Source organism: Vicia villosa, unplaced genomic scaffold, assembly GCF_029867415.1.
Source record: "Vicia villosa cultivar HV-30 ecotype Madison, WI unplaced genomic scaffold, Vvil1.0 ctg.001911F_1_1, whole genome shotgun sequence".
NCBI classification, from domain to species: domain Eukaryota; kingdom Viridiplantae; phylum Streptophyta; class Magnoliopsida; order Fabales; family Fabaceae; genus Vicia; species Vicia villosa.
Window position 1 is genome coordinate 92,150 of NW_026705773.1, and position 72,089 is coordinate 164,238.

The window sequence follows — 72,089 nt, forward strand, 5'->3', positions numbered from 1 at the left end:
ATCATTGTGTTGTTTAGATTTGTGCCATTGTCCGTGATAATCCGTTCAGGGATGCCGTACCGACAAATGAGATTGTATTTGATGAACCGGGCCACCACATTCTTGGTAACAGAAGCAAATGAAGCTGCTTCTACCCACTTTGTGAAGTAGTCAATAGCGACCAGGATAAAGCGATGTCCGTTGGAGGCAGTAGGTTTGATTTCTCCAATCATATCAATACCCCACATTGCAAAAGGTCAAGGAGCCGTCAGGACGCTTAATGGAACTGGAGGTACATGTACTTTGTCAGCATATATCTGGCATTTGTGACAGGTTCGGGAGTGATGATGGCAGTCTGTTTCCATGGTAGACCAGTAATAACCCGCTCTAAGGATCTTTTTAGCCATTGTATGTCCACTGGAATGAGTACCGAAGGCACCATTGTGTATTTCTTCCATGATCTGTTCTGCTTCCTTCTTGTTTACACAGCGAAGTAAAGTCGAGTCATGGTTGCGTTTGTATAAGGTTCCATTGCTTAGAAAGAATTTGGCAGCAAATCTCCTTAGAAACTTTCTGTCGTTAATGGATGCCCCTTCAGGGTACTCCTGAGCTTCGAGATATCTTTTTACTTCATGGAACCATGGTTTTTCTTCTGTTCCCTCGGTATTGATCTCATTGCAATATGATGGTTCATCTTGCCTGTAAATGGTGATCATAGGAGCCTCGTTGTCCCACCTGACTTTGAACATAGATGACATGGTAGCTAAAGCATCAGCTAGTTGATTTTCCTCGCGTGGGATGTGTTCGAAAGTGATTTCTTTGAAGTAAGGAATCAAACTCAGCACATATTCTTTGTAAGGAATTAGATTCGGGTGCTTCGTGTCCCATTCCCCTTTGACTTGGTAGATTACCAAGGCCGAGTCTCCGTAGACTTCCAGGAATTTGATTCTTAGATCGATTGCAGCTTTAAGACCCAGAATACATGCTTCGTATTCGGCTATATTGTTAGTGCAATTGAAGCATAACCTGGCAGTGAATAGTGTATGACCTCCTGCGGGGGAAATGATCACAGCTCCGATGCCATTGCCAAGTGCATTAGAAGCTCCGTCAAAAACCATAGTCCACAGGGATCCTGGCTCGGGTCCTTCTTCTGGTCCTGGTTGTTTGTAGTCATTGACTAGCATAATGTCTTCGTCTGGGAAGTCAAAGTTCAATGCTTGATAATCATCCACTGCTTGATGAGCCAGATGATCAGCTACCACACTTCCTTTGATTGCTTTTTGTGAAGTGTATTGAATGTCATATTCTGTTAAGATCATTTGCCATCTTGCTATTCTTCCTGAGAGAGCAGGTTTTTCGAACACGTATTTGATGGGATCCGTCTTGGAGATTAGGAAAGTGGTGTGATTTAGCATGTACTGTCTTAGTCGGCGAGCCGCCCAAGCTAAGGCACAACAAGTTTTTTTCGAGTAGTGAGTATCTTGTTTCACAATCGGTAAACTTTTTGCTAAGATAGTAGATTGCGTGCTCCTTTCGGCCGGATTCGTCATGTTGTCCTAGTACACACCCCATTGAGTCTTCTAACACAGTTAGGTACATTATAAGAGGTCTGCCTTCCACAGGTGGCAACAAGATTGGAGGTTTTTGGAGATATTCTTTGATTTTGTCAAAGGCTAACTGGCATTTGTCATTCCACCTTTCCACTTGATCTTTCTTCAACAGTTTGAAGATCGGCACACAAGTAGTAGTCATGTGGGCAATAAATCGGGCGATGTAATTTAGACGTCCCAAGAATCCTCTGACTTGTTTCTCGGTACGAGGTATAGGCATTTCTTGAATGGCTTTAATCTTGGCGGGATCAACCTCAATACCTTTGCTGCTGACGATGAAACCTAAGAGTTTGCCGGATCTTACTCCAAAGGTACACTTATTTGGGTTCAGTCGCAACTTGTATTTCTTGAGTCTGTCAAACAACTTGTGTAAATGACCCAGATGTTCTTCCTCGGTGTTGGATTTTGCAATCATGTCATCGACATACACCTCTATTTCTTGATGAATCATATCATGAAATAGCGCTACCATTGCACGTTGATAGGTTGCTCCTGCGTTTTTCAGACCAAAGGGCATTACTTTGTAACAAAAGGTTCCCCAGGGTGTTGTGAAGGTTGTTTTTTCCATGTCTTCGGGTGCCATCTTGATTTGATTGTACCCTAAGAATCCGTCCATAAAGGAGAATACCTTGCATTGTGCGGTATTGTCAACCAGTACATCGATGTGTGGTAAAGGGAAATCATCTTTGGGGCTTGCCTGGTTCAGATCTCTGTAGTCCACGCACATTCTGACTTTCCCGTCTTTTTTAGGTACAGGCACGATTTAGCTATCCAAGGAGGATAACTTACAACTTTTAGGAATCCGGCATTGAACTGTTTTTCAACCTCGTCTTTGATCTTTTTTGACATATCAGGCCTACTCCTTCGTAGTTTCTGTTTGAGTGGAATGCTACCTTCTTTGATTGGCAGGCGATGAACTACAATGTCCGTGTCAAGGCCTGGCATATCTTCATAGGACCAGGAATATCTCGACGTAGTCTCGCAGCATTTGAATCAGTCTTTGCTTGATGTTGTGTTCTAAATCAGCCCCTATTTTGACTTCTTTCTTTTCTTCGTTGCTGCCCAAGTTGATGACCTCAATTGGCTCCTCGTGAGGCTGTATGGCCTTGTCTTCTTGTTCTAGCAGCCTTGCAATTTCTCTTGGCACTTCACAATCTTCCTCACTTTCGTCCTCAGTTTGGTAGATCGGACTTTCAAAGTCATGACGGGCAATAGCAGAATCGTTGTTGACTGGATCCAGAGTGTATGTGAATCTGCATGTTAGTTATGTGAGTGTGTGTGAAGAAAAAACATAGCTATTTGAAAGCGAAGAAAGAAAGAAAAAGGATCACAAAATTTTAAATATGCAAGCGTCCCATGATTTTATTGAATGCACATGATCATGATATGATAAGCCCTTATAGAAGGGCCAGTGTGCTTTGGGCAAGGCACACGACTTTCAGGCTCATGGTTCGATTGTTCAGGAACCATTTTTATCTTTGCACAATATACACAAAGAAAACAGGAAATGGCATTTACTCCTGGTCAAAGGAGATCACATCCTCAGCTTTCCAGTTGTTCAATCCACTGTTGTGAGCAGGGAGTATCCAGCTGTTCCAGTTGCAGTTGTCTTCTTCATCTTCCACAGCATTGATTTCATTAGTGGGAAAATGAACCGGTGATCCTTCGGGATAAGTGATATACTCTGCTGGATACGAGAGCCCAGGCTGAGATATCTCTGTTGGCTGAGCAAGGTGCTCGATAAGGCCGTCCCATGCAGTCGGGATGATGTTTTGAATAGAGAATTGTGCATCCTGATGAGGAGTGTATGCTGACAGAAAGCAACCCTCGTTATTTGGTATTTCCCTGGCTTCTTCAAAAGTGAAATTGTCATCGTAATGTTCATCCCATCCAGTTGGGACAATGTCCTTCATAGCAATTTGTGAGTTCGGAGGAGCGGAATATTTCACCCTATAGTCATATTTGCCGCTGGGTTCTCCTAGCGTGTCCCATATTCCCATGGAAATGGGTGGAATCTCATCTGGATATGGCTGAATGATATGGTTCAAGAACACTCCTTCATCTTCAATAGCGTTTACTTCTTGGCTGACGAAGTGTGACATTAATCCTCCAGAACGAGGACCTTGATCATTCTTTTGATCTTCACAATCATAGCCCAGGCCTAGCTTGTCAGACTTGTAAGGTATATCGGGAAGCTGTCCCCATACTGTGCAATCACCCTGTTCAATCATGGCTTTGTCATCTTTGAGAGAAGCCATAGTTGTAGTTGGAGTAGCAGGAATATGCTTGGTGGTAGAGACATCTGGGGAGACCACCTCAAATGATTGGCATGGAGTTTCGATGAATTCGTCCTCCAACTCAACATATTTGGAATTGCTTAGGTGACTAACCACATATTCCTCTTCGCCATAGACTGTGACAATCTTTCCTTTTACTGGATATTTTAACTTCTGATGCAGGGTAGAAGTTACAGCGTTTGCCCCATGTATCCAAGGGCGTCCAAGTAAACAGGAGTAGGCTGGGTGAATTTCCATTACGTAAAAGATAGAATCGAAGATTTGAGAACCCACTCTGATTGGGAGATTCACTTTTCCGTATACCGTTCTTGTTGACCCGTCAAAGGCTCTTACCAGAACATCACTTGGTTGTAACACAATTCCTTCGAAGTCAAGCTTTTCTAGTACTGTTTTCGGTAACACGTTCAAAGAAGAACCGTTATCTACTAGCACATGAGATAAAGTGGTGCCATTACATTCAATGGAGATATGTAGGGCTTTGTTGTGATTTTTTCCAGCAGGGGTTAGATCCACATCAGAGAAACCGAGACCATTGTTCACGGTTAGATTGGCAACACAATTCTCAAATTGGTCGACTGAGATCTCTTGAGGCACATGCGCAGCTTTAAGGAACTTCATCAGAGCTTTGGCATGAGCTTCTGAATATTTTAGTAGAGATAGCATTGAGATTTTTGAAGCGGTGTGCCCTAGTTGCTCAACAATATTGTAATCACTCTTGCAGATGATTTTCAATATTTCCTCCATTTCTTGCTTTGATGGATCCTCAGCAGTGATCTCCACCGGGGTTTGAACTTGTTCAACTTGTGGCTCTTTGCCTCGAGCGTTGTTATCTTGATTAGGAACTGGGACTCAGACTGGACCAGCAGCAACATTTGGAGAAATTTCTGGTGAAAAGATTCTTCCACTTCTCGTGATCTTGCTGGTACCCACAATATTACCCACAGTTGGAGTAGTTAACTTTGCGGCCTCTTCAGTCGAGGTACCCTGCTTAACTCCATGGACATAAACATTAGTGTCGTATCCCCATGGGGCAGCTTTGTCTGAGGACTATGGAAATGGAGTTGGACTAGCAATGACTACTGATGCTACTTTGAGTGTAGCAGAAATTTTGAATGGAGCCTTGGCAGAGATTTTGAATGGTAAGCTGGAGATCACTGAGGCATCCTCTATTCTCATTCCGTTTGCAAAGACTCCGCACAGTACGTCCATAGAAGGGAGCCTCTCAAACATAATGATACGACGATCCATCCACTTTTGAATTCCCATTCTTAGATTTTCACAACCATTGGGCAGGTATGAGCAATAAAAGCAGTCGGGGTCACACCCTGGAAAATAACCAGCTTGGATTAGCTTTCCTTTGACTTCGCAGAGTGGAGTTGATAATTCGTTCACATCATAGATGTAAACAGTGTCCAGGATAGCGTTAACAGTTTTGTCATGCTTTGGCATAGGTGCAGTGATGACATTTGGAGTTTTTGGAGGATCGAACTCAATTTCCCCAGCATCTATCATATCTTGTATTTTATTTTTCAAGGCCCAGCAGTGATCTGCGTCATGTCCTGGACAGTTTGAGTGATAGGCACATGTCGCATCAGGGCGATAATTCGGAGAGGAAGTGTTGACATTCTTTGGAGGACCTTTTAATGTGATCAGATCTGCTTTTAGCAAGTGCTGCAATGCCTGAGAGATTGGCATGTTGATTCTGGTGAAATTTCTTCTTGGTGCATTTGGTCAATGCGTATATTTTGGCTATTGATCTTTTTGAGGTGTAGATGCGGAGATCAGAACTGCCCCTACAGATTGATGCTGCTCACTTTTGCGACTTTTCTGAATTTGTGTTGCATTGACCTCATTTCTCCCGCTAATGGGCCTTTTTGTAGTACCAGAGGAGGAACCTATTTGAATTTTTCCATTTTGAATGCCACTTTCGACACGTTCTCCGGTCAGTATCAGGTCAGTGAAACCTGATGATGAGCTTCCCAGCAAATGGCTATAGAAAGGGCCAGTTAAAGTGCCCATGAACATGTCGACTAGTTCGCAATCAGATAAGGGTGGTTGAACCCTTCCAGCCATATCTCTCCACTTTTGTGCATATCCTTTGAAACTTTCTTTTGGTCCCATAGACATGCCCCTTAGTTGAGTACGGGTTGGCGCAAGATCAGCATTGTATTGGTACTGTTTGTAAAAAGCAGCAGCTAATTCTTCCCAAGTATGAACCTTGGTATTTTCCAGCTGGTAGTACCACTCGAGTTGTGTACCCGACAGACTTTCTTGGAAGAAGTGAATCCACAATTTGTTATCTGTTGTATGAGGTTGTATCTTCCTCACATAGGATCTCAGATGTAGTTTCGGGCAAGAAACTCCATCATATTTTGCAAAGACAGGAACTTTGAATTTTGGAGGGATAACAACATCCGAGATGAGCCCCAGATCATTGAAATCTAAACCCGGTACCTTTTGTATCTCCATAGCTTTCATACGGTCTTCCAGCTGTTGGTATTTGTCATTATTCGGTTCGTCCCCAGAATGATCATCTTCTTCATTTGAAGAGAGAGAGGGTTTAGCAGAACCCTGGTTGCTTTGATTGTCTTCTTGTTCACCATCACCGACTGTTTCAGGGATCGGTGGCTTTTTGAACTTTTTGACTGGGATTTTGATCTTCCTTTTCAGGTGACTCACGCCTACAGATCCTTTGGGCTTCTTTTTCTTCTTGATTATCAGGGCTTTCAGTTCTTGTTGCCCCTTTGCCAGTTCCAGAATTGCCACTTGAACTTGGGCATTCTGTTCTTCGAGGTTCTTAATGCTTGTCTCAGATTCCATCTCTTCTGACTGAAATAAACAGCGAGGAGATGAGAAATCCGTCATGAGAACCTGTTACGCAATGTGTATGACTGGATGCAATGTATATGCAAATGTATGAAATGTATATGCAATGTATATGAATGCAATGTATGTGAATGCAGTGTATATGAATGAAATGTGTGTGCAATGTTTTCAAGGATCTTAGAGTTTAGATTTGTTAAAGAAGAAACAAACATTAGTTAATCAATTTATTCTCTTTTTTTCTTTGCCTCATTTGGGCTTACAAGACAGAAATAAAATAAATGATCCTTCAGGTTTCCCATGGACGCTTTCTCTTTGCCCCCAGGAAGGTGTTGATCTGCTGTTCTTCTTGAAGCTGTCCGGTGAGCTCCAATATCCTTCTCTCATAGTCCTGACAGTGTGCTTTGAAGGTGTCTCTTTCCTCTTTTAGTTGAACCCAAGATTTTTGCAACTCTTCTAGGTCAGTTGGCATATCCGGGTGTAGAATAACTTGGGGTTCGTCTCCTTCGACCTTTGGCTCAATAGTCACAGGTAGAATAGCGGGATATGGCATAATGAGTTTCTGAGCATGAGTGCGGACCCATCTGAGGTAAGGTTCCATAGGGATAGAATTCCATTGCCCCAAAGTTTTGCTTTCTATTCTATAGACACTGTCCCATGCATGTATGAAACTTCGTCGGTGTCTATGAGAATCATTCTCGTAATCAAACACAATGCCACGGATAATCATGTCATGAGGACCGTTGCTCCTTGCATATCCGAATTGGCGTAGAGCTAAAGAGGGATTGTAAGTGATGCCTCCTTTGATGCCAAGGAGTGGCACATTAGGGTACTCTCCACAATGATCAATGATAGTAATGTCTCTTTGAAAGAAGTTGTTCCACCGGATATCTGAATGAGACAAAGACATAATCCTGCGAGACCATTGCATTCTTTGTTCATTTCTCAACACTGATCGGGGAAGATGAAATGTAAACCACCTAGCCAGTAGTGGTATACAGCACATGAGAGTTCCTCGTTTCTTCATGGTACGAGTGTGTAGAGAATGTAGAATGTCTCCCAGCAATGTTGGTACCGGGTTACGGATTAGGAAAAGGTTGATGATGTGTACACTTATGAACTGGTCGGGATTTGGGAATAAAACCAAACCATAGATCAAAAGGGCCATAACCTCCTCAAAAGCTGGATAACTTTTGTTTTCTAGCAGTAGTCGAGCCTTTTCCAATAAGAATTTAGCAAGCAAACCCTTAACTCCACTCTTTGTTTCCCAATTGGACTCGATTTCTGATTTTCGCAAATGTAAAGCAGCAGCAATGACTTCAGGTTTTGGAATCCTTTCTAAACCAGTGAAAGGTAATTGATCTCGAATAGGTAATCCAATTAGCTCAGAGAACTCTTCCAAAGTGGGTACCAACTGGTAATCAGGAAAGGTAAAGCAATGATGTTCAGGGTCAAAGAACTGGAACAGGACCCGTATCATGTCTTCTTCAAATTTTGAGGTAACCAAATGGAGTAGGTGACCATGCCTTTCGGTGAATTGAACATTCCTGGGGAATTCTGACACTAAGTCTTTTAGTTCAGATGGTACCGTTGAGATGTTGATTCGGATGTAATCTCGGGTGGCGGGAGCCATTACCTGCAAAAACAAAGGTAAACTCTTTGATCCTTGAAGTGTTTTGTGAGAAAATGATATGCTTATGATGCAAACATGTGGCACACAAAAACAAATCAAACAATAGCCTTAGGTTTAAAGGCTTGCATGGAGCTGATAGGTGATACCCTCCCCACTGAAGTTGAGTTGGTTAAAACCTGTCCTAGAATAGTATTCGGGTTCTATGATCCTTGGAAGTAACATCTCAATACGGCGCTCGAGCGGCCGATCAAAATATTCCTCGAGGATAACTAACTTCGATCAATTTCAAAGCTAGCCACTTAATAGGCCATAAGTCAAGTTCAACTAAAAAGGTTCTAAGACAAATTAGTGTTTAATGACATTTCGGAAGCCTAATATACTCCTTGATCGTTTTCAAGGGACATCAGTATAAACCAAAGTATCGCACTAACGATGACTACCAGATCAACCGTATCGGTACATGCCGTACAGTTTCCTTGGTCTATTGTCATATACTTAAGGTATCTCGAGATTCGGGTTAGAATCTTTCACACAAGCAAAATACCCAAACAAACTTTTGAAAAATAGAGCAATCAAGTCAAACAATTGAAAACATCGAAGTAATCTATTCTCTTAAGGTAACCCCTTTTGAAAACATTTTGTTTTTTGAAAGTGACTCCCCAGCAGAGTCGCCAGTTCTGTGGACCTCCGTTTTTTTCGGGACATACCTCTGAGCGGGAGAGATACGTGAACTGACTCTTTTTTATCGCTTAATGCTTTCGCATTTTTGAAAAATTCACAGAGTCGCCACCGACCTTTTATTTTATCCAATTAAGGAAAGGTTTATAAAAGAAACAGAAAAAAGACCTTTAAGAAATTCTGGGTAAGGGGGTAGGTTATACAAAGGGAAGGTGTTAGCACCCTTTGTATCCATGGTTATCCATGGGCTCTTAAGTTTGCTTAGCTCACTTGTTTTTCGATCACTTTTCAATTGCTTTAGAATGCTCATATGTGGTTTCAAATACCTTTGTAAATTGAATTTGTAATGATCCTTGTGCGGATGTATACAAAATGTTTGTTTATCTTTCGAAAGATGTTTTGAAAAGAACGTTAACTTTGTAATGATCCGTGTTTGGATGTATACAAAATATTGTTTTTTTGGAAAGTTTTGTTTTGAAAAACAACAGTGTATGAGAATTTTGTTTGTTTTGATTTGAGCAAGCAAACTAGGAGGTCTACCCTGAGTTGTAAGGTCTTTATCCTATTTCCTTTAAAAATCTATCCTTTCACCGGATACAAACAAAAGGTTCGATTTTGTACTCGAAACAGTAGAATTTTGACTTTGATTTTGAAAAGAATGAGAAGGGATTACCTTAAAAGGTGCAAGTGTGATTGTGATTGGATTCAGAAATTTTATCTTTGAAGTTAGTGATCTAACGGTTCAATTTTATCTTTGACATACACGCAGTTTATATTTGCTGGAAATTAAAATGCGGAAATGTAAAATGCGGAAAGTAAATCTACGCTATTACATCGATTGTGCAGGAAATGTAAACTAAGCCTATTTACATGAATTTAACAACCTATACATTTATCTAGGAATTTTAAATAGCAAGAAAATAAATAGGCATGTTTTTGATTTTTTTTATGATTGATTTTAATTATAATTAATGCATGATTAATTAAATTAAAATGAAGAAAAAAGATGAAAATAGATTTAAACCTAGAAATTATGTTTAAAATATGTACAAAATATTTGTCAATTAATTTTAAAACAAAACTAATTTTTTTGGAACTTTTGAAATTGATTTGGGATTTATTAAGCTAATTAAAACATAATTATGCAAATAATTATACAAATAATTAAAACTTAAAGAGAAAATTATTCAAAATATGTACAAAAAAGTTTATAGTATATAAACAATATTTAATATAAAGAACAATTTTTTTAATGATTTTTTGATTGGTTAAGATAATTAAAAAGCAAATATATAAACATATACTAATTAATTATGCAAAATATTGAAATTATAAAGAAAAATAAAATATTTTTATATCAGAAAATAAAACATTATTTTAGAAGTCTAAAAATATTTTTTGTGTATTTTTTGGATTTTTAAAACTATTTTTAATTAATTTTGCAAAGAAATTAAAATAAAATAGAAAATAAAAGGATACTGATCAGATGTGGAAATTCCATAGAGTCCATGGTATGGGGATTCATTCTGATGCGTTGGATGAGTCATTAAATGGGATCTGATGGCTCAGATGGTGAGGGACCACCACTTATGACGCGCCTGCAAACACTGAAACCAAGGGTTATATTTAAAAAAACGCGCGCGTCTGGTCCAATGGGGGGAAGACACGTCTTCGTCTTCAACCTCCAGACACCTCTTTTAACAGTGCTTTTATGAGAGAAGCGCTGTAATTGATGAGCTTCAAACCTGCAAAATAGCGAATAGGGGTAAACCTGAAAAGAAATTTGGCGCGACATGTTCATTCAACTGGGTTTGGCTCACTGAGTTTGAATATGCCATCAATTTCACCTAATTTTGCTTCTAATGGAAAGCCCTAAAATTCAGTTTATGAACCCTAGAAGGGTATCTTCCTATATAAGCAACCACACCTTAATTAAGTGTCCAGAAATGATCAGGACATCAAACTAAGCTCAAATATATGTCTACATCTTGTTAAATATGCATGTATTATGAGATACGAATTGGTTTTTGTTTGAACAAATCGTGACCTGTAGTGCTTGATTCAGTGAGTTTCAAAGCTTGCAGATGATCTGGATAGGTTGAGTGAAGTTCAAGGAACGTGTTTGAGTGTTTACTTTGTATTAAAACTAGCTTAAACTTAGAATTCGAATTTCAAAATTCTTTGAATATTTTAAGATGTTACAAGTGTGTTACAAGCAAGATTTTTTCTCTCAATTCGTTCTCTTTTCATTACTGAAGCATGCTAGCTCTTTTATAAGCATTGAAGTGCTTAGAAGATAAGCTAAGAAGCATTTATGCCTTTGTTGGAATCTTGACTTTTTCCACATGTGTAGCTTGGCATTTAAGCCACTATGGCTTGATTTTCTTCTCTCCCTCTGCTGTACTTTGGCTTGGGACAGAGTTGAATGATTCTCTTGATGAGTCATGCTTGGAATTCAAGCTATCCATTATCCTTCCATTTTTCTTTTTTTATTTAATCTTAAAATAAGATAAAATTAAGCCAAAAATGGATAAAAATGGTGTGGGCTTTGTCTTGGTCGTGGGAGGCCCATAATAACATGGCAAACATGTTTGAACCATGAAAACTTGGCCCCATTTGGAAAAAATACATTTTTGAGCAATGTTGGTTTCATGCATTTTCCCAAAATTTAGCCAACTTAAACAAGGTGTAAATCCCTCAATTTTTGTCATATGAAGGAGTTCTTGCACTTTTTGGAAACCTCAAAGAGTCCTCTAACCAATGTCTTCAGTCTCATGTCAAAATGATTTTTGATGCTCCTTGGGTGTCCTTTTGAAAAAAGTGTCTTTTTGTTGACTTTGAAAATGACCTGTAATGTCTTTGGTCATATTTTTCAAATGGTGAATGCAATGACCATGGGATCAATTGCATTTGAAAGATAATTGAATTTCCTTAAAAATGAGCTTTGGTTTGAATTTTTTGGATGAAGGATGAGAGAGTTATGACCAGTCAAAGTTGAGTTGACTTTTCAGGCAAAAACCCTAATTTTGAATCTTAGGGTTTTGTTGATTTTTGATCTTTCCTTGATGAATTATGATCATCCAATGATCAAATGATGAATCCTTTGACAAAATATGGACTTTGACAAAAAATTTCATTTTTGACTGTCTGTTGACTTTTTGGTCAAACGGGTCGTCTGTTGACTGTTTGAGTTGCTGACGGTGCGTCTGAGTGAATTGAAGTTTGAAAATTTGTATGATGGTACTTTGAGATATATGGATGTGCATGAAATCCATTTGAGGTCTCAAAAACTTGTTTCTCCTGTAAAAACAAGAAAACCCTAGTCAGGGACTGTTTGTGTAGGAGATAGTTAAGCGTACCTGATTTTTGTGCAGTGTTGAGTCTCTGCTAATAGCGTGATATTCAGAAGACTTCTAGAACAAAAATCTTGGAATTTTGAATTGTAAAAGATTGATTTGATTGATGGTACAAAACACTGAGAATTGTACTGCCAGCAGTTTGGCTGTCAACTGACTGTTCAGGTATTGACGTAGCAGTTAGAGTGAAAAATCAACAGTCAAAGTTAATTTTCTTTTTTTGTTGTTTTTGTTTTATGTGAAAAATGAAAGTTTGTTTACATGACTTGTTAAAAAAAAACACAGACATAATAAATAACTAATATTTACTGTATGCGGGCAAAATTACCGATAATAACCCTGAAAATCATTTAATGCACAGAAAAATGAATATTTGACTGGCAGAAAACACACAAAATATTATCTGAGTAATTAAGCAATATTATGACAAATAGTACAACATTTAATACTGACAGTACAAATATTACATACTATATTGAACAGTACGACGAATAAACGGTACATTTAAGAAATAAGAAATACGGCAAATTTTAAGAATGACGATTGATAACCCATGCTACAAAAAGTAACATGTAGATGAATGGGAGCATAAGCATCCCAAGTCCACAGTGTTCCGGGCTATGTAGACAGAAGAAAGACATGATCACCGTAGCAATGGTGATGACCATAAGAAAACACGTTTCCCACCGCTTCGCCATTTTGTCGGGGAAGAAGAAAGGATGGATTATGAAGTAGCAATTTGAGAGATGAATTAGAATTTAATGTGAGATTTTTATGAAAAAATGAGAGGTATTTATAGAGTGGAAAGAAGGATAGAGACGTTGGGGAATGATGTGATTTCGTACAAAAGGAGAATTTGAGTGGAAGTAAGATTTGAAAGAAAGTGTATGATAGTGTTGGGAAAAAGAGAGATGTAGAGAATAAAGTTAGGATTTGATTTTTGAAAAAGAGATTTGAAAAGATTTTTGAAAATAATGGAATATAGTACAAAAATTAGTGGGAAACAAAAGATAATAATAATCTACTTGTTACCAGTACAGTCTGAGTTTCCTGATTCTGCGCCTGCAAAAAGATTTAACTCTGTACCAATTGTGTTAGTACTATTTATCTGTAAATAAATAAATAGCATGTGTGAAGTAATAAACAGTATTTGGCGTTTGCGTAAGAATAAATTCAACTGCAAGCCAAATTACTGTATAAGAAAAATTCTAAAAACTAAGTATTTCATATGTCAGGATATTTGTTGAAATAAAAATCCATGATTATATGAGACTCTTAATTTTCAGATTGGAGTTTTCTTGAAAAAAGATGCGGGCAAATTTTGGGGTATAACACTAACGATCAACATTCAAAATCTAAAGCGGAAACTTTGGACAGTTCCGTAACGATCAACCTCCAAGATTTAAAGCGGTAACCTCGGACGGATCCGTAACGGTCAACACAGAGATTTAAATCCTTCATCAAGATATAATCAATGGATTCATTCTGATAAACAAACCATCAACACATTCACTAGATGGAATCTGAAAGCCCATCTCAGGTAATGTTTTGATCCGCCAACAATATTTATCAAGCCACATTCAATGCAATTTCCAACATCACTTCCGGTGAAGGTAAGTGCAAATTTCAGGGCATCTAAATATTCAATCATCTTCTACCTTAAGATTCCAATCGGTCTCTTCAGGTTTAAGAAGATTGAATATGGGCAACTGTTATACCCCAAAATTTGCCCGCATCTTTTTTTCAGAGAGAAGGCAATAGACCTCTGTCTAAAAATTGGGAGTTTCATATAATCTTGGATTTTATTTCATAAATATCCTGATTTTATGAATACTCAGTTTTTAGAATGTTTTTATACGGTATTTTGGTTCGCTGTTGAATTTATTCTTACACAAACGCCAAATATTGTTTATCACTTCACACGCTGTTTATTTGAGATTTATTTTTCAGATAAATAATACTGACGCAATTGGTACAGAATTAAATTTTACAGGCGCAGAGTCCAGGGATTCAGACTGTACTGGTAACAATTAAATTATTATTGGTTGTTTCCCACTAATTTTTGTACTATATTATTGTTTTCAAATCTCTTTCTTTATTTTCAAATCTTTTTCTTTCAAATCAAACCCTAACTTTATTCTATACATCTTTCTTTTCAAACCCTACCATACACTTTCTTTCAAATCCTACTACCACTCAAACTTTCCTTTTTTGTACGGTACCACTTCATTCCCCAACGTCTCCATCCTTCTTTTCACTCTATATATATATATACCCCTCATTTTTTCCATAAATTCTCACATCAAATTTCACTCATCTCCCAAATTTCTATCATACTATCTCATAATTATTTTCTCTTCTTCCCCGGAAAAAATGGCAAAGTGGGTGGATACGTTTTTTCTTGCTATCATCACTATTTTTGTGATGATCATGTCCTTTTTCTGTCTACATAGTCCTGAAAAATGCGGACCTGGGATGCTTGCACTCCCGTACATCTATATATTGTTGTTTATAGCATGGGTTTTTAATCGTCATACTTAAAGTTTGTCGTATCTTTCGCTTTCAAATAACGTACCGTTCATTGTATTTGTCGTACTGTTCACTATATTTTTATGTAATATTTGTACTGTCAGCATTAAATATTGTACTATCTGTTGTACCGTCGTTTAATTATCGAGATAATATTATGTGTGTTTATAAATATTTATTTCTGTGCATTAAATCCTTTTCAATTTTATTATCGGTAATTTCGATCGCGTACAGTATATTTTATTTATTTATTATGTTTTTGTTTTTCTAACAAATCATGTAAATAATTTTTCACCATTAACACAACAAAAAAAAAGAAAAAAATTAACTTTAACTGTTAAGTTTTCACTTTAAATGTTACGTTAATGCCTGAACAGCCAATTAACAATCAAACTCGCTGACAGCACGATTCTCCGTGTTTGTACCATCAGTCAAGTCAATCTTTCGCATTTCAAATTTCCAAGATTTTTGTTCTAGAAGTCTTCTGATAATCACAAGATCAGCAGAGACTCAACACTGCACAAAAATCAGGTACGCTTAACTGTCTCCTACACAAACAGTCCCTAACTAGGGTTTTTGTTTTTTTCAGGAGAACAAGTTTTTTGAGACCTCAAATGGATTTCATGGATCTCCATATGTCTCAAAGTACCACCAGACAAATTTTCGAACTTCGACTCGCTCGGACGCACAGTCAACAGCTCAAACAGTCAACAGACGACCAGTTTGAACGAAAAGTCAACATACAATCAAAAAATGAATTTTTTTGTCAACATCCATATTTTGTCAAAATATTCATCATTTGATCAATGGTTGATCATAATTCATCAAGAAAAGTTCAGAAATCGACAAAACTCTAAGTTTCAAAATTAGGGTTTTCTCCTAAAAAGTCAACTGAACTTTGACCGGCCATAACTCTCTCCTCGTTCATCCGAAAAATTCCAACAAAAGCTTATTTTGAAGGAAATTCAACTATCTTTCAAATGAAATTGGTCCCATGGTCATTGGATTTACCATTTGGGAAATATGAGCCAAGACATTACAGGTCATTTTCAAAGTCAACAAAAAGTGGTTTTTTGTCAAAGCCCATAACATCAAGATAACTTCTCCAAATGCAAAAAAGCTTCCATAGTAGCTTGTAGAGGACATCTTAAGGTTTCTAAAAAGTACAAGAACTCCTTCATATGATCAAAATTGAGGGAGTTATGCCTTGTTGAAGTCGGCTATTTTTTGGGAAAATGCATGAAACTAGCATTGATCAAAATTGTTTTTTTTCCAAAAGAGGCCAAGCATTCATGATCCAAACATGTTTCTAATGATGTTAAAGGGCTCCCACGACCAACATTAGGCCCATGAATTTTTATTTCTTTTTTAATTTTATTTTATTTCATTTAAAGTTAAATTAAAAAAGAAATAGTTCAAGATAATGATTCAAGGCTTTTATCCTTAGCTTGAGTCACCAAGTTTGATCCAAGTTCTGCAGCATAGAGGTACAGAAGACCTATGGCAAGAGGGGTGAAGAAAATTAAAGCCATGGCCAAGAAATTCAAAGCTTTTATTATTAAAAAATTCAAAAGTTCAAAGACACTCAAAGCTTGTTAGCTTAAGTTTGCAGCACCTCTACTGCTTATAAATAGCTTAGAACACATCAGCAAGGACACACACACGAATTTTGAACCAATATCATACTTGTATCACACTTGTATCAACTTGAAATTTTCAAAGAAATTTAGATTTCGAATTCTGAGTTTAAGCTAATTTCAAGTCCAAATAATTATCTAAACACGATCCTCAAACATCCCTGAACCTATCCCAATCATTTTCAGCAAGCAAAGCACTCAGAATCATCCACTAAGGCTCACAGTTTGTTCCAACAAAAATGAACACGAATACAATCTTTCAAGCATAATTAACATGTTTAATTTGTAGATTTGTGTTTAGTATCACACTCTGAACGATTCTGGACATTTAATTAAGGTTTGGTTGTGTATTCATGGAGATACCATTCTAGGGTTCTTAAGCTAAAATTTGGGATCCTTTGATTTAGGCAAAATTAGAGGAAACCAGTGGCATATTTGAACTCAGGGGACGATTTTAAGCTGAACCATGGTCTCCTAAATAATTTATATTGCTTGTATGAAATTTTGACACGTACAGGTCTTGTAGCTACGGACAAAAACCGTAACTAAAAGCTTTAGCTACGGTTGCAAAGGTTTTAGCAACGGAAGGAAGGAAGAAGATGAAGTGTGGCAGGCCCTAATAGGCCAGAAAGCGCGCGTCAGCTTTTTTGAATCCTTCGGTTCCTGTGCTTTGCAGTCCACACTCTTGCCATGTGCCTCACTCTATTCACCATTAGATGCATCTGATTCTCCATCCAGCACACGTGAGCGCGTAGTCCACCATGCTCCCTCAGAGGAGCACCACATAGGATCCTTCTATTTATTTTTTTTCTATATTTCTTTTAAATTAATTTAATTTCTCTTTTAAATTGATTAAAAATGGTTTTAAAAAGTCAAAAAAATATGCAAAAAAATATTTTAGGTTGATAAAATATTGTCTTAATTTTTGACACAAAAATATTTTATTTTTCTTAATAATTAAAATGTTTTGTTTAATTAATTAGATAATACTATATATTTATCTTTTAATTATTCCTAACCAATAAAAAAATCAGAAAAAAATATTTTTTTTATTAAATTAAGTTTATATATTATAAACTAATTTTGTACATAATTAGAATATTTTTCTCTTTAAGTTTAATTTATGTGTATAATTATTTGTATAATTATATGTTGATTAACTTAATAATCTCCAAAACAATTTCAAAAAATCACAAAAAAAAAAAAAATTTATTTTAAAATTAATTAACAAACAACTTGGACATATTTTAGACTTAATTTTTTAGGTTCAAATTTTATTTCTAATTTTTGACCTTTTAATTAAATTAATTATGCCTTAATCTTAATTAAAATCAACCATCCAAAAATCCAAAAATATTTTCCCTTTATCTTATTGCAATTTAAATTCTTAGATAAGTGTATAGGTTGTCAAATTCATGTAAATAGCGTAGTTTACATTTCTCGCACAATCGATGTAATAGCGTAGATTTATTTTCCGCATTTTACATTCCCGCACTTTAATTTCTGTACATATAAAACTGCGTGTATGTCAAGAATAAAAATTGAAGCGCTAGATCACTAATCTCAAAGATAATATATCTGAAAACAATACACAATCACACTTGCACCTCTTAGGGTAATCCCTCTGTTACTCTTTTCAAAATCGATTCTACTATTTCAAATACAATTCAAATTTTTCTTTGGTATCCAGTCAAGGAAAATTTTCTAAAGAAATAGGAAATAACCTTATAAACTTAGGGTATACCTCCTAATTGCTTGCTCAATCAAAAACAACAAAAGTTCTTACACATCACTGTTTTTTTTTAAAACAAACTTTCAAAAAAGACTACACTTTGTATATATCCAAACAAGGATTATTACGAAGTTAAAAAAAAAAATCTTTTTTTCAAATCATCAAAATATCTTTCAAAAGATAAACACTTTGTATACATCCACACAAGGATCATTACAAAGTTAATTCTTTACAAAATATTTAAAACCACATACAAGCATTTTAAAGCAAGACAAACGATTCAAACAAGTGAGCTAAGCAATTAAGAGCCCATGGATAACAATGGATACAAAGGGTGCTAACACCTTCCCTTTGTATAACTTACCCCCGAACCCAAAATCTCTTTAAGGTCTTTTTCTGTTTCTTTTATAAACCTTTCCTTAATTGGATAAAATAAAAGTCGGTGGCGACTCTCTGATTTTCACAACTCAAAAAATAAAAGAAGAGTCAATTCGCATCCCACAAAAAAACCGAGGATTACAGGCGCGCCGCGCCAAACCCGCTATTTTGGTCCGCGTCGCGGGAATTTGTGTCGCGCCGCGAACACGGAGAATCAGGATTTTGTATGATAAAAAGAAACCTTTGTTGTCATTATGGATGTACAATTTTTGGTGAGCAAAATTGAGAGAGAAATCCGATTCTACAGTAGAGAACAACAATTGAAGGTGGATTCTACACCAATTGAAGAGATTCTTTTGATCAAGATGAATACCTCAATCCAACTTTGTGTGTTTTTCATATTCATGGAGAGCTAATCCTCTTGTGTTGAGTTTAAGGTAGTGGTTAACTTATGATTATGCATTACTATTGATTAATTTCTTGTGAACAATTATTTGAGTCTATTATCAATAAGAAACCTCATTTTTATGTTAAATTAATGTTGAACTTTTGATCGAAAGAAAAGGTTCAACCTTTTGATCTAGGTTACTATATTGATTCGTTCATAATTTGCAGAGATGGAATCATGAATGAGTTTTCATAATTATCTTGCTTTATTACTCTTATCGATATTGATATTCTGAGAGATCGAATCTTATAACGGTAAAAGATTATCTAACTTGATCTGAGACATGAGCTCAAGTTTGAGTATAAATGAAGATAATAATTCAAATAATGCTTCACTTATGATTTAATTAATAAATTGCGTAGGAATAGGGTAATGAACCCTAAAGCTCAACATATCTCTTCCATTGTTAACCAATTTTCAGCATTCTCATTTTGATAATTGTTTATGTTTAAAAGCAACTTTATAATAGTAAACCAAAACCACATATTTTTACCTACTCAAAGTAATTAGACTATAGAACGACAGTAATATTAAACCAATCCCTGTGTATACGATATATAGAAAATATTTACCCAAAAATACTTTCAACAAATTGGCGCTGTTGCTGGGGATTGGTGTCAATATTGCACGCATTGCAATAGTCTCATAATTTTGAGTTTGTTACTTTATTTTAATTTTGTTGTTTCACTCATTTGTTAGTTTTGTAGAACTTGGTGTATGCGCAACAAAGTTCCCAACGATTAACTTCTCTTTGATCCGGAGATTGAAAGAACAACTAGGAATATCAACAGCAAAACACGAAGAAAAGCAAAGTTAGCAAAAGCACGAGACAACGAAATACCATCATCGTCACAAAATCTAGAAACAATTGACGAGTCACTAGAAGGATTGCTCCTTCACGAAACGTTTGTAGAAGATGAAGTAAAAGCCATCATACAACCCACGGCTGTCACCATGACTGCTACCACTCCGTTTGCAAATAGTCCAAGACTTAATCCACAGTTCTCTAGAACTGCCGCCAACGGGCGGACTTCCGAATTAAAGATAGGTATCCTACATTTTATTTGTGCTAGTCCTTTTGCCGGATTGGACCATAAAGACCCTTATACTCATCTCACTTGATTCAATGAGTTTGTGGGTACCACGAGAGTTGCTCAAGCCGATGAAGAAACACTCTTTAAGAGATTTTTTCCACACTCCTTACTCTCTAAAGCGAAGGATTGGTATCTTGATTAACCTGAAGTTGTTACGAATGATTGGAATATCTTGGAAGAAAAGATCTTGGAAAGATTTTATTCTCAAAATCGCTTCTTTGATGCAAAAACAACGATTGCAGTATTCTTGCAAGGTAGTGATGAATCTTTGAATGAAGCTTGGGAAAGATACAAGGCTATGTTGAGAAAATGCAAAGGGCATGGTTTCATAGTGTCATACCCCAAAATTTTCCCATCTTATTTTTCTTAAAACAAACTCAGATCAAGGTACAAAGCTCAAAGACATCCCTCCTAAACAAAGGCTCAAGAAACTAGGGTTTGTGTTGTTCTGAAGAAAATCAATGGATCAAAAGCTCCAATGCATCTCATATGGCTTATGATGTTTCAAATTATCTCCATGAAAAAATCCAGGCTCTAATTCAAAGGATTGGTCACTCAATTGCTCAGAAAGTCAACAGTCGACTAATTTGGCCTAAAAGTCAACTGTGGTCAAAGTACAGTCAAAACTCCTGATTTTTTGTAAACATCCTTATTTTGAAGTATCATTCACCATTTGATCAAGGATTGATCATGGTTCATCAAGGAAAGATAAAAAATCAACAATTTCAAAAGTTTCTAAATTAGGGTTGTCATAGGAGAAAGTCAACTGAACTTTGACCAGCCATAACTTTAACATGGAACATCACAGGTCCTTCTAAAAGTCAACAAAAGTCATCTTTTTGCAAAGAAGTGTACACAAACATGGAAACTTCAATGAATATGAAACCAAAAGGATCTTTTAGAGGACTCTTTGAGTCTTCTAAAAAGTATAAGAACACCTTCATATGATTAAAAATGAGGGAGATACGCTTGGTACAAGTTGGTCGATTTTCAAGGAAAGGGCAAAACCCTAATTGGCAAATTTTCAATTTTTGAGTATTGGGCTTTGACTTTTGGTTTTCTCACGTGATTTTAAGCTCATAAGAGGCCCATAAACCAAATATTATTTATTCCTTGATTTTATTGCATTTTTATTTGAATTTATTCAATTAAATTCAATTTAAAATCAAAGAAATCATAAATAAATAATAAAGGATTATGTGATCAATGTTACAAATCAAAGTCAATCTAAAATCATTCATGAATCCATAATATTAATTTTGTGATATTTATTTATATTTTGTTTGAATTTTATTCATATAAATGTTAAATAAATTAAACAAAATATAAGCTTAATGGATCAATGGATAAGGCTTTAGTTCCTGATCATATAGAAGCCCAAAAATACTCCTCAAGGTCCAAGAAATTCGTTTGCTTATGTTATGAAGAGGGTTGACCAAAATTAGAAAGTTTTCATATGATTTCCAAACAAATATCAATCTTTATAATTACATGAGATCCAAGCCCAAAGGTTTGACCTAATTGGTTCACAATATATACACAACATGGCCAGATGAAGAGAGGACGAAAAAAGAACCAAGGACACTAGGGTTTGCATTCAAAAATTACATAACAACTTGCACCATCGTTTTGGGAGTGGCAGCCATTCTCATGCACGTCTGAACGCCCCTTCTTGTTTCTGAGGTATTAAGGATCGATCATAGAACTGGAAGCAAGCTAAAAGCATCTCTGAACCGCACCGTTCAGCTGCCCAGGTTTGGTAAGGTTTTTTGAATTCGATTTTGAGTTTTTACGCATCTCCCACATATTTGATGAGTGTGTTCGTGTTCAGGACATCAATTAAGACAGGTTTCACTACTAGAAATACACAAATTTCCTGCGGAATTACCTGCAGATTTTAGCCAAATTTCCGCAGGAAAAACGTTTCCTGCGGTTTTACGTCCGCAGCTAAAACCTTCGTGGGTAATATTTTCGGCAGCAAATTCCGCAGGTAAATTCGCAGGAAATTTCCGCAGGTAAATCCGCAGGAAACTTCCGCAGGTAAATCCGCAGGTAATTTCTATCTCAAATTAAAAAAAAATTATAAACTTTTGAAACATTATAAAAAAAGAATGATATCAGTAAGCACTAAGTAGTAGGTGAAGAATAAAATCCATAGTAGAATGATCTTCTGAAAATAAGGGTGGAAAACAAAACTTACTGGAAGTCCAACAGCAACACAGCAAAGCTATAGTGTTTGTTCCGACAGGAAGATTTACATCGCCAATATATCTGAATCTCCTGCCCTCCCTCGTTCCATAGGCAGAGCCTGTTTTCAATCATGTATATCATGTTTCTTTTCCCTTTTCTATGGAAGCGTGATCTACTAAAGAAGAAAATTAACTACATACCAGAAAGTCGACCATTGATAAAAACATGCACAGCATGGCCAGTGGACTGAACAATGAGAGAAGGGAGTTTGCCTCCATGGAGAAAGGATTCGGACGAATCAACATCAACGCTGTAGACACATCGATATGAAATAAATCAGTACAGCAAAAATGGTTTTTAAATCTCCTTCTTTTAGCCGCTGAAACCTTAGAGATTCAGTCAAAATGTCAAAGTCGAGCAATTTTAGATGTCAATATTCGGTACAACATCTAGAATCTAGAAATATCAGTTATCTGTTTCCATGGTTGATGCAACTTGCAAGTGATCTTTACGATGCTAGAAAGATGTAAGAGAAATGCTAAGCATTACGACTCAATAATGGTCATTGTTAACGTATGTTGGATGAAAATAAAGAACGGCTAGAGAACCAAAAGGAGAAAAATGTAAACAACTTACAAAATCAATCTTACCTAGTTATATACCAAAGGTAATCACTTATATCTCATGTTACATTTATCTGTTCCAAGAGACCAGAAGCAGTGATTGTATTTGTAGAACTAGAAGAAGTATCTTCATCGAAACTCTCCCATGAGAACATATGAGTATTTGTAGGAAACATTTCCATCTGAGATGTTTGCACTCCAACCTAACATAGGAAGAAACTGAAGTCAGTGGTTTACATTTCCGCAAGACCATTTCCGCAATTACATAATATGGGAGTAACTGTAAAAAATGATTACCAGCCACTCCAAGCCTCTGTCCACATTGTAGGCTTGTAAGGTTTATTGGGAGTAAATTTATCACAATAAAAGCCATTGCAAGTGTTTATCTGTCACATAACAGGAAACATACTAGTTTATCAGTCACATGATGTTACCGGTTCATAATGTTAACAACCTCTAAGGGAGAGAGTGAGAAAAATTACCACTGGATCTGGAGCATCGTCTTCCTTGCACATCACCCATGGAACCCCGGTTCCCATTTCAACAGCCATTTTTGCAGCCCAGCTCATATAATTATAGCCAACAGGTCCAAGTAATTTACTCTGTGCCCCATACTCATTCTCAATCTGAAACAACATAAAATGTATCTATCATTATTGTTGTTGTTACAAACAAAACTGGATCTAGAAGAAAAGTTAACCACAATTAGTACCTTTCCTAAAAAATAAAAGGGAATTTTGGCAGTTTATAAATGCACAAAAAACTACTAACAATTAATAACAGAGGTTAAACCTGAGAGAGGATGATAGGACCACCCTGTGACTCATAGAGACGTTCACTCTTCATCAATCCCACAATTTTCTTTATGAACCCTTGCATTGCCTTCTGCAACACCATTCATGGAAGGAAAACAAATATTTCAATCGAAAGAACAGCGAATTTCACAAACTTCCTTCCAAGTGAGAGTCACTACTCATATATTTTGGAGCAAGTTATGTAGGCTGTTATATTCAATAAATAGTTATAAGGCAAAACATAGTGGGTTATTTTGGAGTTATTGCATGGTTAGTGGGAGAAATCAAACTCTATATTTCGGAAGGGGAGAGAATCAAACTCTTGAATCTTGGTGTGTTTGTGTTCTTGTTATTTCATTGTAATCTTATCATTGTTATAATGCATGTGCGGGTAATATTTTGATTGTGAATCATTGGCCAAAAATACTATTAAAAAAAGTGTTCGTATTGTGCAAATTACTAGTTCAGTATCAGTCACTGTTACAGCCCTTTAATGTGGCTATATTGATGAATCACAGCGTGGCAGTACTAACAGTAACTGCAATAGGCAGGTGACTGCATAATGATTTGCATGCTGGATTCTGTCGCGGGCGAAAAATCGTTTTGTTCCTCTTTTTTGTGGGATGAGACACCTGATGCCTTCTTTGGGCTCGAGTGCTCATAAAAAAATGATTTTTCTTTTGTTCCGACCAAACTTTTTATTATTTCCAAAGTAGGAAAAGGAAAAAAGCTGCAATAACCTAAAAGTGGGGGGAGAGATCTTGGGTAAGAGGGTTGGTTATACGAAGGGAAGGTATTAGCACCCAACGTATCTATAGTACTCTATAGGATTCTTTATTGTTTTTCATTCTATGTTACGGTGGAGGTTCTGTTGTGAAATAGGTGGGACCTAAGGTGTTTGTTTGATTATGCTCGCAAAGATCATCGCGATCCTCTGCATACATATCCCTTAGAGGGAATCAGAGCATCTGTAGCTCGGGGTCTACGGGTGCTAAGGTTTGAATGGTTTTTTTTGTTTTGTTTTGCTCGCCAAGGATCGACCTTGTGCCTACGTATTCTCAAAGGGATGTTGAGAAAGTCAGAGCAATCGTAGTTCCCACTTATGCTAGTGGAAGCAAAGGAAAAGAGACAAATGTCATCTAAATGTTCGATGTATCTAATCTATATCATCACATACATCTGTTTGTTTTTTGTTTGAAAATCTTTTCATTATAAGCCCTGGGTCATGCCACTTATGGCGCTTAGAATGATAAAGATGTTTTTGTTTGTTTAACCAGCCTTGTGGCAAAAACTTTCAATGAAGTCAGCCTTGTGACAAAAAGTTTTGATTAATCAGCCAGCCTTGTGGCAAAAGTTTCAATGAAGTCAGCCTTGTGACAAAAACTTTGATTAATCAGCCAGTACGGTGGCAAAACGGTTTGATTGATTAGCCAGCCTTGTGGCAAAAGAAGTTTGATTGATTAGCCAGCCTTGTGGCAAAAAGTTTGATTGATTGATTGTTTGTGATGATATAGAAGAGATACTCCTATCATAGAGATGATAAATGTCTAATCTCCTAGGGTATTTGATTTGGATATTGGGGGATGCTTATAAGAAGCCCGTGGGTCCTTGTATGAAGCCCAAGAGGAGGCTATCCGAGGGTCCTTGCATTGTAAGCCCAAGAGGAGGCTATGGGAGGGACAATCCAGGGTCCTTGCATTGTAAGCCCAAGAGGAGGCTATGGGAGGGTCACTCGTTTGTACAAAGCCCAAGGGGAGGCATGGTATAGTTGGTTTGAGCTCTTAGAGCGATTTCACCGGGAAACCATACTCTATGTCCTAACCTAAACTAGGGAGATTCTTTGCACGAAGCCCAATAGGAGGCTATGGGGAACCTAGTGTTGTACTAAGTTGAACAAGCACACATATCACACATATGAACAAACATGAACAAGTATGAACAAACATGCACAGGTATGAACAATTATATATATATGACAAAGTGTGTGTATATAATGGAGTTTATGAAGGAAATATACCTGTAAGCATGATCCATTTGTATACACGGGGGCTCGGGACTTATACTCGAGGAGAGGTCCACTTGAATTTATTCAAAGCTATGTAAACAGGTATTTACAAAGGGGCTTGGGACTTATACCTACATGGAGGCCCATGGTATATTTTTTGGGAAGATTTAAAGAAAAACCTTCATTTTTGGTTTGTTACTCAAAGTTTAGAAAAACAGATTGAGATATGTACAAAAATGTGTTAGACGCTGGCCTATAGATCTAGAGGGGGGGGTGAATAGATCTCACTAAGTTTTTACAGATTTTTCTACAGACTTGAGCGAAAGCGGTTCTGAATCGACTTGCGTCTATTCTGGACCGCTATTGCAAAGGTCGTATGTGTTTCAAAACCAAATAGTAAGTGGAATTGATGGTGAAGTAATATGATAGCTAACCAATATGTTTAACAACTGAAATCCAATTAACTTCTAGATTGACAACTTTGATTTGCAATGCAGTAAGATTGGATTAAGCAAAAACACAAACACTTGGTGATACGTTCAAATTGATAGTGATTCAAGTTGTGGTGAATTGTGATGTTTGTGCAGAACTTTAATTCACAATTTTAACACTCGAATCGTTGATCAATTTCGCACTTATAACCAATTATGAACAGAAAGTAAAAGAGAAAGTAAAAGCGACAAGAACACGATATTTGTTTAGGCAGTTCGTCGATCGTCCTCGCTACGACTACGTCTGCCCCCAATTCCAAATTGAAATTGGGTAATCTTTCATTAATGTTGAAAGTAGTATATACAAAGAAGATAACAAAGCGATAAACGATAAACCAATTATGTCGATCCTTTGAATCTTCTTCCCCCTTAATCTTGAGCCAGATCAAGGTTATCCAAGAGCTTCACTTTGATTCCCTTCTGCAGTGTCTTGATTCCTTGAACTCCCCGTTCCTCAATCGTTACACTCAGCCGAATCCTCAATGAACGCCTCTTGATAAAAACCCCCAAGAACCACCCGTCGTGGAGGACAAAACCCGCAGATTTTATTCACCAACAAACCCCACGAACCTTCACCCACTAGGAATCTTCAATTCCGTTCCATGGACGTTATCGAACTCATCACTAACCCGCAACGCAAGAATGATTATGTGTAATTGTGTTGGAGATGATGAAGAACGAAGATGAGAAGCGTTTGTGTATCTTTCAGTCGTTGGTGTGTCTGAATAATTAACCCTTGCACAATATATATGATGCATAGCAGTTGGAATCAAGAATAACTGAATTTTGGACTTTCTTGATCAGTTAGGTCGACCACTTGTAGTGCTTAGGTCGACCTAACAGAGCTTGCTGAATTTTGCTCCCAGTTAGGTCGACCTGTTGAAGGAGTAGGTCGACCAGAATCCTCTTCTGGTGCGTTCTGGGAACATTTTCACAGATTAGGTCGACCTAGTTGCCATGTAGGTCGACCTAACAGACTGATATGAAGATTTCTTCATTTTGAGTCGACCTAAATGGACTGTGAGTCGACCTAGCAGAGGTATATGGATTTTCCTTCATTTTAGGTCGACCTAGGTTGACAGTAGGTCGACCTAACTGCTGATTTTCTGCATTTTCCATGTTCAGCTTGTGTTGAGTTGACTTGTATGCATAGTAGATCATCTTGTGCTTTCATGAGTGATCAAATGCTTTACTTTTCTGATTCCTCCTTGTTGTTTGGATGCTCATTTGAGTTTGCCATAAATCAAAAACATCTTTGAGTGTAATCTTGTATTCACATACTCCCCCTTTTTGATGATGGCAAACCAATAGTCAAAAGAAGCTTTGGTAGTAAGTGATGAAGACTCAACAAGGCTCCCCCGTACATCCAGCATCTATCTCTCAACCAAGAAGTCTCTTCACAAAGCTCCCCCGTACACTCAGCATCTATTGTATTTATCTCCCCCTTTGACAACATCAAAAAGAGAAACAGAAGAATAGAAGAATAACAAGAGCACCATAGATAATAATGCTAGCATGTATAGTGTAGTAGGTAAAAGGTAGTTAATGGTAGAATGAGACACATATGTGAGCAGGTGCAGTTTTTATGCATGAGGTCACTATAAGCATGTTAATTGATAGCATATTATAGTATCAATAATATTTTTGGAAGTGAACAACAATTACGTTACCGCTTTTTCAATATGACGCCTGGCTTGATGATGAACCACCTTTATGCTAAAAAGGATGTTAGCAAGACAAATAGATATATACATAAGGTAAAGAAATAATATTAAGAGAAAACAAACGTAATTAACCCAAATTAGAGATATCGAGTATCCCTAATTCCCTACGAATGTTGAAATATTGCTCCGTTGCTAGCGGTTTGGTGAAGATGTCAGCTAGTTGCTTCTTGCTTTCTACATGTTCAAAAGTAACATCTCCTTTCTCTACATGATCTCGTAGAAAGTGATGCCTTATTTCAATGTGTTTGGTACGTGAGTGTAAGACAGGATTTTTACTCAAGTTTATGGCGCTTGTGTTGTCGCACATGATAGGTATGTGATCAAGCTTAATACCAAAGTCAAGAAGTTGTTGCTTGAGCCATAATATTTGTGCACAGCAGCTTCCAGCAGCTACATATTCTGCCTCAGCAGTGGATAATGCAACCGATACTTGTTTCTTACTATGCCAACTTATTAATGAGTTTGAGAATAGATGACACGTTCCACTAGTGCTTTTTCTATCGGATTTGCAGCCAGCAAAATCTGAATCGGAGAATCCTACCAAATGACACTCATTTCCTTTTGGATACCATAGGCCATATGTAGTAGTTCCACGTAAGTATCGCAGAATTCTTTTGACAGCTTTCAAGTGAGATTCTTTTGGACAAGATTGATATCTTGCACACATACACACACTAAACATGATGTCTGGTCTTGAGGCAGTAAGATACAATAGTGAACCTATCATACCTCGGTATAATTTCACGTCAACCTCTTTACCTTTCTCATCTTTGTCTAGATTTGTATTTGTTGCCATAGGTGTGTCAATTTCCTTTGCTTCACTCATTCCAAATCTTTTGAGCAGCTCCGTACAATATTTAGTTTGATTCACAAACGTTCCATGACTGAGTTGCTTGATTTGTAGGCCAAGGAAGAAATTTAGCTCACCCATGAGACTCATCTCAAATTCACTCTGCATAAGCTTAGAAAAGTCTTTGACAAGTTTTGCATTAGTGGATCCAAATATAATATCATCTACATAAATTTGGACTAAGAGAATATCCTTATCTTTTCTTTTAATAAAGAGAGTAGTATCAACTTTACCTCTAGAGTACCCTTGACTAAGGAGAAATTTGCTCAAACGTTCGTACCAAGCCCGAGGGGCTTGTTTAAGACCGTATAGAGCACGTTTCAGCTTATAAACATGAGTCGGATACATGTAATTCTCAAAGCCGGGTGGCTGAGCAACATAGACTTCTTCATTTATGTAGCCATTTAGAAAGGCACTCTTAACATCCATTTGGAATAGTTTGAAGTCTTTAGAACAAGCATAAGCAAGTAAAAGGCGAATAGCTTCGAGACGTGCTACAGGAGCGTATGTCTCTTCATAATCAATACCTTCCTCTTGATTGTAACCTTGAGCAACTAATCTAGCTTTGTTTCTAGTAATAACACCGTTTTCATCAAGTTTGTTACGAAAAACCCATCTAGTGCCTATTACTTGATGATCTCCCGGATGAGGAACTAAGTCCCAAACATCATTCCGTTTAAATTGGTTTAATTCTTCTTGCATGGCCATTAGCCAATGCTCATCAAGTAATGCGTCCTTAGCGTTTTTCGGCTCAACTTGTGAAACAAAAGCAAAATGATGGCAGAAGTTACTTATCTTTGAGCGTGTTGTAACGCCCCTTGAGATGTCTCCTATTATATTGTCAATTGGATGGTCTTTCACGTTTGTCCAGGCCTTGGGAAGTTCTTCATTGTTTGAGATGCTTTCTTTTTCATTTTCATTGTGAGACTCATCTTTCTCTCTCTCAGCATCTTTCTTTACAATACTCTTATCCTCATCTTCCTTATCCTTGACAATGTCTTCAGTGGATGGGCCTGCACCATTAAATGAAAGACCTTTCTCGACATATTTTGCATAAGATTCATCAAAAGAAACGTGTACTGACTCTTCTACTATAAGTAATCTCTTATTATATATTCGATATGCTTTGCTAGATTGTGAGTAACCAAGGAATATGCCCTCATCAGCTTTAGCATCGAATTTGCCAAGATTATCCTTACCATTGTTCAACACAAAACACTTGCAACCGAATACATGGAGATGAGATACATTTGGTTTTCTACCCTTTAGTAATTCATAGGGAGTTTTGTTCAGTATAGGACGTATTGTTATCCTATTCAAAACATAACATGCTGTACTAATTGCGTCAGCCCAGAAATACTTTGGTAGATTACCCTCATTCAGCATTGTTCTTGCCAGCTCCTCTAGAACACGATTTTTACGTTCAACTACTCCGTTTTGTTGAGGTGTTCTAGGAGCTGAAAAGTTATGCTCAATTCCATGTTTATCACAGTATTTTTCAAAAGAAATGTTTTCAAATTCTCCACCGTGATCACTTCGAATTGCAACTATTTTGTTGTTCATTTTGTTTTGACATAATCTTGCAAATTGTGTAAAGGCTGGAAAAGTTTGATCCTTACTAGGTAAAAAGATTGTCCAACAAAATCTCGAGTAATCATCGACAATGACAAAACCATAGGTGTTTCCACCTATGCTTTTAGTCCTTGAAGGGCCAAAGAGATCCATGTGAAGTAGTTCAAGAGGGCGTGATGTTGAAACCACGTTCTTTGATTTAAAAGAGATTTTTGTTTGCTTTCCCTTTTGACAAGCATCACATAGATGATCTTTTGAAAAATTCATTTTGGGTAAACCGATTACTAAATCTTTTGAGACAACTTTATTTAGTAAGTCAAAGTTTATGTGGGCGAGACGTCTATGCCAAAGCCATGAGTCATCGCCTAGAGCAACTAGACATTTGGTACTAGACTTAGATACCTCATCCAAGTTTAGCATGTAGATGTTGTTTACTCTTAAGCCCTTAAACATAATGTCTCTTTTCTTAGTATGTTCTATTGTGCATCCGGAATTTGTAAACATTACTTTAAAATCTTTGTCGCACAATTGACTTATACTTAAAAGATTATGTTTAAGACCTTCTACTAGCAGCACATCAGTTATAGTAGTGGTAGAAGGGTTACCAACACTTCCTTTACCAAGTATGGCTCCACGATTGTTATCTCCATAGGTGACATACCCTTTTTTCTTTGCTTGAAACTCAACGAAAAGAGATAGGTCTCCAGTCATGTGTCTTGAACATCCGCTATCAAGGAACCACAACCTTTCGGCAATGTCAAGACACTTTTCCTGCAAGATTAATTTAAAGAGGGAGGTCCCCAATTTTCATTGGGTCCTTGGTAGTGAGTACACAATTTGTTGCACTTAGGCAACCATTGAAATACTCCCTTAGGAACTAAAATTCTCCTAAATTTGCATTTTTCAATGGTATGTCCCTTTTTGCAACAATAATGACAGGTAATATGATGAGAATATGGAGTTTTGCTAGTTGATACTTTTGGTACAAAAGTGTATTTACTATATAAAGGAGTATACGATCTTTTGAACTTGTTTGGATCAACCGCAAAAGTCACTTTTGGTTGTAGAGCCTTGTCTAACTTGGCTTTTAGATCTCTTACTTCTTTTTGCCAAATGTGACATGTCTCACAACCAAACCATGATGTAGGATCTAATTCAACTTTGTCCTTTTGAATGTTTAGCATAGATTGTTTTAAAGCTTCCATATCCCTTTCGGTTTTCTCAACTTTTGATTCAAGGTATGAAAATATTTTCTTATTTGAGGCCAAAAGTTTGAAAGCTTTAATTGCATCTCTATGTAATTCTTCAAAAGCAAGTTTTAGTTGAGAATGAGATACCTTATCTACGAGTTCAGGTTTAAGATGACTTACAGCTTTCTTTTTCTTGTTTTGATGAGCCATGAGACATAGGTTTGCTGATTCTTCTTCATCGCTTGACGAGCTTTCACTAGATGAATCACTTTCCCATGCTATGTAAGCTCTTTTAGATTTGTTATGACCTTTGCTTTGGTTCTTCTCCTTTTCTTTCTTAAGGTATGGACAATCCGGTTTGTAGTGACCGGCTTTCCCACAATTGAAGCAAAGACCTTTGATCTTTCCTTTGTTGTCGTCATCTTGTTTGAACATGTTTGATTGCTTTCTATAGTTGATCAATCCTTTGTCGGAATGTTTTGCTCCATTTTTCTTTAGATATTTGTTGTATCTTCGCACAAACAGTCCCATTTCCTCATCATCGGAGTCTTCGTCATCACTTGTGTCACTATCCTTTGGCTCTCGTTTTGAGGTCTTGGAGCTCGAAGCTTTTAGAGCTATTGACTTCTTCTCTACCTCTTTCTCCATGTTCTTTTCTTTCTTTGTCCTCTTCTCATGCATGTCAAGGCATTTAAGATGCTGTTCATGTTCCTCTAGTTTACCAAAGAGAGTGGTAATGTCTAAAGTGTTGAGATCATTTGCTTCCTCAATTGCTGTAACTTTGGGCTGCCATTCCCTGTTCAAACACCTTAAGATTTTGTTAGTAGCAACTGCATTGGAAACAGGTCTATCAAGAGAATTTAATCGATTTTTCAGGTGAACGAATCTTTTCTGCATGCTTTCGATGGTTTCACCATCTTCCATGTGGAAAAGTTCGAACTCTTGAGTTAACGTATTGATCCTAGCTAGTTTGACATCATCCGTTCCCTCATGGGCAACTTGCAATGTGTCCCACATAGCTTTAGCTGATCTACAATGGGAAACACGATAGTATTCATCAACTCCTAGAGCTGAGATTAGAATATTTCTCGCTTTCCAATCGTATGCATATTTCTTTTCATCTTCAGCATTCCAAGTATCTTCTGGTTTTGGAACAACTGCACCAGCTGCATTTGTCATAGTGATCTGAAATGGACCATTGACAATAGCTGTCCAGATGTTCCTATCAATTGCATTGATATGGACACACATACAATCCTTCCAATAGCCGTAGTTTTCTCCGTTGAAAACTGGAGCTCTATTATGAGCCCCTTTAGGTCCAGAAGCCATCTTTCCAATAAGTGTTTCACAAAGCACGGAATAAACCAGAGCTCTTGATGCCACTTGTTAGACGCTGGCCTATAGATCTAGAGGGGGGGTGAATAGATCTCACTAAGTTTTTACAGATTTTTCTACAGACTTGAGCGAAAGCGGTTCTGAATCGACTTGCGTCTATTCTGGACCGCTATTGCAAAGGTCGTATGTGTTTCAAAACCAAATAGTAAGTGGAATTGATGGTGAAGTAATATGATAGCTAACCAATATGTTTAACAACTGAAATCCAATTAACTTCTAGATTGACAACTTTGATTTGCAATGCAGTAAGATTGGATTAAGCAAAAACACAAACACTTGGTGATACGTTCAAATTGATAGTGATTCAAGTTGTGGTGAATTGTGATGTTTGTGCAGAACTTTAATTCACAATTTTAACACTCGAATCGTTGATCAATTTCGCACTTATAACCAATTATGAACAGAAAGTAAAAGAGAAAGTAAAAGCGACAAGAACACGATATTTGTTTAGGCAGTTCGTCGATCGTCCTCGCTACGACTACGTCTGCCCCCAATTCCAAATTGAAATTGGGTAATCTTTCATTAATGTTGAAAGTAGTATATACAAAGAAGATAACAAAGCGATAAACGATAAACCAATTATGTCGATCCTTTGAATCTTCTTCCCCCTTAATCTTGAGCCAGATCAAGGTTATCCAAGAGCTTCACTTTGATTCCCTTCTGCAGTGTCTTGATTCCTTGAACTCCCCGTTCCTCAATCGTTACACTCAGCCGAATCCTCAATGAACGCCTCTTGATAAAAACCCCCAAGAACCACCCGTCGTGGAGGACAAAACCCGCAGATTTTATTCACCAACAAACCCCACGAACCTTCACCCACTAGGAATCTTCAATTCCGTTCCATGGACGTTATCGAACTCATCACTAACCCGCAACGCAAGAATGATTATGTGTAATTGTGTTGGAGATGATGAAGAACGAAGATGAGAAGCGTTTGTGTATCTTTCAGTCGTTGGTGTGTCTGAATAATTAACCCTTGCACAATATATATGATGCATAGCAGTTGGAATCAAGAATAACTGAATTTTGGACTTTCTTGATCAGTTAGGTCGACCACTTGTAGTGCTTAGGTCGACCTAACAGAGCTTGCTGAATTTTGCTCCCAGTTAGGTCGACCTGTTGAAGGAGTAGGTCGACCAGAATCCTCTTCTGGTGCGTTCTGGGAACATTTTCACAGATTAGGTCGACCTAGTTGCCATGTAGGTCGACCTAACAGACTGATATGAAGATTTCTTCATTTTGAGTCGACCTAAATGGACTGTGAGTCGACCTAGCAGAGGTATATGGATTTTCCTTCATTTTAGGTCGACCTAGGTTGACAGTAGGTCGACCTAACTGCTGATTTTCTGCATTTTCCATGTTCAGCTTGTGTTGAGTTGACTTGTATGCATAGTAGATCATCTTGTGCTTTCATGAGTGATCAAATGCTTTACTTTTCTGATTCCTCCTTGTTGTTTGGATGCTCATTTGAGTTTGCCATAAATCAAAAACATCTTTGAGTGTAATCTTGTATTCACAAAATGTGCGTGTACAATGAAATACCTAATTTTATGTACAGGAATGGGTATGTACAAAAGGGCTTGGGACTTATACCTACATGGAGGCCCATGGTATTTTTATAAAACATGGTTGATTGTTTTATTTACAGACGCATTGTTTGAAAAACCGTTTGAAAGTTTTTTGTTTTGAAAGAGTTTTCTGTACAAAGAAAAACTGTATAAAAGAAAAAAGAGTGGGTCTTATACTCTCTAATATTCGAGAGGCCCCACTGTTTTGAAAATTGATTGATTAGTCAAAAAGATTTAATCAACAGTTAAAAAGAAATGGTTTATCGTTTTGAAAGAGAATCGCGACCGCTCGTCTTAAAACGATTTGAATTTTTGAAAAAAAACAACTTAATTAAGTTAAAACAAGTCTTAATACTCAATTAAGACCTAAATGATTAGGGTTTGATCACAAAAAATATTTACAAGTGATTAGGTTAAAAATCAAATGAAAAACAATATTTTAAAGTATTAAAAAAACACTTAAAACATGTCATTTTAAACCTAAAAATGTATTAAATAAATCTTTTTTGATGATTTTTTTTGGTATTCATAAAATATGTATATTAAACAAAGAGTATGCAAAAAATGAAGTGAAAATAATGAATTTTGATTGGTTAAATTAACGGGTGAAGTTGTTAAAGAAAATGAAAGAAAATAGTGTCAAAAAAAATGTTTTGGTCCTGCCAGGGTTTGAACCCACGCCTTCTCTCTCACAACTCAAAACACTTGCCAACTGAGCTGCGCGCGCAGCTTGTTATTCACACGCTTCCATTTAATTATATTTGAAAACAAACATTTGAATTTTTCAAACCAAAAAAACGCGCCAAGAACACACCTTCAACTGATTTTTGAAAATCTTTGAAACTGGATTGTTTTGATCAAGTAGATAGTCTATCTTGCTCGGTTTTGGACGAGGAACACAATGGTATCATTTAATTGCATTTATTTTCACTCTAAGATCATTGGTTTTCTGATGAACACGAAGAACCCTAATCCTATGATTCAATCTGAAATTGTGTATAATTGATGAATTGTGAAATTGATTGAGGGCTATTGATCAGTGATAGTGCAGAAACAAGATAGCAACTCAATTTTTCATTTATGATGCATGTATGTATGAGTTTGAAGTTCATAGCACTTACCTTCAAAAACGGCCAAGCTGGGATTCGAATTCTGCAATAGAGGTGTTACAGAAGTTGTTTGATGATCTGGATAGCTTCAATGGACCATATGGAAGGTGTCTGGATGCTTGGAGTGGATTGAAAACATCTGGATCAGTTGGTGGAACCCGATCTGAAGTTGCTTCAAGTATGAATCGAGCTTGGTGATTCTGAAGTTTTTGATTGATGATGAGTGTTGGGATAGTTCATATGTGACATATATGAGGTGTTGGAAGTGTTAGTTTGGACAGATATGGCTTGGTATGGATTTTGGCATGATAAGGTTCAATATATGCAAATATGGAAGTGAGGTAGTGATTTTGAGTTTTGAGGTGTTTTTGGGTGTATGAGTGATTCAAACACATCCCATATGGTGTTTATGGTTTGCTAGAATCATCATTTTGGCCATAGCTTCAAGGATTTGGAGGTTGACATTTCTACCTCTTTGAAACTTAAGAAACTTGCATTCTAAGAAAGAAGAGAGAAAACCTATAATTGTGAGGTTTTGGTGTGTTTTGAAGAGTGATTTGCATCTCTATTTATAGGCCAAGAGTTCTGAACTCAGACCTTTGCAAGTTGATCAAGAATTGGTGATTTGGCTTAAGAGATAAAAAGGAATCTTTTACATTTAATGCAAAATGGTTAAAGTGACCAAACCATGGTTAAAACTCAAGCTTCTTATCCTCTTCCATTCTGATCTCAAATCAGAAAAATATTTTCAATTATTGCCTCTATGCATCATTATTTGGATCATTTGGCAAATTGGCTCATAACTTAGTGAAAATGGCATGAAATTTCAAGTGAAAAGTTCACTAATGTCAAAATTCAAAACCATAGCTACACTTCAAATTTTTTCATGCTCTTGGACATTTTGGAAAGCTCATATTACACACTTCAAAACCCTAGTTGAAAGTTTCTTCAAGATCTTTAAGGAAGTGGGTGAAAAAGATCCATGAACTTTGAAGAAAATGAGGTTTTAAGTGAAATTTTCAAAAGATACTAACTTTGAAGCTCCATATCTCTTAAATGGTTGATCTTTTGGAAAAAAATTATATGTGACAAAGTTGTTCATTGGATCAAAATCTACAACTTTCATGTTGGAAGTTTTTTTCAGTTTGTAGGTGAAATTTTGAGAAATTCCCTTCCAAAGTTTGGAAAAAACCATGAAAAACACTTAGAAATTTTTCTAAGTATGAAAAGTCAAACTTTTGACTTTTTGATTCTTGATTGATTTTCTTGATTTTTCTTGATCAAATGACTTCATATATCATATATTGATGATTCAAAACTTCAAAAGTCATGGTTGACCAAAATTCCCCAAAAGTCAATGGTTATCTTGTACAGTTGACTTTTTCAAACGAATCGCGTTTCTGGAGATTTCAAATGAAACAGGCTATCCTCATCAAATGAATGGTATGAATGGATCATATTGAGGTATTGGAGGATATTGAATCATAGTTTGAGTTGTGGCACCATGTCCTGATTAAAAAGTCAGTTGTTCAGTGAATTAGGTCAAAAACCCTAATTGTCGACCTGATGAAATTGATGACTATGGATCTTGAATTGAGATGTAATTTCCATTGGATGTTGTCATAGGGATTATTTAAGGATGATTGAAACCTTTGATTGACTTCCTGGGGATTTTTAGGGTTTCCCAAATGTGATCCCTGATTTCAGTCCCTGATAGTTCAAAACCCTGATCTGAGGATTTGTCTGATCAATCTTTGTGTAGGAGATGTCTTGAGCTAATGGATTAGGTCAAAATGAGGTACTTGGGGTCTTGAGGTCTTGTCCCAAGTCATTGGGTCAAATCCTGAGCAAAAGTCAAGAGTATGCTATCTTCAGTCAAAACCCTAATTCAGTCGATTCAGAGCCTTTGAGCTTGCTGAAATGAATCTCTGAGGACCAAATGTTGATTGTTGATGAAGATGATTCATTTGAGATGAAGGGAGAACAAAACCCTAATTGATTGTTACTTGTACTGATGAGTGATTTCATGATTAAATCCTGCTGAGTCACAAGTAGCAAACACAAACTATGCAATTTGTTAGAGATGCAAATGATGCATATGCAATGATATGAGGTGGTATCTTAGGTCAAAAATTGGGGTATGACAGATGCCCCTATTTAAGTTTCTTCAACCTGAGACATGAAGATTGAAAATCTTCGTTTTGATAGGGTGGAAGAGACTTAAATATCAGAAGACGCGAATTTTGGACCTAAGATACCAAAATTGCGAATGATGCAAGGATATCTTTACCGAGGGAATATCAAGAACTGACTCCACTGGGGAAAAGAGGTTGGGAAGGATGTCTCAATCCGTTTTAGGAAGAGAATCCGTTTTTTCTTTTTTTCGGGAAAGCAAGTGTATGCTTCACTGGGGAATGATAGCTTTGTAAGAAGAGCTTACCTATCAACATTATCGACTATCAGCATGGGGATAGACTTGTTTAATAATGCGAAGGTGAAAGGTATGAAACTGTATTACCGACTATCAGCACGGGGATAGACTTGACAAGGTAAAAAGAGTTTCAAAGGTTCGGTTAATATTACCGACTATCAGCATGGTGATAGACATGTTTAATAATATAATCAGAACAAAAAGTTACCAACTACCAGCCTCGTGATAGTGGTTTTGAAGACATGATCAATTATCAGCCAAGTGACAAATTGATCCTGGAGACTTTGCTAGGGGAATTACTGGTTATTCAGCCTTGTGAACAGTAATAAGGCCCTGATTGTCAAATGGTCTTCATGATTGATTTCCTTGAGAGGAAAAGTTTTTTTTGAAAGAGACATAAGCTGCTCAGATGATGAGGCTATTGCTTATTGTCTATTTTTTTCACGACTCTATTTGAGGAATCGGAATTTGAATCTCTGGTAAAGACAAGGTTCTAACCAAGAATGAATTGGAAAGAGACAGTCAAACAAGACTTTGTACCCATGAGGAATGAACTCAAATGGGGATTTTCTCCTTTGTTTTTGAGAGGAGAAACTGAAGCAACCTTCTTCCACGAGGAATGATCTCAGTGGGGAACTGGAGAAAGAATATGTTCTTTCTGCTTATGGGTGACAACCTACTGGAGAGATAACACGCCCATATCTGCTTCTTTTTTCTTTTTTGCTTTTTTTTTTTGTTTTTTTTTTTTTTGCTTTTTTTTTATTTTTTTGAGGACAGATATATCCTGAAAAATGCAAGAATGCATAAATGATGCAAATATGTATGAATGATGAATGTCATGAATGTAGCATGCATACTGACAATACTGACAGACAATGAAGTATATACTGGAGAAGGACCGACGTCGCAATACAACCAGATACTTGGAAAATGTTCTTCAACACGGTGTAGATAACACAGGTGATGAATGGTGTTGCGTGCTTTAAACTTCTCTGGGGAAGATAAGCATTTTTCCTTATTGAGATGGAAGAACCTCTTCACTGGAGATGGAAAATCTTCGTCACTGGGGATAAAAGAGCTTCTTCGCTGGGGATAGAAGAGCTTCTTCACTGGGGATAGAAGAGCTTTTCCTATCATAATCTTTGATTTATTCTATGGAGATAGCTGTTGATGTTCCTTCTGTTGTTCACAACCCAAAGGAAAGTTTCGCTTTTATTTTGAAAAAGAAAAGTAAATTCATTTAAAACTTTTTTTTTTGTTTCAAAAGTGAATAACACAATTAAAGCGTCATTTTGCAAGCTAAAAGAAATTAGAGATTGCAAACAAATGGGCACAAGGCTCAAATTTATTTAATAGGATGGTAATCAGCTAAAGGCATGATTCCACGGAGTATTTACAAAAGTTAGAAATGGTAATTATGCGGAAAAGGCTACATTGAAAGCAATAACCACTATTCCCCCTAACAACTTTGAGTTCCAACTGTGCTTGTCGCTTCAGATTGGCGATGATTTGATCGAAGATCTTTTGATGAAGAAGACTCCTCAGGTGACGAAGTACGGACTGATGCAGTTACTTTGTCATTAATCCCTAATTTTTGCCTAGATTGCCCTTTCAGGTTTTCAATCTACCAGGATGAATTTTTTTCTGTTTATTGTCTCTAATTTTTGCCTGGACCGCCCTTTCGGGTTTTCAGTCCACCGAGACGCTCATTCTTGCCTAAGTCGCCCTTTGCGGGTTTTCGACTTACCGAGCTGTTCTTTTGTATTTTTTAGACAAAGTATTTCTTGACTGCATCAGCATTCACAGGATGTGGGAGTTCATCACCATCCATGGTTGCAAGAGTCATGGCGCCGCCAGAAAATGTTCTTTTGACAACATACGGGCCTTCGTAATTAGGAGACCATTTGCCCCTAGAATCTGGTTGAAAAGACAAGGTCTTTTTAAGCACGAGGTCGCCTTCTTGAAATTCACGAGGTCGAACCTTTTTGTTGAAGGCTTGTTTCATCCTTGCTTGGTATAACTGTCCATGGCATAGAGCAGTCATACGTTTTTCTTCGATTAAGTTCAACTGATCGTATCTGCTTTGACACCATTCAGCCTCTGATAACTTAGTCTCCATGAGGACTCTCATTGATGGGATTTCAACTTCTACGGGGAGCACAGCTTCCATGCCGTATACTAGAAAAAAGGGAGTTGCCCCTGTTGAAGTACGCACTGAAGTACGGTACCCATGTAAAGCAAATGGCAGCATTTCATGCCAGTCTTTGTAAGTGACGACCATTTTCTGGATGATCTTCTTAATGTTCTTGTTGGCAGCTTCGACGGCGCCGTTCATTTTTGGCCTGTAAGGAGAAGAGTTATGATGCTCAATCTTGAATTCCTCACATAATTCTTTCATCATCTTGTTGTTCAGGTTTGAACCATTATCGGTAATGATCTTGCTGGGAACACCATATCAGCAAATGATGTTATTCTTGATAAACCTCACAACCACTTGTCTTGTAACATTGGCGTAAGATGCTGCTTCGACCCATTTGGTGAAGTAATCAATGGCTACCAAGATGAAACGATGACCGTTTGAAGCTTTTGGTTCGATCATTCCAATCATGTCGATACCCCACATGGAAAAAGGCCATGGAGATGAGAGAACGTTGAGTAGAGTCGGTGGCACATGGATCTTATCTGCGTAGATCTGGCACTTGTGACATCTCTTCACGTGTTTACAACAATCAGATTCCATTGTCAACCAATAGTATCCTGCTCTTAAGATCTTCTTGGACATTGCATGCCCATTTGAATGAGTTCCAAAGGACCCTTCATGCACTTCATGCATTAACATGTCTGCTTCGTGTCTGTCCACGCATCTGAGCAAAACCATGTCGAAGTTTCTTTTGTATAGCACGTCTCCGTTCAGGAAGAAACTGCCAGAAAGTCTCCTTAGAGTTTTCTTATCTTTGTTTGATGCCCCAAGCGGGTGCTCTTGAGTTTGAAGGAAGCGTTTGATGTCGTGGAACCACGGTTTATCATCGATGACTGCTTCAGTTGCAAACACATAGGCGGGCCTTTCAAGGCGCGTGATTCTGACTGTAGGCATATCATTCCAGTGATTGACTTTGAACATGGAAGATAGAGTAGCCAAGGCGTCTGCCATTCGATTCTGATCTCGAGGTATATGATGCAATTCAACCTTGTTGAAGAAAGTCAACAGACGTCTTGCATAATCTCTGTAAGGAATCAAGCCAGGGTGGTAAGTTTCCCACTTGTCTTTGATTTGGTTGATCACGAGGGCTGAATCTCCATATATGTCTAGGATCTTGATCCTTAAATCAATGGCTTCTTCGAGACCCATGATACAAGCTTCATATTCTGCGATGTTGTTGGTGCAATCAAATAGCAATCTGGCGGAGAATGGGATATGAGTACCCTTAGGAGTGATGATAATTGCCCCAATTCCATTGCCAAAAGCGTTTACTGCTCCATCAAAAATTAGGCCCCATCTTGATCCAGGATCAGGACCTTCTTCAGGTAATAGTTCGTCACAATCTTTCATTTTTAAGTACAAGACATCTTCATCAGGAAAGTCAAACTTGAGAGATTGATATTCATTAATTGGTTGATGCGCCAAATGATCGGCGAGAATGCTTCCTTTGACTGCTTTTTGAGCACGGTATTCAATGTCATACTCAGATAGCAGCATTTGCCATCGGGCAATCCTTCCTGTTAAGGCAGGCTTTTCAAAGACGTACTTGATCGGATCCATTCTGGAGATTAACCAAGTAGTATTGTTGATCATGTACTGGCGGAGACGTTTTGAAGCCCAAGCCAAAGCACAACATGTTTTTTCGAGCATGGAGTAACGAGACTCACAATCTGTGAATTTCTTACTCAAGTAATAGATGGCATGCTCCTTCTTACCGGTTTCATCTTGTTGTCCAAGCATACAACCCATGGATTCTTCCAACACAGTAAGGTACATGATTAATGGTCTTCCTTCAACTGGAGGAATCAATATTGGTGGTTCTAACAGGTACTCTTTGATACTGTCGAACGCTTTCTGGCAATCTTCAGTCCATACAACCCCTTGATCTTTGCGGAGAAGCTTGAAAATTGGCCCACAAGTAGCAGTCATCTGAGAGATAAATCTGGAGATATAGTTTAATCGTCCGAGAAATCCTCTTACTTGCTTTTCAGTTTTTGGTGCAGGCATCTCTTGAATAGCTCTGACTTTGTCGGGATCTACTTCGATACCTCTTTGGCTGACAATGAAACCCAAGAGTTTTCCAGATCTAACCCCAAAAGTACATTTGTTAGGATTCAAGCGAAGCTGATATTTTCTTAGGCGTTGAAACAACTTCAAAAGGTATTCAATATGTTCTTCTTCTGTGCTGGACTTGGCTATCATGTCGTCCACATAAACTTCTATTTCTTTATGCATCATGTCATGAAAGAGAGTAGTCATTGCCCTTTGGTAAGTTGCGCCTGCATTCTTTAATCCAAACGGCATCACTTTGTAGCAAAAGGTACCCCATGGGGTGATGAAAGATGTCTTCTCCATGTCTTCGGGAGCCATCTTGATCTGATTATAACCGGAGAACCCGTCCATGAAGGAAAAGACGTTGAACTTAGCAGTGTTATCAACCAGCATGTCAATATGTGGTAATGGAAAGTCATCTTTTGGACTGGCCTTGTTCAGGTCACGGTAGTCAACACACATTCTGACTTTTCCATCTTTCTTCGGAACTGGCACTATGTTGGCCAACCATTGAGGATACTCTGAGGTGACAAGAAAACCTGCATCGAGTTGTTTTTGAACTTCCACTTTGATCTTGTTAGCCATATCAGGGTGAGTCCTTCGCAATTTCTGCTTAACCGGCGGACATTCTGGCTTCAATGGCAAGTAATGCTGAACAATATTGGTATCCAACCCAGGCATATCTTGGTAGGACCAGGCAAACACGTCAACATATTCTTTGAGAAGGTCTGTCAATTTACTCTTGATATCAGTATCAAGCAGCGATCCAATGGTCACTTCTTTTTTGTCTTCTTCAGAACCCAAGTTGATCTTTTCTAAAGGCTCTTTGTGAGGCAGAATGGCTCTTTCCTCGTGCTTAAGTAATCGAGAGATCTCGTCTGGGATCTCCTCTTCTTCCTCTTCTTCGGCTTCGAACACAGGAAACTCAAAGTTGGGAGAGGGCATAGGGTTATTGCATTCAATGGGTTTATCAATAGTAAATCTGCACATGTGATTTATATTTATTTCAGAAAATTTATGAATGCAAGAGTGTATGCAGATTTTTTTTGAAAAAGTTTTTTTTTTATTATTTTTTATTTTGGTTTTTTAGGATTACCATTTCCAGAAAAAAGCAAAAATAAAACATATAATGTAGGGAATTCAAAATGACACTTTATTTATGATTCATTTTTGAAACAAAGCCCTAAACACAAACTCATTTGTCTTGGGCAGGACAAAGAGGGAAACTTTTAAAACAAAGCCCTATACACAAAGTTATTTGGGCGGAACATTTAAAAGCAAAGCCCTATAAAACATCTCTCTGCTTTGGGCAAGGCAGGAGGTCAAAATAACAGCGAGGTGATTACTTTGAGCGGCGAACAACATTCGGAACGTCGACAGCTTTCCAGTAGCAACGAACTCCTCTATGTATTATGTATTCAGGAAAATTCTCCTCAGAATTATCTTCAGTATTGACATTGACCGCTGGTCGGGCAGGATTTGAAGGTCCTGGTTTGTCACCCTTGTTCTTTGTAGAGTTGAAACGGTCTTCTTCTACATCTTGAAGAGCATAAGATGAGTCACAATCCTCAGAATTTTCAGGATGTATTTCCCAGTCTTCAGGATGAAGAGACTCATTGTCAGCGACACTTTCTGAGTCAACTGCGGGGCCATCTTCCCCTTCATCTTCAAAAATGGCATTTATGTGATGGTAACCATCTTCAGGATTGTTAACCTTGGTAGATGCATTGAATCCGAAATCTCCAGTAATTTCATGTTGCTGAGAGAATTGACAAGGCTGATAAGCCTCTCCTGGTTGACTATTGCATTCAAAGGAATCTCCCCATCCAGTTGGTTGGATATCCTCAATCGCAATCTTTGAACTTTCAGGCGCAGTATATTTCACCATATAATCAAATTTTCCACTTGGTTGTCCCAAGGTGTCCCAGATTTCTGCAGGAACAGGCTCAGTTTCTTTGCCATTGGATTTCTCCGAAGGAGGATATGGTTCTTCCTGAGATATATATCCCGAGTCATTGAGATAACATTTCCATTCTTCTTCATCATCGGAGAGACCTTCTTCGATGCATTCTTCGATAAGGACATTAACCTCTTGAGGAATTGGGTTAAGGAATCCTCCACTAATGAATGTTTCTTTGATCGGACGAAGGGTTTCATCCTTCTTGGTGCAGTTTGAGAATGTTGGTGAACATCCGAGACCTGCTCTAGTTTCATTCTTGGTAGGGATCACAACTTGCCCCCAGCCAGTGGTAGTTCCATCTTTCACTACTTTTACCGCCTCTTTGTAAGAAGAGATCGATGCTTTCTTCTTGGAAGATTCGTCTTCTAAAGAGAGACCTTGGAACTGCGTTCCTTCCACACTGTCAGCACTTATGAAAGAGAAATTGGATAAATGGCTCACCATTAAGGCTTGTTCTCCACTTATCGTTACCAATTTTCCATTTGTTACAAATTTTAACTTTTGATGGAGCGTAGAAGTTACTGCCCCTGCTTCATGGATCCATGGTCGTCCTAACAGACAGCTATAAGCAGCTTGAATGTCCATGACTTGGAAAGTGATTTGAAATGTATGTGGACCAATTGTCATGGGAAGGTTGACTTCGCCGATAACAGATTTTCGCGATCCATCAAATGCTTTGACAACTACACCATTGAATTTCATAGGCATTCCTTGGTAAGACAAGCGAGCAAGAGTCGTCTTTGGCATCACATTCAAGGAAGATCCGGTGTCTACCAACACATTGGACAAAGAGTCTGACTGACAGTTCATAGAAATGTGCAAAGCAAGATTGTGATTTTTACCCTCCTCGGGGAGTTCTTCATCACAGAAGCTTAAATTGTTACAAGCTGTTATGTTGGCTATTATCCCATCAAAGTGATCAACAGTCACATCATGATCTACAAAAGCTTGATCCAAGACCTTCATCAGGGCTTCCCTGTGTGCTTCAGAATTCAACAGCAATGAAAGTATTGAGATCTTTGAAGGAGTCTGCATAAGCTGATCCATAATCTTGTATTCACTTCTTTTGATGAGCTTCAAAATTTCATCAAAGTCAGGATTGACATTGGTTCCACTGGATTGACCAACATCAGTGTTCGTATTACTGACAGGAGTTTCCACAGGATTCCCCACTGGTGTACCAACAGGATTTTGCCCAGTTGCAGGAGTAACAGGCTGCTTTGGAGGTAGTGGAGTATACACACGTCCACTTCTTGTTACACGACTTACATCAGCAATGTTTACAACGGATGAGAGAGTAGGTAAAGGAACTTCTTGTCCATTCTTTATCATTGTTGCACTGTAATTGTATGGAACTGCCTTGTCAGAGTCATAAGGAACAGATCCAGGTAGACAAATGATCAAAGGAGCAACAGGAACCTTCGGCTTGTTGTAAGTAACTTCCACGCGCTCAGGCATGTTGAAATGAGGAACGATGACGTTAACTGTAGGCATTTCCGAGTTGATATCTGAGACTAAAAGCTCATGCGGATAACATCCTATCATGTTAACTTCATTTTCATCCCTATTTCTGTAGATCTGAATAGTACCATTATCCAACAGCACTTGGAGATCTCTTCTCACAATCGAACATCCATGAGGATCTACACAACATATGCTACAGGAACCATATTGATGCTGGCGAAAACTCGGCCCTCGACAGAGAGTAGCGTGCATTTGTACCAAATCTGCTCTTGAGAAATTGATATTATAGACTCGGTATGGACCAGGACATTCATACACCATGTTCACAACATGCCCTCCATGATTGGGCAGCGGATTTGCTTGCACATTAGGATTCAAATTTCTGAATGAGAGGAGATTAGATTTAACCAACCTCTGAACTTCGTATTTCAAAGCTATGCAATGCTCAAGATCATGGCCAGGTGCTCCTTGATGATAAGGGCATGAGACCTCAGCTTTGTACCACCATGGGAGTTTCTCAGGTACTGGTGGTGGTGCTCTAGTTTGAACGAGACCTTTTTCAATCAAAGCAGGGTACAATTCTGTGTAGGTCATTGGAATCAGATCAAACTGTGGAGCTCTTTGTACACGATTCTGATTATTGTTGAACTGCTGAGCCTGTTGTCGAGGCTGTTGTTGCTGAAATTGAGGAGTGAATCCCGGATTCGGTGTTGTATTAACGACTGGTGTGATAGCAGCAACCTGTCGTTGACGATTGACGTTTCCTCTTGGCTTCCCTTGGGACACCATGTCAACACTTTGTTCTTTCTTCTTTTGGAAGCCACTTCCGAACTTTTTGGTTCCGCTTGAAGATCCACCTTCTTTAGTTAGACGTCCGGTTCGGACTCCTTCTTCTAGACGCATCCCCATGTTTACCATTTCGGTGAAATCACTTGGAGCACTAGCAATCATGCGTTCATAATAAAACGGACTGAGAGTATTCAAGAAGATCTTTGTCATCTCTTTTTCTTTTAACGGTGGATTAATCTGAGCAGCAGTTTCTCTCCATCGTTGGGCATACTCTTTGAAAGCTTCATGATCTTTCTGAGCCATGGACCGAAGCTGATCTCTGTCTGGAGCCATATCCGAGTTATACTTGTATTGTCGGACAAAGGCCTCACCTAGGTCATTGAATGTTCGAATATTAGTGCTATCCAAGCTTGTGTACCACTTCAGTGCGGCACTAGTCAAACTGTCTTGAAAGTAATGGATAAGCAACTGATGATTATCTGCATAAGTAGACATCTTTCTGGCATACATCACGAGATGACTTTGTGGACAAGAACTACCTTTGTACTTCTCAAAGTCAGGGACCTTGAACTTAGCCGGTATTTGTACACTGGGAACCAAACATAGCTCCTGGGCATTCTTTCCAAACAAATCTTTTCCACGGATAGCTTTAACTTCCAGCTGCATCTTGTTAAACTGCTCTTGGAGATCTTCCACAAGATTACGCTGATTTGTGATATCACCTTGATCATGATAAATCTCATTGTCTCCGTAAGGAACAGTGTGAACCATAGGAGTCGGAACCGTCATAGTGGGTTGAGAAAGTGCCATAGTGATTTGGGAAAAAGTTACCCCTGAATGTGGAATAAACGCCGAACCCTGTGCAGCAGGCGCTTCAGTTGTGGCTGTTTGAACCCCAGAGACATTATGGCGGAAACCTGTACCGAAGCTAAAAGGCGTGCCCCAACCTTCTGGCATGGAGAAAGATGGAATGCTGAATGCAACTGTAGAAACTGGAGTAGTGACCTCAGATGTCACTGTTGCTTGACTATTTGGTGGCGGCGGCTGATTCTGTGCGGCCATTAAGGAGTCAACCAGAGTAGTGAGACTTTCCAACTTTTCCTGAAGGGTGGTCACTGTACCACGAAGCTCAATATTCTCTTGTTCAGAGTGTTCCATTACTCTTCTTCTGCTTGAACGAGTATTGTATCTGTGATCTGATTGCGAGCGTGGTAGAGAAACTTTGAGACGCGACAGCTTGACGATCTAATGGAGAAAGATCCAAAAGATGAGACTCTATACAACAGACTCGATATGCAGAATGATGTATGCAAAAAGAATTTTATGATTTTTCCAAACATTTTTAAGATTATTTCCTTGCAAGCATTTGAACACAAACAAATCTTTTATTCATTCATTCATTCATTTTTTTTTATTGCAATAATGGGAAATGTTACAACATTGGAGCGTAGCTCCTTACAGAAGCAAATGATAAAATGAAAATCTAAACAAATCCTAAGCATCTTCATCAGATGAAGAACCAAATGCATTGTGTAGCTTGAGCTTCATGATTTCTTTCCCATAGTAAGCTTTCAATTCGGCCTTTTCGGTCCTCAGTTTGTCAACAACATTCTTCCAATCATCAGGAGTCGGAGCGTTGCTTGTTGAGCCTTCAAGATTTCTCTTGCTTTCTTTGATGTACCTTTTGATTGCAGCGTCTTTCTGACGAATCTTCTCATCTTTGCTCATGAGCCATCCATCTTGACGGTAAAGAGTTTCTTCGTGATCTTTCACTCGTTTCTTCAACCTTCTGTTTTCCACATCGGTCTTACGAAACTTTTCTTCCCAAGCATCTTTCTCTATCCTCATCTTGGCTAAAGTGTCTTGGTATTCCTCCATAGTGGGAATGTTGGGCAATTGAGATACTGCAGGGAACATGGGTTTTTCATAACCATAAGGCATTTGAAACTCCTTTGCTCTTTTCTTTACCCAGCAGGTATAGGTGTCCACGGCAATGCAATTTCTCGCCTCACCTTTTTCTTTCCATCGGACGTCGTACCAAGCTCTTACCATTCTTGTTTTCAACCTTTGAGGATCATCCCCTTCTTTGTAAAAGTAGCCTTCCACTGAGGGACCAATGGGTTTAGTTGAATTTGCATACCCGAGTTGTCGTCGGGCTAAAATCGGATTGTTTCTGTACCACAGTGAGCCAAGGTATACCAACGGATATCATTATTAGTAAGAGACATAAGTCTTCGAGGCCAACGCAAGCCTTCTTGGTTTTCTGTGAAAATAGGAGACTCAGGTAAGTGTGAAACAATCCATTGGAACAACAGAGGTGCACAACAAACAATGATTCCACCGCCTTGGCGATTCCTATGATGAACAGAGAAATACATGTCACCAAGCAAAGTCGGAACAGGATTTCCAATCAGAAAGACCTTTATGGCATTGATATCAACAAAGTCGTTGACGTTGGGAAACAGAACTAACCCATAGATGAGCAAGGCTAGTACAGCTTCAAAAGCTATCATGCTACCAGTTTCGATGAAATCAAAGGCTTTCTTTACCAGGAAGTGTGAAGTTAAACCTGGGAGGTTTCCTTTGGTAGTCCAATTATTTTCTACTTCAGATTTCTTCAAGTGGATACTTGCCGCAATGACGTGTGACTTAGGAATGGCTTCCAAACCATTGAAGGGTATTTTGTCAGACACAGGAATACCCAAAAGATTGGCATATTCTTCCAAGGTCGGTACCAACTGGTAGTCTGGAAAGGTAAAACAACGGTAGACGGGATCATAGAACTGAACCAGAGTTTTGAGAAGTCCTTCATCAACATGAGTATTCAGGATAGGCAAAAGCTTTCCATAACTTTTCCTAAAATCCGGAGGATCTTGTACAAAAGATGATAACTCTATCAGTTTTCCCACATCAGGCGCTTTGAAACCATATTTCTTGGTATGCCTCTTTACCTCTGCCATAACTTAATCCTAATGTTTGCAAAGAAAATTTCTCTAAATCTTTGGAAAAATCATGTTTTTATGGAAAAAGATGGGTTTTCTAATGAATGTATGCATGCGTGGATGCATGAATGCCACATATTCAAACATGGTAAAACAGACATGGTAATACGAACATGGTAACACAAACATGGTACACAAACATGGTAACACAAACATGGTAACACATAGGTTCAAAGGTCCAGCGTCACGAGCATGAGGTCAGAGAACCAAAAATGGGATAGTTCTAGTTAATCACCTGCACAACATGTTCTACTGATACGTCAGAGTCTACATTTTTCTTTCGAATATTACCGGCCTTCCACAATTCATCTCATGAGCCAGTAATATTCTCAAGAAAAACTCGTCTGAGTGTGGTTCTCCGCATGACAACTATCCAAGTCTTCACCTGGATCGTTTCTGCACCACGTCCTAATAAGGCCAGGATGGGTTGGGGTTCTACGGCCAACTCAGCTTCTACAGTTCAATGCAGCAATAATGTTTTCGCTACGAAACATGCTAAACATATATTACCAACAAGGAACCTCCACTGAGCGGAAGGATTCTCACGTACGCCTGTACATGACTATACCCTCCACCTAATTTCTTATGTGTACTTAATCCGGGTTAGGATTTGTCCATAATGTATCACTTGTAACAGAACCACACAAGTAACAGAACCAAAGAATCACACATGTAACAAAAATTAAAATAAAAACAATAATTAGAAATAACCCTTCCTTTGGAAACAATAAAAAGATGGTCCCCAGTGAAGTCGCCATTTTTCTGTCGCGGGCGAAAAATCGTTTTGTTCCTCTTTTTTGTGGGATGAGACACCTGATGCCTTCTTTGGGCTCGAGTGCTCATAAAAAAATGATTTTTCTTTTGTTCCGACCAAACTTTTTATTATTTCCAAAGTAGGAAAAGGAAAAAAGCTGCAATAACCTAAAAGTGGGGGGAGAGATCTTGGGTAAGAGGGTTGGTTATACGAAGGGAAGGTATTAGCACCCAACGTATCTATAGTACTCTATAGGATTCTTTATTGTTTTTCATTCTATGTTACGGTGGAGGTTCTGTTGTGAAATAGGTGGGACCTAAGGTGTTTGTTTGATTATGCTCGCAAAGATCATCGCGATCCTCTGCATACATATCCCTTAGAGGGAATCAGAGCATCTGTAGCTCGGGGTCTACGGGTGCTAAGGTTTGAATGGTTTTTTTTGTTTTGTTTTGCTCGCCAAGGATCGACCTTGTGCCTACGTATTCTCAAAGGGATGTTGAGAAAGTCAGAGCAATCGTAGTTCCCACTTATGCTAGTGGAAGCAAAGGAAAAGAGACAAATGTCATCTAAATGTTCGATGTATCTAATCTATATCATCACATACATCTGTTTGTTTTTTGTTTGAAAATCTTTTCATTATAAGCCCTGGGTCATGCCACTTATGGCGCTTAGAATGATAAAGATGTTTTTGTTTGTTTAACCAGCCTTGTGGCAAAAACTTTCAATGAAGTCAGCCTTGTGACAAAAAGTTTTGATTAATCAGCCAGCCTTGTGGCAAAAGTTTCAATGAAGTCAGCCTTGTGACAAAAACTTTGATTAATCAGCCAGTACGGTGGCAAAACGGTTTGATTGATTAGCCAGCCTTGTGGCAAAAGAAGTTTGATTGATTAGCCAGCCTTGTGGCAAAAAGTTTGATTGATTGATTGTTTGTGATGATATAGAAGAGATACTCCTATCATAGAGATGATAAATGTCTAATCTCCTAGGGTATTTGATTTGGATATTGGGGGATGCTTATAAGAAGCCCGTGGGTCCTTGTACGAAGCCTAAGAGGAGGCTATCCGAGGGTCCTTGCATTGTAAGCTCAAGAGGAGGCTATGGGAGGGACAATCCAGGGTCCTTGCATTGTAAGCCCAAGAGGAGGCTATGGGAGGGTCACTCGTTTGTACAAAGCCCAAGGGGAGGCATGGTATAGTTGGTTTGAGCTCTTAGAGCGATTTCACCGGGAAACCATACTCTATGTCCTAACCTAAACTAGGGAGATTCTTTGCACGAAGCCCAATAGGAGGCTATGGGGAACCTAGTGTTGTACTAAGTTGAACAAGCACACATATCACACATATGAACAAACATGAACAAGTATGAACAAACATGCACAGGTATGAACAATTATATATATATGACAAAGTGTGTGTATATAATGGAGTTTATGAAGGAAATATACCTGTAAGCATGATCCATTTGTATACACGGGGGCTCGGGACTTATACTCGAGGAGAGGTCCACTTGAATTTATTCAAAGCTATGTAAACAGGTATTTACAAAGGGGCTTGGGACTTATACCTACATGGAGGCCCATGGTATATTTTTTGGGAAGATTTAAAGAAAAACCTTCATTTTTGGTTTGTTACTCAAAGTTTAGAAAAACAGATTGAGATATGTACAAAAATGTGCGTGTACAATGAAATACCTAATTTCATGTACAGGAATGGGTATGTACAAAAGGGCTTGGGACTTATACCTACATGGAGGCCCATGGTATTTTTATAAAACATGGTTGATTGTTTTATTTACAGACGCGTTGTTTGAAAAACCGTTTGAAAGTTTTTTGTTTTGAAAGAGTTTTCTGTACAAAGAAAAACTGTATAAAAGAAAAAAGAGTGGGTCTTATACTCTTTAATATTCGAGAGGCCCCACTGTTTTGAAAATTGATTGATTAGTCAAAAAGATTTAATCAACAGTTAAAAAGAAATGGTTTATCGTTTTGAAAGAGAATCGCGACCGCTCGTCTTAAAACGATTTGAATTTTTGAAAAAAAACAACTTAATTAAGTTAAAACAAGTCTTAATACTCAATTAAGACCTAAATGATTAGGGTTTGATCACAAAAAATATTTACAAGTGATTAGGTTAAAAATCAAATGAAAAACAATATTTTAAAGTATTAAAAAAACACTTAAAACATGTCATTTTAAACCTATTTAAAAATGTATTAAATAAATCTTTTTTGATGATTTTTTTTGGTATGCATAAAATATGTATATTAAACAAAGAGTATGCAAAAAATGAAGTGAAAATAATGAATTTTGATTGGTTAAATTAATGGGTGAAGTTGTTAAAGAAAATGAAAGAAAATAGTGTCAAAAAAAATGTTTTGGTCCTGCCAGGGTTTGAACCCACGCCCTCTCTCTCACAACTCAAAACACTTGCCAACTGAGCTGCGCGCGCAGCTTGTTATTCACACGCTTCCATTTAATTATATTTGAAAACAAACATTTGAATTTTTCAAACCAAAAAAACGCGCCAAGAACACACCTTCAACTGATTTTTGAAAATCTTTGAAACTGGATTGTTTTGATCAAGTAGATAGTCTATCTTGCTCGGTTTTGGACGAGGAACACAATGGTATCATTTAATTGCATTTATTTTCACTCTAAGATCATTGGTTTTCTGATGAACACGAAGAACCCTAATCCTATGATTCAATCTGAAATTGTGTATAATTGATGAATTGTGAAATTGATTGAGGGCTATTGATCAGTGATAGTGCAGAAACAAGATAGCAACTCAATTTTTCATTTATGATGCATGTATGTATGAGTTTGAAGTTCATAGCACTTACCTTCAAAAACGGCCAAGCTGGGATTCGAATTCTGCAATAGAGGTGTTACAGAAGTTGTTTGATGATCTGGATAGCTTCAATGGACCATATGGAAGGTGTCTGGATGCTTGGAGTGGATTGAAAACATCTGGATCAGTTGGTGGAACCCGATCTGCAGTTGCTTCAAGTATGAATCGAGCTTGGTGATTCTGAAGTTTTTGATTGATGATGAGTGTTGGGATAGTTCATATGTGACATATATGAGGTGTTGGAAGTGTTAGTTTGGACAGATATGGCTTGGTATGGATTTTGGCATGATAAGGTTCAATATATGCAAATATGGAAGTGAGGTAGTGATTTTGAGTTTTGAGGTGTTTTTGGGTGTATGAGTGATTCAAACACATCCCATATGGTGTTTATGGTTTGCTAGAATCATCATTTTGGCCATAGCTTCAAGGATTTGGAGGTTGACATTTCTACCTCTTTGAAACTTAAGAAACTTGCATTCTAAGAAAGAAGAGAGAAAACCTATAATTGTGAGGTTTTGGCGTGTTTTGAAGAGTGATTTGCATCTCTATTTATAGGCCAAGAGTTCTGAACTCAGACCTTTGCAAGTTGATCAAGAATTGGTGATTTGGCTTAAGAGATAAAAAGGAATCTTTTACATTTAATGCAAAATGGTTAAAGTGACCAAACCATGGTTAAAACTCAAGCTTCTTATCCTCTTCCATTCTGATCTCAAATCAGAAAAATATCTTCAATTATTGCCTCTATGCATCATTATTTGGATCATTTGGCAAATTGGCTCATAACTTAGTGAAAATGGCATGAAATTTCAAGTGAAAAGTTCACTAATGTCAAAATTCAAAACCATAGCTACACTTCAAATTTTTTCATGCTCTTGGACATTTTGGAAAGCTCATATTACACACTTCAAAACCCTAGTTGAAAGTTTCTTCAAGATCTTTAAGGAAGTGGGTGAAAAAGATCCATGAACTTTGAAGAAAATGAGGTTTTAAGTGAAATTTTCAAAAGATACTAACTTTGAAGCTCCATATCTCTTAAATGGTTGATCTTTTGGAAAAAAATTATATGTGACAAAGTTGTTCATTGGATCAAAATCTACAACTTTCATGGTGGAAGTTTTTTTCAGTTTGTAGGTGAAATTTTGAGAAATTCCCTTCCAAAGTTTGGAAAAAACCATGAAAAACACTTAGAAATTTTTCTAAGTATGAAAAGTCAAACTTTTGACTTTTTGATTCTTGATTGATTTTCTTGATTTTTCTTGATCAAATGACTTCATATATCATATATTGATGATTCAAAACTTCAAAAGTCATGGTTGACCAAAATTCCCCAAAAGTCAATGGTTATCTTGTATAGTTGACTTTTTCAGACGAATCGCGTTTCTGGAGATTTCAAATGAAACAGGCTATCCTCATCAAATGAATGGTATGAATGGATCATATTGAGGTATTGGAGGATATTGAATCATAGTTTGAGTTGTGGCACCATGTCCTGATTAAAAAGTCAGTTGTTCAGTGAATTAGGTCAAAAACCCTAATTGTCGACCTGATGAAATTGATGACTATGGATCTTGAATTGAGATGTAATTTCCATTGGATGTTGTCATAGGGATTATTTAAGGATGATTGAAACCTTTGATTGACTTCCTGGGGATTTTTAGGGTTTCCCAAATGTGATCCCTGATTTCAGTCCCTGATAGTTCAAAACCCTGATCTGAGGATTTGTCTGATCAATCTTTGTGTAGGAGATGTCTTGAGCTAATGGATTAGGTCAAAATGAGGTACTTGGGGTCTTGAGGTCTTGTCCCAAGTCATTGGGTCAAATCCTGAGCAAAAGTCAAGAGTATGCTATCTTCAGTCAAAACCCTAATTCAGTCGATTCAGAGCCTTTGAGCTTGCTGAAATGAATCTCTGAGGACCAAATGTTGATTGTTGATGAAGATGATTCATTTGATATGAAGGGAGAACAAAACCCTAATTGATTGTTACTTGTACTGATGAGTGATTTCCTGATTAAATCCTGCTGAGTCACAAGTAGCAAACACAAACTATGCAATTTGTTAGAGATGCAAATGATGCATATGCAATGATATGAGGTGGTATCTTAGGTCAAAAATTGGGGTATGACAGATTCATACTAAGGTATTTATATTATTTGAATCATAGGCAAGTGCTTATAGAAGTAGAAAATCTCCTATTGACTTTAGCTGTTCAAACTACTAGAAATTCTAAAAAGAGTATTCAATGGCAGCATAGAGCGGCCATTGTGCTTTAGCAAAGTGTCCTGGATTATGACTTTTATTATAAACTCTACACAAGTTTTTATTAAGAGAATGAAATGTGGATTTAATGAAACTTCAGAATTAGTATAGGTGTTAGATATACTATTAAACCAACACTTTCATTCTAGTTTTCATATATAGTTTTAATGAAATTTAACTATCTCAGCCCTAATGTTCCCTGCAGAAACAAAGCTCAAACCATAAAACAAAGGAAGAAGAGGTGCGTTTTTGGAGTAAATGAAAAAAGAAACATTTAAACAAAAGATATACATATGTACCAAGACATTGACACCTCACTGAATTGCTTGAACACTAGTAGCACCCATTGTTCAATCCATACTGCAAAACATGAAATTAAAAAAATGTATAATTTAATGTAAGTACATGTGTTGTTGGACACCGAATGCGTATTCAATCTGAACAAGCAAATTGCAATTAGTAGCGAACCGGACAGTATCTTTAAAAAGAATACCTAACTACAGCATATTAGTTCAATCTCTCCTCTCAAACTAATATTCTCTTCGATTTGTCATTTACAAGTAGATCCCTTTTTCATAACTAACCTGCCAATTCTTGTAAGTCTCTGGCCTTTCAACTCTCTCTGCTCCCTCACAAGCTATCACATTTATTGCATCCCTTCCATATAACCCTTTCTCAAACATCAACCTATTTGGATCTTCCTGCGAATTGTAGTCAAATGGAACTTTGAACTTCTTGCAGTACTTCTCAAGTCGCCGACCCGTCTCCTCAACCCTTTCTGCAGGCCTAAATCCTGGCTGAGAAAGATCAATTCCTGTAATACGAATTAATTAAAAACTAATCAACAAATAACCTAATGATATGTTACCTATCAACAACTAATCCTTGATAAATAACCTGCATTGCTGAAACTGGAAGGCAATTAAAAAACATAATGATATACACTACAGCTTAACATCACTGATTTCACGAATTAAATAAAAAAGTGATTATGAAACGATGAAACGGAATCGAACCGGAAAGATGAGAGAAGTCTTTGAGTTTATTGGCGAGGCCACCGGCGGGAGAGTCGTTGGGAGTTTCCTTGACGAGGTAGACGTAAGCGAAGCCGCCTTCTCCGAGCTGACGCAAGATGCGGAAGCGATTCTCGTTGATCCAAACATCGCCACCTCCGTTCATGAAGTAGCATAATGCATTTAAACTGAAATTGTCTAATACAAAAATCCAACTGGTTCAGGTTAAAGGTCACGTGATGATGAACACAAAAATGACCTCCTTTCTTCGATTGGAGGTGAGGTGACGGAGGAAGAGGCAGAAGGTGGTTCCACGGCGGCGCTAGGGTTTTCAGAGAGAAAGAAGAAAACAGAACGAGTTCACCTTTTGCATATTGGAAAAATGAAAGAGAAAATGTTTAAGGGTAAAAATGATAAAATAAAATAGTTTAAGAAAAAAATAATACTTTTAATACTAATATGCTTATTAAACTTTTTTTTACTAAAATGTAAAATTAAATAAAATTATCTAAAGATAAATTTAAAAAGTCAAAACTTATTTTAATTCAAAATAAAAAATTAAACATAATTTCATATAACACATTATTATTATTATTATTATTATTATTATTATTATTATTATTAGAGTAGGATTTTTAAAATTGAAACTTTTAAAATAATTAACAATTGAACAAATATAATTTTATATAACACAAAATATATATTTGTTAAAAGAAATTAAATTTAAAATTTAGAAAAAAATTTATAGTAAAAGATATAATGACATTAATAGAGAAATTTATACATTATATATCCTATTTGTTTCAATATGTTATTTTTAAAATTATAGATTATTTGGTCCAATATAAGATAGATAAGTTGAAGAATTATATATATATATTATGCGGAATTACCTGCGGAACTTGCTGCCGAAAATATTACCCACGAAGGTTTTAGCTGGGGACGTGAAACCGCAGGAAAATCCGCAGGAAACGTGTTTCCTGCGGAAATTTAACTAATATCTGCAGGAAAATCCGCAGGAAATTTGAGTATTTCTAGTAGTGCCAGATCTCTAATTGCACATATCATGACAAAAAAAAATGTTTCTCGTCTACATCGATTCTACACTCCAAGTTGAAGCAAACGTTTGGAAATCGAAATATGGAATATAATGTGGTCCTCTATGATTCACAGACGTACCAAACATGTTTCATTAAAAATGCTACGTTCCATAATCACTACTAGAAATACACGTATTACCTGCGGAATATTTTCCGCAGGTATTCATGCGGATTTTCCTGGGATTTTATTAAATAAAATAAATTTCCTGCGGATCTAAAAGTGGCAGCAAATTCTGCAGAAATACCTGCGGATTTTGCTGCGGAATATATATTTTAAACAAAATATTTACATAAATTATATAATCCGCAGGTAAATTCGCAGGAAACTTTCCTGCGGATTTTCCTGCGATATTTAATTTATAATAAAAACAAACTGTAATACAAATTCCGCAGGTATATTTCCTGCGAATTTACCTGCGATTTTGACATATTTCAATATTTAAATTTATATAAAAATTGATGGTGTTTTTTCTATTTTATTAATTATTTTTATGGTTTTTTCTTTATTTAGTTTAATTTTAATTTTTAATTCTAATTTTTCTATGTTATTAATTATTTTTACAATATTTTTTCTATTTTATTTTAATTAACTTTATAAATGATATATATATATATATATATATATATATATATATATATATATATATATATATATATATATATATCATTTATAAAGTTAATTAAAATAAAATAGAAAAAATATTGTAAAAATAATTAATAACATAGAAAAATTAGAATTAAAAATTAAAATTAAACTAAATAAAGAAAAAACCATAAAAATAATTAATAAAATAGAAAAAACACCATCAATTTTTATATAAATTTAAATATTGAAATATGTCAAAATCGCAGGTAAATTCGCAGGAAATATACCTGCGGAATTTGTATTACAGTTTGTTTTTATTATAAAACTAAACTTAAATAAATACAAATGGAGATTCAGTTCAACTATATACCTGAAAACAGGGTTCGCTTCAGTTAAGAAATCATACATTACTGCCCACACAGATCCTACCAAAACAGTATAACATGGATTCTTAAACTACACCAACACCACACAGATCAAGGAATCATGAATAGCTACAACTGTCATAGTACACGGCAACAACCTTGCGGGCCAAATTCATCCGCTGAAGAAATCCACCAACCTTGGTATTTGTAGTCACAGAACCAGAGAGAGTATCCTTCAGGATCATACATATCCCAAAATCCTGCAAGATAGAAAAAGGTTTTAAAATGATCTTTGCCTATACAGAAATCTATGACATTTTTTGAATTGACAGGACATTCATAAAAACAAATTTGGCAATGAAACTACTACAGTGAGCCAACAATAACAATACTTGATGAAGTTGAAAGCAATAACACCAAAGGGACCAGAATAACAACAATACCTTTGATTGCAACCTCCCTGAAGTTGGATTTAGTGTTTGAGTAAAGCAGATAGTGAGTGAATCTGGTTGGTTGGACTTACGAGAGCCATGGCTTAGTTGATTGTGAGGTAATTGAGTTTAGACTTTCTTCTATTGCTAAATGAGTAGGAGTCAAAATCACCTAAACAATCATAACCCCATTGAAGTAATATCAGTTAACAACTCTCAATCAATTAACACTATCCTCAATACAAATTGATCCAAATCCAACAGATAAACAAACAAATAGCTTAATTCTGAAATTAATAAAAGCAACATAAATCTGTCACCTCGATACGCCAAATAAGAGACTAAGCATTTTTGATAGGTGTGGCCTGCATACAGCAATGGCAGGAGAAACTAAGCATTAAATAAAACATTAATTGACTCTATTTCCTTCAAATAAGCTCAAAGGAACAAGTTCAGTGGCTGTTTTATAGCTTCTATCAGTAAGATTCCAACAATCTCTTCAAATAAAAAACTACGCAACCACAAAGTATAGATAACATTCACTTTCAAAACCTAATAAGAAAACAATCAATTACAATCTTGTGGTAAATCCTTCAAACAGCCTCTCATAACACTCGGTGGCAACCATAGCAAAATACAAAAAAAAATTCAGAAAACTCAAGATTTAGTTAAAAGAGATTAGGGTTATGAACCTGCTACATTGCTGACAAAACCTTTGCTGCATCTCTGCAATGTGTACGGCAGGTGCCTTAGCATGATACTCACACACCTTATGACTCTGCAATGTCTTCAAACTAGAGTAGAGATTTACGTCTCTTATCACTTTAACACTTAAGCACGACGTAAACTGCTTCAAACAAGTTATAATACAACTTCTAAAACACCTGGCAGCACCACCTCAATAAGTGATAGTTGGAGGAGAATAACACTAGTAACATCACAATCCAACCAAAGTATTGAATTTAAAGAACACATAATCTAATAAGTTCATTTAATATATACAAAAATTGATCTTAATCTGAAACAGTAGCCACAATTTCCAGAGATGAGTGAGCTCATTTGAAACAACCATTAATCAACAATATCACAAGCATGATACTAAAATATTTTTGTATCAATCATCAAGTAATATACTACGTTTCATAATCAAAATCAACCGATTAATCACATGAAGAATAATAGCACAGTAAAACGATTTCATGATTAGTTTCAGTGAAGATACTTACAATTTATTTGACAAGGACATAGTACTTAACACCACCAACAAAACACACTGAGGAAGTAAGCATAATTTGTTAGATTAAAATTCTAACAAATTTCTCAGAACCTATCTTAATTTGTTTTGTTGGAATTCCATAAGTCATTACTAATTTCACTCGTAAGTACGTAATAAGCAAGAAATTATAGAATTCGAAATAAAACCTAATCAATTACAAAACATAATTAATCAACAATGCAACTGATATCATAACCACTCGCAGTACCTACATTGCCACTACAATAAAACGAAACATCAAATTATTCACACAATTTTGCTTAAACTAAAACCTAGAAAATAACATAATTCCTTTTAGAATCATTATCCTCATTATCGTTTATGTTTTTTAGAGTATCTTAATCATCAAACGGGAAAATGCTTAAATAACTAAACGGTTGAGGAAAGAGACTTCACATTAGAATTAATTGAATGGTCAAACTCATCACGGTCCATTCAATACAAAACTCAATCAAACAATTCATCAATAAAATTATTGTTTAATAATAATTAACTAAAATATAATTAATTAATAATTACTTATTAATTAACAGGAACAACCAAGGTCTAAACCCATATATGTTATTACAATGACTTGGAAACTTTCCCAACCTATATATTTATCTCATGCAGCTAGCTAGCCTATTGAAGATGGTGAAAGTAATTATTAATGCACTTATATGTATCTTAAAAAGCTATCATAGCACACATAACAGAAGCTAAAATATTCATTTTCATCATGTTTTTTTCAAGTATGTGTATATTATTTATCACATGCAGAAAGTTAGCAGCCTAGCACTACTGAAGCAGGTGACAAGTAATAAATAACATATTGATACCACTAAACTTCATCACATCAATACAGTATCATAAAGACCTAAAAAGTTAATTTACCTTGTTGTTTGATGTAGCCATTTGGAGAAGAGATTTCATAGAACTAACAAGGAAATACAATTATTCAAAGGACAAACCTCATACACGCTTTCTATAAGGCATATATGCAAAACTGTAACAACAATTATACTAGCTTTGAATAAGAGTACCAACTGTAACAACAATTATACTAGCTTTGAACAAGAGATTAATCTTTTGCTCACTGGATGAAAAAATATTCCCAAGGGACACAAAAACATACATGAAGACTTCATCTCCTAAAATCATATGAATCACTCTTTATAACTAGTATTATGATATCTTTTTCAAAATTCGCAAAATTTAACCGAATTTGATCTCATGGAACCACCTTCTATGGTTACCCTGATTCATCTATAAAACTTTATATGAATGAAGTTGATGCATTGGGATAAAGAACTTGTAGAGAAATTGAAGGACCTTTTCTTGACTTGAGTACACGCACAACCAGTTTAATAAACCGGTTCTGACTTCAGGATGTTTCATTACATATTGTGGTTCAGGTTGTGTCTGAGGCATTGGTGAATAACAATTTGTTCAAATTTCAATTTGCAACTGAAAGCTAAAAAAATAGAGATGCTACCAATTCTATCTATTTATCTTTTATAATCTGAACAAAAATTATCCAAGACAAATAATTTTTATACATTTCTATACAGATTTCGTGAAGCTGAAATTGTTTAACTACGTGCTACTGTAACTGTAAGAATTTCGGTTCCAACAATTTATCAACAATTTGGCTTATATATTTCCAACAATTTATCAACAATTTGGCTATATATTTCCAACAATTTGGTTTTATTTTAACTGCTGATTCACTAGTTGTAATTATAAGGCACAGATGGAATACCGATTTTTTGTAAGAAGTGGTGAAGTGAGCCTTTGAACAGCAAGATTAGGTCCAACCAGAGATGAATTATGCTTTGTAGAAAACAACTCAGATGACTTGAGATGAGATCAACCAACTGCAAAATCAAATCAAAACCCATAACAATTTATATGCTAATATTCATTAACAATTTATATGCTAATATTCCTTTTTTTGAGTTTGCAACTAATATGACCCGACAAAAACTACCATAAGCGTATGCTAGTAACGTAAACCATATCTCATACCATCACCTTCCTCACATGAGTTTTCTCTTTTTTCAAACAAAACAAACTACTGTTAACTAACAACCATCACCTTAAACAAATAATAACAACAACACAAAAATCTAGTGTCAAAAGAAAAGAAAGGACTTGGTTGAGAGCTTTTATCAAACACTATGTGTGCAAGATACAGATTATAATAAACCTTTGAAAATATTAGGTTTTATTTACCTCTTGTCATCTCACAATTGGATTATGTAAGGATCAAGTCTTCAATCATCTTTTCCTTCTGTCCTCTGTTTCGTCTAGATAACCTCATCACCATCAACATCGAATCTACTATTTATCAACTCTGAAACAAAGAACCCAGGGTTAAAATGGAGTGAAGTAGGGGAGAAGAATAAGTATTTACACTATAATCCGAGTAACAAAACACGCAATAGAAAGTGAAACAACCCGATGAACGAAATGGATGTGACACAGTCGATAACGATGATTCACGATGTTGCCGAAGCGCTTGATGGAGATGATTCACGAAGGTGCAGAAGCATTCGAAGGAGAGGACTCACGATGGAGAATAGACGGAGACGGAGGACTCACGAAGATGCAGAAGCATTCTGGTGGCTGGAAACCCCGGAGCGATTCACAACGGCGAGAGAGAGAAACAGAGGTTAAGATTGGAACACACGATTAGGTTTTCCTTTATCTATTCTCTATGTTAATATATTTTAATTTTAATTTGTAACATCAATAATAAATGTTAAGGCAAAAATGATAAAATAAAATAGTTTAAGAAAAACTAATAATAATAAAACTAAAATAATTTAATTTAATTAAATTCTCTTTCTACTAAAATATACAATTAAATAAAATTATCTAGAGATAAATTAAAAAAACATCATTTATTTTAATTCACAATAAAAAATTAAACATATAAATATTTTTTTATCAATCAATAAATTAAATATATATATATATATATATATATATATATATATATATATATGTTAGCTATTATTTATATTCAATTAGCTATAATTTTATCACATATTTTATAATTTTATTATTAAATTATAAAAATTTATATTCAATTTGTGAACTTGAATTGAAAATGTATTTAGCCCGCCCACTCTTGTAGCAAACTCAACCACAAAGTCAAAATTTAAGCTACCAAAAATAGTAAAACTAATTTATAATTTTAAAATCCTATATAAAATTTGATATTTTAACAAGAGTTCCAATATAATTTCATATAACACATCATTATTATTAGAGTAGGATTTCTAAAATTAAAACTTTATAATAATTAACAATTGAACAAATATAATTTTCAGTAACACAAAATGTATATTTGATAAATAAGATTAAATTTGAAATTTAGAAATAATTTTAAAACATATTAATTGACAGTGTCAACCATGTTTGGGTTATTGAGATAATATTTTTGAAATATGAGTTACTTATGTAATTTTTTTAAAAAATTGATTATTATAAAAAAATATTTGATACCCATTCTCAAAATTTTTAATACCTTTTATTAATTTTATTTTTAAAATTTTTTATACCTTTTATTTCGTCAAAAATTAAGATAACAAATTTAAAAATGACACAATTCACAAACATTAATTAATATAATAATATTAAATAATTAACCATTAAATATAATGATTCATTTTTAAAAAAAAAATAGACAAAAATTACTATCATTTTAAGAAAATAGTTAATTTTGCAGCAAAATCTGCAGGAAAGTTTCCTGCGGAATTACCTGCGGATTCTGTATAATAGTTTGGTTTTATTAAAATAGAATTTCGCAGCAAAATCCGCAGGAAACATTCCTGCGGATTTACCTGCGGATTTTACATTATAGTTTCGTTTTATTTTTGAAATATTAGAACCGCAGAAAAATCCGCAGGTATTCCTGCGGAATTTTCTGCCAATTCTAAATCCACAGAAAAATTTAGTTTGTTTAAGAAAGTCCCAGGAAATTCCGCAGGTTAACCTGCGGAAATTTTTCCGCAGCAAATTCCGCAGGTAATACGTGTTTTTCTAGTAGTGTTTGATCCCTTACATGTGAGGTTCCGCGTAAGAATCACGCTTTGCCATGGTTAGGGCTCAAAGGGATGTAAGCTTCGAATGGGGGGATTCATGGAGTTTCCAGCATAAATACCACCATATTTTGGATCAGGGATCAATTTTACCATGATCTGGGCATTTTGTTTTATCGTTTGATGTCAGTTTTGCAGGTTATTAGAAGTTCCAAAATAACTACGAAATCTTCAAAGAAGAACCGCAGCAAAACCCTAGGTATTTCATAGCTATTTTTCTATGCAGATTTAAATGAAGAAGATGAAGTTTGGGGGCACGCGTGGCGTAATGACAATGGGCGGTCAACCACTCTCTCTCTCCTCGCGCGTGTTTACTTCTGAATGGCCAGTCAACACCTTTTGATTCCTCTCTCTCACTTTATTGGCTGCAGAGTTACACAGTGGGCCCAGTTGACCAGTCGTTTGAATTCTCATACATATCACTTTATTTTAATATTGATTCAATTTGTTTGGTTTTATTAATGACTTAACAACGTAGCACAACTGGCAAGGGACATAGGTCTTTATGTTCATGAACCTGGGTTCGAATCCTACCCAAGTATTTTATTTTTTAACAAACTTTACTTTCAAATCCTATGCGCGCGGCTTCATGTGTGCCCAGTGGACCCTCAAGCGTCAACCTTTGAATCTCCAACGAAGACAAATCTGAGGGATCAAGATGCGTTACTCCACCATACCCCCTCAGGAGTGCACCACACAGAATCCCAGCTAAGTATTTTTTAATATTTTTTTTAATTTAAATTACATAAACAATTTTATTTATGTTCCTTTTCTTTCCTTTTTATTATAACTCTTTTTATTTATGTTTTTTATTTTAATAAATTAGTTTTATAGTAAAATTATAAATATTGATTATTTAATCAAAAACCCGATTTTTCTTATTACATTAAAAATAATAGTTTTTTTTTGTTTTTAAGCTAACAACTATTTTAGGGTAACAATTTAATTTTAGGCTAATTTATTTTATGCCTTCAACCCTGATTTTATCATGATCACTAATCACTGTATTTTTAGGTTTGTTCATTAACCCTCAAGATTTATAATTTATCACCATAAAAAATACTAATTGTCTTGCTAAACCTTATTGTTGATCTTTTAATGCACTAATCATTTCTCTTCTTTGTGCCAAATTTTTCAGGATTAATCAAGAACTTTCAGCCACGCGCCCTACCAGATCAAAAAAGCTAAGTTTCTAATTTATTTTGTTTAAACATCATTTTATTTTTATTCCGCCTCTTAGGGTTTACGTCAATAATCCATGAATCATTCATACACTAATCCCTATTATTATCCGTTTAATTCTCAGATGATCAGAGTCAATCGAAGGTTCGAGGAAGATCAAGGCTGAAGATGTGTAAATTAATTTTCTGTCTTTATTTTTCCGTTACTCTTATAAGGGTTTTATTGTAATAGGTTAGGTTTTATTTTTCCCCCATCCCCGCAGGTGTTTATTGTAATAGCGTAGAATTTTAACTGTTTTATTTTCTGCCATGGTTAGTAATCCTAGGGAGTGCAAGCCTGCTAAATAACTTAGATCACTAATTACAAGATAAATGACTGAATTGAACTCACGTGATTGTGACACACACACACACCTTTAGGGTAATCCCTCTTGTTGCCTTTGTTGCCTGTTGCCTTATGATTCTGTTGCCTCTAATTGTACTAAAAATAGTCAAGTTCCTCAATTCTGAGGATACCTAAAGCAATGTTGCCTATACAGATTAAAAATCATTTAGTCCCTCGATGTTGCTTCGGAAAAATAAGATGATTGTCCTATTGCTAAGGTATCCTCGCATGATGCCTTAAATGACTATTATATCCTTCCCTTAGACTACCTGCCCTCTTTATGGCAAGGGACGGTCTTATGGCGAACGATATCTCAATGACCCTTCAAACATCCAATTGAAAGACTTCCTGCCCTCTTATGGTATGGATAGACTCTTTCACCTGAAAAACTTAAAGAACATGAAAGAGAAAATTAGGGTAGGTAGTTCTTAATTGCTTGCTCCACACTTCAAATTCCTTTTCATAATCTCTTTTCAAATCAATTCAAAAACAAGGCTACGCTTATTTACAAGATAAATTCCTTAACAAAGTTTTACTATCCGCACACTGCTTTTCAAACGGTTCAAACAAAAGTGAGCTAAAGCACTTAAGAGCCCATGGATAACCATGGATGCAAAGGGTGCCTTACACCTCCCCTTTGCATAATTACCCCCCGAAATCAGTTTTTATTTAAAAGGTTTTTCCTATTCTTTTAGCCTTTCTGATATTTGGATAAAATAAAAGTCGGTGGCGACTCTTGCTTAACCGCGACATTTCGGATAAAAGTCAGTTCACCGTATTACACATAGAGATTGATCAAATTCACATGTTCCTCAATGGTCTCACCCGAGTCAACAAAACACTTTTGGACGCCACATCTGGTGGTTCTCTTATGTCCAAAGCACCTGCTGAAGCTACTCAGATTATTAAGCAAATGGCTTTAAATGAGCGCCAAGGAAATCATGACCGCACTATCAAAGAAAAGAAACTAGGAGTTTTAGAGTTGAATACCAGTGATGATATTCTAGCACAAAATAAAATATTAACAATACAAGTGGAACTGTTGACACAAAAATGTCTAAGTTACCATAACAACTCAAAGAGCTAAATGGAGTTTCTAATCATTATCAAGTAGCATGTTGTGAGTTATGCAAAGGTAATCATCAAACTAAATTCTGCCCACCGGCTGTTGAAGAAGAAGTTAACTATGTGAACAATAATCAGGGTCAAAGGCATAATCAATATCAGAATCTGCAACTGTACCAACAAGGTTATCAACAAAGGAAAAATAACCAAGGTTATCAACAAAGACTAAATAATCAAGGTGATCAACAAAAATCCTTTCAACCTTATACTCAACCGCAACAACAACTATTAGAACAAGATTTGTTCTGATCAATATTCTTGTTTTGATGATAACAATGTATATGAATTTTGTATAAGACAATGTGGTACTCTAATCCTATGCATTTTCCATTTTAGGAAATACATAAGGAGTATGCACAATTCAGCACTAAGAAGCACTGACTCAGAAGATTCTAGATTGCAACATCAGAACATGCTCTCGCAAGACATCAGAACAGCATTGATCTGTTTGGCCCTGTCAAAACAGCATCTGTCAGAGGGAAGAAATATGGATTAGTCATCGTAGATGATTAGAGCAGATGGACATGGGTAAAGTTCTTGAAACACAAGGATGAGTCTCATACAGTGTTCTTTGACTTCTACACTCAGATCCAATCTGAGAAAGAGTGTAAAATCATAAAGGTCAGAAGTGATCATGGTGGCGAATTTGATAACAGATTCTTTGAGATTTATTTCAAAGAAAATGGTATTGCCCATGATTTCTCTTGCCCTAGAACTCCACAAAAAAATGGAGTTGTAGAGCGAAAGAATAGGACTCTACAAGAAATGGCAAGAACCATGATCAACGAGACCAATATGGCTAAGCACTTCTGGGCAGAAGCAATAAATACTGCATGTTATATTCAGAATAGAATCTCTATAAGACCAATTCTTAATAAGACTCCTTATGAATTATGGAAAAACATAAAGCCCAACATTTCTTACTTCCATCCATTTGGATGTATATGTTATATTCTGAACACTAAAGATCATCTGAGTAAGTTTGATTCTAAGGCACAGAAGTGTTTCCTTCTTGGATATTCTGAACGCTCAAAAGGCTACAGAGTATACAATACTGAAACATTGATTGTTGAAGAATCAATCAATATCATATTTGATGATAAGCTTGGTCTTGAAAAGCCAAAGCAGTTTGAGAATTTTGTAGATATTGATATCTCTAACTCAGAAGCTGAAGAACCTAGAAGCAAATTGTCAGAAGATCAAGTTGCTGCTTCATTAGAGAATCTTAGAATTTCTGAAGAGCCAACTATCAGAAGATCTTCTAGACTCAACTCTGCTCACTCAGAAGATGTTATCCTTGGGAAGAAAGAAGATCCTATCAGAACCAGATCATTCCTTAAGAACAATGCAGAATGTCAATTTGGTCTAGTATCTCTTATTGAGCCAACTTCTGTTGATCAAGCTCTGGAGGATGCTGACTGGATAATTTCCATGCAAGAAAAACTCAATCAGTTTACAAGGAATGACGTGTGGGATCTTGTTCCTAGACCAAAAGGATTCAACATCATTGGAACCAAGTGGGTCTTCAGAAACAAGCTAAGCAAAAAAGGAGAAGTGCATGTCCACCAACCTCCTGGTTTTGAAGACTCTAAGTCTCCAAAACATGTTTTTAAATTAAAGAAATCATTATATGGACTGAAGCAAGCTCCTAGAGCTTGGTATGAAAGATTAAGTTCTTTCCTTCTGGACAATGGTTTCACTAGAGGACAAGTGGATACTACTCTCTTTTGTAAAACCTTTAAAAAGGATATTTTAATTTGCCAAATTTATGTTGATGATATTATCTTTGGAATCTCTAATGCTACACTTGGAAAGGAGTTTGCTAAGTCTATGCAGGCTGAGTTTGAAATGAGCATGATTGGAGAACTCAAGTACTTTCTTGGGATCCAGATCAATCAAACTTCTGATGGAACCTATGTTCATCAAACCAAGTACGTGAAAGAACTTCTGAAGAAGTTTAATCTTTCATAAAGCAAAGAAGCAAAAACTCCTATGCATCCAACGTGTGTCCTAGGTAAGGATGAGGTAAGTAAGAAGGTAGATCATAAGCTCTACAGAGGTATGATTGGATCTCTTCTATATCTTACTGCTTCTTGACCTGATATTTTATTCAGTGTTTGTCTGTGTGCAAGATTCCAATAAGATCCTAGAGAGTCTCACTTAACAGCTGTTAAGAGAATTCTGAGGTATCTGAAAGGTACTACTAATGTTGGTTTAGTCTACAGAAGATCTGAAGAATACAACTTAGTAGGATTTGTGATGCTAATTACGCTGGAGAAAGAGTTGAAAGGAAAAGTACTTCTGGAAGTTGTCAATATCTTGGAAGTCACCTGATCTCCTGGTGTTAGACGCTAGGCTTAAGGATCTAGAGGGGGGTGAATAGATGCCTCATAATTTTTCGGATTTATTTCAAATTTAGGCGAAAGCGTTTCGGGATCGACTCGCGTCTATTCTGAACCACTATTGAAAGAATCAAATATGTGATTAAACCACAAAATAGTTGAGAGTTAACTATGAAAATACTGCTTAGAGAATCAATCAGTTAAGCTAATGTAAATCGTTTAACTGCTTGCTTGATTAACTTTGTTTGGAATGGCTTGATAATGGTTGAAGCAATATATCAAACACTTGGTAATAATGTCCAAATTGATTATGATTCAATGTGTGGTGACTTGTGATGTTTATGCAGAATCTTATCACACAAGTTTATCACTTGAACCTTTGATCAATTTGCAATTATGACCAGTATTAAGCGAAACGTAAAAGAAAAGATAAAAGCGATAAGAACATGATATTTGTTCAGGCAGTTCGTCGATCGTCCTCGCTACGACTACATCTGCCCCCAATTCCAAACGGGAATTGGGATGTCTTTCATTATGATTGAAAACAGTTTATACAAAGAAGATAACAAAGCGATAACGATAAACCGAATATGTTGATCCTTTGAATCTTCTTCCCCTTGATCTTGAGCCAGATCAAGTATCTTCCAAGAGCTTCACTTTGATTCTCTTTCTACAGTGTTCTGAATTGCTTGAACCCATGTTCTTCAATCTTCACATTCAGTTGAATCTTTGATGAAGTCTCTTGATAAAAACCCCCAAAATTCACCAATCTTGGAGGACAAAATCCGCAGATTTTATTCACCAAAAACCCCACAAATCTTCACCCACTAGGAATCTTCAATTCCGTTCCATGGACGTTATCAATCTTGATCGCAAACCCTCAATGCAAAAATGATTGTGTGTAGTTGTATTGGAGTTGAGAAGAAGAACGAAGATGAGAAGCCTTTGTGTCTCTTTCAGTTGATGGTATTAAGCAGAAATAATTAGCATAAAAAGATATATAAAGGAGCTGGTATGTTGGTGCAGATCTGTTATACCCCAAAATTTGCCCGCATCTTTTTCAGAGAGAAGGCAACAGACTTCTGTCTAAAAATTGGGAGTTTCATATGATCTTGGATTTTATTTCATAAATATCCTGATTTTATGAATACTCGGTTTTTAGAATATTTCTTATACGGTATTTTGGTTAGCTGTTGAATTTATTCTTACACAAACGCCAAGTACTGTTTATCACTTCACACACGCAGTTTATTTGAGATTTATTTACTGAAGTAATTGGTACATAATTAAATTTTTGCAGGTGCGGAGTCCGGGATTTCAGACTGTACTGGTAACAATTAAATTATTATTAGTTTTTGTTTCCCACTAATTTTTGTACTATACTATTGTTTTCAAATCTTTTCCTTTCTTTTCAAATCTCTTTCTTTCAAATCAAATCCTAACTTTATTCCATACATCTTTCTTTTCAAACCCTACCATACACTTTCTTTCAAATCCTACTACCACTCAAATTTTCCTTTTTTGTACGGTATCACTTCATTCCCTAACGTCTCTATCCTTCTTTTCACTTTATAAATACCCCTCATTTTTTCCATAAATTCTCACATCAAATTTCACTCATTTCCCAAATTTCTATCTCATAATTATTTTCTCTTCTTCCCCGGCAAAAATGGAAAAGTGGATGGATACGTTTTTTCTTATGGTCATCACTGTTTTAGTGGTGATCATGTCCTTTTTCTGTCTGCATAGTCCTGAAAAATGTGGACCTGGGATGCTTACACTTCCGTGCATCTATATGTTGTTATTTATAGCATGGGTTTTTAATCGTCATATTTAAAGTTTGTCGTATCTTTCGCTTTCAAATAATGTACCGTTCATTATATTTGTCGTACTGTTCGTTATATTATGTAATATTTGTACTGTCAGTATTAAATATTGTATTGTCTGTCGTACCGTCGTTTAATTATCAAGATAATATTATGTGTGTTTATTGCTAGTTAAATATTTATTTTTCTGTGCATTAAATATTTTTCAAGATTATTATCGGTAATTTTGTTCGCGTACGGTATATTTTATTTATTTATTATGTTTGTGTTTTTCTAACAACTCATGTAAATAAATTTTCACCATTAACACAACAAAAAATAAAAAGAAAAAATTAACTTTAACTGTTAAGTTTTCACTTTAACTATTACGTTAATGCTCGGACAGCCAGTTAACAGTCAAACCCGCTGACAGCACGATTCTCCGTGTTTTGTACCATCAATCAAGTCAATCTTTTGCATTTCAAAATTCCAAGATTTTTGTTCTAGAAGTCTTCTGATAATCACATGATCAGTAGAGACTCAACACTGCACAAAAATCAAGTACGCTTAACTGACTCCTACATAAACAGTCCTTAACTAGGGTTTTTGTTTTTTTCAGGAGAACAAGTTTTTTGAGACCTCAAATTGGCACTATGCCAAACAAGCACATAGATAGCGCTTTTTTTGGCTTTAGGCAGCGCTTAAAAGCGCTATCTATTCCCCCGCTGCCGTAGGTAAAGGCAGCGCTTTTTTTCACCTTGAAAACGCTGCTAAAGGCACCCTTTAGTCATCACTTTTACCTATAAAGCGCTGCTAAAGGCCCACTTTAGACAGCGCTTTTATATATAAAGCGCTGCTAAAGACCCCCTTTAGATAGCGCTTTTCTGAAACAATTTTTAAGAAAAAGCCTTTTAAAAGCGCTGCTAAA

General features: G+C 36.4%; 1 protein-coding gene and 1 long non-coding RNA gene across 6 annotated transcripts; both read right to left on the reverse strand.

The window, feature by feature from the left end:
* Nucleotides 1-21,919: 21,919 nt before the first annotated feature.
* LOC131637091 (uncharacterized) lies at nt 21,920-56,865 on the reverse strand. Of its 5 annotated transcripts, XR_009294276.1 has the most exons (9): nt 56,481-56,865; nt 55,958-56,278; nt 55,764-55,824; nt 23,800-23,892; nt 23,490-23,633; nt 23,305-23,393; nt 23,035-23,210; nt 22,585-22,694; nt 21,920-22,502 (listed from the first exon to the last, which is right to left on the reverse strand). XR_009294276.1 is itself a non-coding variant. In XM_058907651.1 (3 exons), exon 3 carries the CDS (start codon nt 47,757-47,759, stop codon nt 43,731-43,733), a length of 4,029 nt encoding a protein of 1,342 aa, XP_058763634.1. In that variant the 5' UTR covers nt 47,760-55,824; nt 56,049-56,278; nt 56,481-56,865; the 3' UTR covers nt 43,703-43,730. The 5 variants fall into 5 exon arrangements, 2 of the variants coding, with proteins under 2 accessions (XP_058763634.1, XP_058763635.1); XR_009294277.1 differs by having other exon boundaries at nt 23,035-23,393; nt 56,049-56,278; XR_009294275.1 differs by having other exon boundaries at nt 23,035-23,393.
* Nucleotides 56,866-62,239: 5,374 nt separating this feature from the next.
* Nucleotides 62,240-62,868, reverse strand: LOC131637086 (uncharacterized). The gene is made up of 3 exons (XR_009294272.1): nt 62,675-62,868; nt 62,450-62,570; nt 62,240-62,312 (listed from the first exon to the last, which is right to left on the reverse strand). It is a non-coding gene; the product is annotated as an uncharacterized LOC131637086 (long non-coding RNA).
* Between the last annotated feature and the right edge of the window lie 9,221 nt (nt 62,869-72,089).

Bases quoted from the DNA above. Each gene is read 5' to 3' on its own strand.
- LOC131637091 (XM_058907651.1), bottom strand. From the start codon at position 47,759: ATGGAACACTCTGAACAAGAGAATATTGAGCTTCGTGGTACAGTGACC.